Below are 72,089 nucleotides of genomic sequence, written 5' to 3'. Positions count from 1 at the left end.
AACAAACCTGCATGTTGTGTATCTGTACCCTAGAACTTAAAGTATACTGATAAAAAAAAAATCTCTGGAAGCATACGCAAGAAAATACAATACTGGTTAACTCCTGGGAGGAGAGATGGATGACTATGATTGAATAATATGAATCATATTAAGGTATTATTCATTCAAATATAATTGAAATTAAAACTGAACAAATATATTTAAGACACAAAGTAGTTTTTGTGAATCTAAAAAAAAAAAAGACGTGGAGCCAAAATTATTTCTAAAGTTGTGCCCAAGAGGATTCCAGTGCCTGTGTGGACTGTGAAAACCTCAGTGACTAAAGGGCATTGCAGCCTCTGCATGACCAGCAGGGGTAGGGGTAGATAAGATGTTTTGAATTGCCTTACTCTCTTGGGGAGGCCTGGGCTTGATGAGCCTCCCCAGCTGCAGCTCATCCTAGCCTCCACCTGACGATGCTTGTGGAGGGTGGAAATTTAATTCAGAAGTGCGTGTGCTAGACATGTCCTATTACCTTCTTTCTTTAAGTCAAAATCAACCCAATTTGGAGGGTCCATCCTGTTAGGTTGGTGGTGGTGCTGTCCCCGTAACTGTGGGCAGCAGAGTGTGCAGTGAGGAGTTCGCTCTCATGCGTGGCCGCTTGGTTTTGGGCTCCAGCTCTGCCCCATGGCAGCTGTGTGGTTTTGGGCAAGTCGTGTCACCTCCCCTTACTGTGTTACCAGAAGCACAGCCCATTTCCCCCTGACCCCAGCCCAGTGCTGACTAGCAAACTGGGTATCCAGGATGTGTAGGGGCAGGAAACTTCCACTCCTTCCCTCTCCCCACACACCTAGAGTTCCTGGCCCCAAAATACCTTTGGAACATAACCCTGGCTGGGGAAGCATTCATGGTTCCTGCACATGCTCTGCCTATTGTTGAAAGACAGGGTGCACTGAGAGATTCTTCCTAGCTAGACCCCAAAGTTTACATAACTTAGAACAGAAGGCCACCACCAAAAAGCATTTACACATTGTTGTATGAAGTATCTTTACATCTTTTTTTATCTTCACACCAAATCCCATGAAGAAGGAATTATAGACTTGATCTTACAGACAAGCTGACTGGGCCTTGGGGCAGTTCACTGATCTCTTCAAGATCCCAGAGCCATGGAGTATAGTAATGCTGAAAAAGCAATTTGGTTCATCTGGTTTCAAGTCTGGATCGTTCTAGAGCATATGTCAAGTCTAACTCAACAAATATTTTATCCTACTGGTAGACTATAAGCTCCTTGAGAGCAGGGATGTTTATTTGGCTCACAGAGCAGATATTCAATCAGCACTAGTTGAATGCATGTTGCAAATGAGTTTCTGCTCAGACCATGAGCTCTTTAAACCAGTAATGTATCTTTGCATCCCTGCTACCCAGCATATAACAGGTGCTCCCAACTGCACTGAATACATGTAGAGATAAATGAAGCACCCTGGTGATGCTCTCTCTTTTGAAACAGTTTCCCACACTTACAGAAAGTTTCATGTATGATACAAAGCTTCTCACCTGAACCATCTGAGGCCCATCACCCCAAGTTCTTCAGTGTTTCCCACGGGCAAGGATATCCCCCCACACAGCCATAACACAATCAACACCAGGACATTAGCATTGCTTCATTACAACAGGTGTTGTCTACTCTTTATACACCAATTGAGTTTCAATCATTGTTCCAATAATGTCCTTTCTTTAAGAAAGAATCCAGTCTAGCATCCCACCTTGCATTTAGTTGTCATTATCTCTTTCCTCTTCTTCACTCTGAAACAATTCCTTAGTTTTTTTCTTGACTTTCATTACCTTAACACTTTTGAAGATTACAAGCCAATTTTTCTGTTGAATGCACTCGAGTTTGGGTTTGCCTGATGGATCCTCTCTGTGGGGTTCATGTTATGCATCTTTGACAGGAATGTGAAGGTAGGATGCTGGGTCCTTCTTATTAAACCTTGTTAGAGTGACAAAAATGTAAATATATCTGATTTCTGATAATGTTTCTTTTGATTATTTGATTAAGGTTGTGTCTGCCAGCCTTCTCCATGTGAACTAATTCTTTTCCCTGTTGTAGGTAGTAATGGGGAGAAGGGATTTGAGACTATCAATATCCCATTCCTCATCAAACTTTACTTTTATTCCTTTATCTATTTATATCCATTTGGATGCAAGCTTGCATATGTTTCCCCCCAGGTGAAAATCATTACTATTGTAGGGGTCGAAAGGGCAAGATTCCGTTCCTTCCGGTTATAAGGATCACTGCTGACACCCTTATAACAGATAGCAAAAGAAAAGCATAACAAATATATTTGGCCATAGTTTTTTGTGACAAAGGACACCTAAGAATGAAGGTGCAAAGATACAAGGGAAGCTATGTGATTTTATGCTTAGCTTCGATGAAGCAAGGACAGCTGTGTAGAAATGTGATCAGATAGAAAGGGTATGAGCTGATGGTCACAGACAGTGGGGAAACCCAGCAGGGCCTGTCTGGATTCTTGTTGGCCTCTTTGTTGTAGCATTTCTTCCTCCTGGATATGGGGTAGGACTTTTCTGGAATGAGGCTCTTAATTTCTTTATGGACAGCTGTTACATAGAAAGGTAGGAAAGGTTAGAGTAATATTTTCAGGCTTTATGGCTGGCTTTAGGGAAAAGGGTTTCTGGCTTCTATAACCCACCTTGAGGAAGAGGAATTCTGATTTCCATGGCTTCCTTCATGGGAGGATGAGGGGCGAGAGACAGATGGGCAGGAGAAGGTCAAAGAGAAACTTTCCTTCTGAGGCTGAGTCTCAGGACTTCACTTTGGGATATTGTTTTCTGGGCCCAACCACTATTACTATTTATTTTATGCTCAAATTGTCCCAGATTTGGCTAGTGGGAACCTTTTCAATATGGTTCCTATGTCCTTTAGACAAATCCTCATTCTTCACGGGGTACCTCCCAACTTTCTGGCACAAGATGCTCCAGGTTCTTCCTGGGCCAGGAATCATGCATTTCTCCAGTAAGCACTGGTTTCTTTTACTGATGAGTGGTATTTAGTCACCAAGATCTGGGTGCTAAGTGTGCTCATTGCCTTTGAGTGTCACTGCCCTCGGGCCTTTTCAGCAGACAGAGTGAGGAGAGGACATGCATACATGTGCATGTGCACACATACACCCACACTTATGTCTGTATTTCTACATCTGTCTATGTATTGGCAACTATGAATTAACTCCAATACTGCTATCTTTAGTCCAACACCACAGAGTTCATTCTCATTTTCTCCTTTCCATATTCATAGCCGCCTTCTCCAACAGTGAAAACACCATCTCCCACTATCCTTAATGTACTGTTTTATTTGATCAGTCCCTCTGTATGCAACCAATCTCCAGTTGTGGCCCCTTCTCCTTCCCCATGCAAATGCTCTTCCACCCCACTCAGACTCTGCTGTCCTGTGCTAGGTCACCCCTCCCCATGTGGGCACCCTCCTCACCCTGCTCAGCCTCCAACTCTGCTCTGAGCCACTGCAGCTCACTACCTGCTGTCCCTACCCCTACATTGCATGGCTACCTACCTCCTATAGCCGTCCTAATGCTTTTAGTATTAAATTGTTCAGGAAAGGAAAAAGAGAAGGAAGAGCCCTACAGGTGCCTTATGAGTGAGAGGGTGGACTGCTTCCACACCCTCCACTCTAGGTTTTACAAGGACAGAAAGCAGGCTGGTGGGAAGAGTAAAGACAGATACCTGCCAACAAGCAAAGCTGATTGAGGGTGGTAGATATCAGGATACCTTTGGAGTGGGAGGAAGATGTGAAAAGGATACAACATGGGATTCTAGGGTGTTAATAATTTCCTAGAATGTAAATGCCATTGACAAGTGAGGTTACAAATAATGACACATGATGTATGGGCATGGATTATGGCAGGAGAGGCCAAAGCTTTCCTACTTAACACACACAAGTTTGTGATAAAATCATGTTTCAAATCTGGAACCTGCACAGCCATTTTACAGATTAGGAAACTGAGACTGGAGAGAGTTGATGATGGTTCAACAGATGAGAGCTCAGGTTTCCTGACTCTTAAACAGGACTCTTTCCACTACAGTTTCAAAACTAATACATTTTTCCCATACATTTTTCTTAAATTTTCTCCCATCAAACTCTTGTCTCAAGTCTTCTTTACTCCAGTCCATCCAGCCTTGTTGTAAGAGAACTTTTTGTGTATATATTACATAGGTAGAGAAAAGTACACAAATTCTAATTGTTCAGCTCAATGCATTTTCACACACATCCATGTAACCACCACCCAGATCAAAGAAGAGAACAGTTCTAGAATCCAGAAGCTCCCTACGCTTAACTCCCAGTCATTACCCACCTCTTCCCCAAACATAATACTGTCTTTTATCATCATTATTTGGTTTTACATGTGTTTGGAATTTGTATAAATTAAATAATGGTATATATATTTTTGCATGTGTGTTTGGTTTCTTGCACTCAACATCAGGTGTAAGATTCACATTATGCAAATAGCAATAGTTCATTCATTTTCTTTGTTGTAGAGTTTTCAGTGGTATGACTATGCCACAATTTATTTGTCGACTCAATTTCTGAGAGATCTTTGGAGTGTTTCTAGTTTTGGCTGATTACAAATAGCACTGCTGTGAACTTTCTTCTCCATTTTTTTTTTTTCCCCCTGTATCCAGCAACCTGGCTAAACTATATAATAATTCCAACATATGTAGCATTTCTGTTGGGCGTAAAATGTTAGGAGTAGAATTGCTGGGTTATATGGTATGATCATGGTCGGTTTCAGTAAATACTGCCAGTTCTCCAAAGTTGTTGCATCAATGAGACCGGCAGTGTGTGAGTCCCACTTTCTCCATATCTGTGCCACTGCTTAATATTTTCAGTCTTAAATTTTAGCCACTCTGGCGGGTATGTGGTAGGACTTCATTGCGATTTTAATTTGTATTTTCCTGGTGATTAATGGGATTGTGCCTCTTTCTATATTTTAATGGCAATTGTTAAATCCTTTTTTTTTGTGAATTTCTTGTTCAATTCTTTTGCCCATTTAGGGGTTGGGATGGGTATTGTCTATCTTTTAATTATTGTTTCTAGGATTTCTTCGTATATTCTTTATACCTATCCTATGTATTGTCAGTATCTTCTTCCCCTCTATTTCTTATTCAATGGTGTCTTCTAATAAATCAGCATTCTTAACATTATGTTGTCCACAGATTCTTACAGGGCTATATTTTCTTCATGGGGTATAAATTGGTTTTTGGGAGGCATAAAAAAGTCTTAGTTGTTGGAATTGGTTTGTGACCCTTCGAAGGCATATACTAGGTAAACAGATACACAGCATATCTATGGTATTAAAATTTTATGAGTCAGGGAGTATGATGATTAGGAGAAAAATTTTAAAAGGCTTCTTAGGGGCGATAATTTTCTTTTTTAAGAGAAATTGTAGTCTTTTAATAAAAGAGGTTTCCTAAATAGAAAGCATTTTCCATGGATCTTCACATAATTATGATGTCTATTTTCAGTTATTCCTAAAATAATTGTATGATTTTGACTTATTAATAAGTTCAATTTTAATTTTCCGTGATACGCAGTGTTGTGGTTGTTTAAACTAAAAGTGTTCCTAACAAATCATCTGCATCTGCAATAGCTCTAACAGAAATCGATGTCCTAATTTTTCCAGTAGGCAACTGAATATTGCAGCAGTTAAAGGGCTGTCCATGGTCACTTAATAAATGGATTTGAGGAAATGTGGAATTTTGGCTGCTTGATGTGATATTCTTTCTGTTACTCAGAGTGTCTCTTAGAATGAATAATTGATTCCCATTGATGGGCAAGAGTAAATGGTATAAAAGTTGAGAATAGAGACTGAAGGGTCCAATAACATTCTTAATTCAAATATGTAAGGTACATATATTGGATAGGAGCACAATATTTTGATCGAGTAGTAGCTCTGATTGAGGAAGGAAGCTACTCATAATGGTTGAAGAAGAGCGCAACTACAAATAGGAAATTATTTTCGGCAACTGAATATATAGTCTCAGAACATATGGTCATATAAAGAAACAGGCAATAGCCCAGATAAAGAAATCAACCCTGGAGAATATAGATGCAGATTTACATAGATATAACTAAGAACGTCTTTTTAAAATTGAGGCATAATTGACATACATTATAGTGTTCATGTTTAAATTATGCAATTTAATGTTTTGACATATAATTTTAAGAGGTTGGAAAACACTGACATAGTCCTATGTATCTAGATTTGCCTTTTTGAGTCCTGATAATCTTTGCACGCACCAAAGCCTTGAAAATAAAATGGCTAATTTTTTTTTCCTTTGGTGACAGGGTCTCTCTCTGCCAGAGTGCAGTGGCACGATCACTATTCACTGCACTCTCGACCCTCCGGGCTTAAGTGATCCTCCCACCCCAGCCTCCTGAGTAGCTGGGACCACAAGTACGAGCTGCCATGCCTGGCTAATTGGATGATGATGATGATGATGATGATGATGATTTTTATTTTTGTAGAGATGTGGTTTCCTTGTGTTGCTCAGGCTGATCTTGAACTCCTGGGTTCAAGTGATGATCCTCCCAACACTTTGGGAGGCCAAGGTGGGATTACAGGCGTGAAGCACTGTGACTGGCCTTTAGTATCATTTAAACAATTTTTGAAAGTGTTGTAGCATCAATAAATAATAATATGTCCCCTTTTCATTGTTCATGCAGATCATTTGTGGATTTGTTCTTGATCAGTCTTAACAATTGCATTCATCTTAACAAAGAAATCATTTTTGGTTTTATTGATTTTTCTCAATTGTACGTTTATTTCTGTTACATTGATTTCTGTTCTTAATTTTATTGTTTCCTGTCTTATTTCTTTGGATTTTGTTCATTTTTATGTCTTTAGATGGTTGATTTTCACCTTTTTCCCCTCCCCACTGTTTGTTCTTACAGCCAAAATTATTCTGTGAGCATTGCTAGCTTCATGCTATAAGTTTTGATATGTTCTGTTTTTGCCATTCATTAAAAATTCTTTTCTAATTTCCATTATAATTTCTCCCTTGAGCTATAAATTATTTACAAATGCTTTGCTTAGTTTCTAAACATTTTCAGACTTTCCAATTATCTTTCTGTTGTAGCTTTTTAACTCAATTCTACTGTGGTCAGAGGATATTCACTGAATGATTTCAATCCTTTTAAATTCATTGACATCTCTTTGTGGCCCAGCTTATGATCTGTTTGGTAAATGTTCCCTTAAAAAATGTATATCATTAGATTATTGGGTATAGAGTTTTATATATATCAATTAGGTCAAGTTTATTCATCATGTAGTTTAAATCTCTATTCTTACTGATTTTTTTATCTGCTTGTTCTATCAATTACTGATAGAAGTATGTTAGTCTCCCACTTTAAAATCTATGTCCTTACATTTAAGACGTGTCTCTTGTAAAGAGCATATAATTGCTTTTTGTTTTTCTAGTTCAGCCTCAAAATCTTTACCTTCTATTTCAGTATGTCGATCATTACATTTAATATAATTATCATTTCAATTTACCATCTTGCTACTTATTTCCTATTTGCCCCACCTACACTATATTCATTTTTCTCTGTTCATACCTTGTTTACATTATTCAGTTCCTGTTTTCCTATTTTAACCCTCTAATATCTTGTTACTATTTATTCTTTAGTGTTTATCCTTGAGATTATAACATGCATGTGGGACATATTAGAACCTAATATAAATTAGGATTTTCACTTCTTCCCAGATGATGTTAGGATCTTAGAATACTTTAACTCCACTTACCCTCCTTTTACCTTTTCTGTTGTTAATTATTATTGCAGACTTTTACATTTTTAAAAAATTGATATTATTCTCATTGCTTTAAAGTTGATATTCATTTGAATTTACTCACATATTTACTATTTACATTGTTCTTCATTTCTCTTTTTCCATCTGGGATCATTTTCCTTTAATTTCTCCTAGTGAAGGCTTTCTGGGAACAGTTTCTCTCCCTGTTTGCTTGCTTGTAAGTATCTTTATTTGATATAGAAGCTACATCTTTCTATGTTATGAAAGATGTCAAAGACTTCATGTTTGAAGACTATTTTTAACTGTGAAAAAATTCCTGGTTGACAAGTTTTTTTCTTTTGGCACTTTAAGGAAGTCTTCTAGATTTTTTTTTTCTCCTTCAGTGCTTTATAGGTGTCTGCAGTACTTGCATTTTGGGGGGACTGTTACTGTGTGGATTGAGAAGTAAGCCATCAGTCTGTGTTGCTCTTTTGAAAATAACTTGTCCTTTTTTCTGCTGGATGCATTTGTTTTTCTTGTCGTTGCTGCTTTTCAGTGATTTTACTTTGATGTGTAAGTGTGGTTTTCTTTGTGTATATCTTCTTCCTTCAACTTTTATTTTAGACTCAAGGAGTACACGTGCAGATTTGTGACAAGGGTGGATCGCATGATGCTGAGGTTTGGGTGCGATTGAACCCATCACCCTGATAGTGAGCATACTACCCAATAGGGAATTTTTAACCCCTGCCCTCTCCTCCTGGGAAGAGTTCTGGTGTCTGTTGTTTCCATCTTTATGTTCATGTGTATCCAATGTTTAGCTCCCACTTGTGAGAATACGCTGTATTTGGTCTTCTGTTTCTACCTTAGTTCTTTTTGGATAATGGCCTCCAGCTGCATTTATGTTGCTACAGAGGACGTGATCTCATTTTTTATGGCTGTATAGTATCCTATGGTGTGTATGTGCCATCTTTCTTTATCTGAGCCACTGTTGATGAGTACCTAGGTTGATTCCACGTCTTTGCTATTGTGAACAATGGTGCAATGAACACACAGTTGCCTGTGTCTTTTTGGCAGAATGATTTACTTTCCTTTGGGTATTGTGATGGTTAATACCGAGTCTCAACTTGATTGCATTGAAGGATACAAAGTATTGATCTTGGATGTGTCTGTGAGGATGTTGCCAAAGGAGATTAATATTTGAGTCAGTGGGCTGGGAAAGACAGACCCACCCTTAATCTGGGTGGGCACCACCTAATAAGCTGCCAACAGGGCTAGAATACAAGCAGGTAGGAGAAGGTGAAAAGAGAGACTGGCCTAGACTCCCAGCCTACATCTTTCTCCCGTGCTGAATGCTTCCTGCTCTTGAACATATGACTCTAAGTTCTTCAGTTTTGGAACTGGGACTGGCTCTCCTTGCTCCTCAGCCTGCAGATGGCCTATTGTGGGACCTTGTGATTGTGTGAGTTAATACTTAATAAACTCCCATATATATATATATTCCATTTGTTCTGTCCGTCTAGAGAACTCTGACTAATACAGGTTTATACGAAGTAATGGGATTGCTGGATCAAATGGTAGTTCTACTTTTATTAATAGTTCTTTGAGAAATCTCCAAACTGCTTCCCACAGTGGCTGAACTAATTTACATTCCCATTAACAATGTATAAGCATTCCCTTTTCTCCACAGCCCCACCAGCATGTCTTATTTTTTTTACTTTTTAATAATAGCCATTCTGACTGGTATGAGATGGTATCTCATTCTGGTTTTGATTTGTGTTTCTCTGATGATTAGTGATAATGAGCATTTTTCCACATGTTTGTTGGATGTTGGTATGACTTCTTTTAAGAAGTGTCTGTTAATGTCCTTTGCCCACTTTTAAATGTTTTTCTTTTTTTTGTTTGTTGATTTTTTTCAAGTTCCTTATAGAGTCTGGATATTAGACCTTTCTTGGATTCATAGTTTGCAAAAATTTTCTCCTATTCTGTAGGTTGTCCATTTACTTTTCTGACATTTTCTTTTGCTGTGCAGAAACTCTTTAGTTTAATTTGGTGCCACCTGTCAATATTTGTTTTTTGTTGCAACTGCTTTTGAGAACTTAGCCATAAATTCTTTGCCAACGCTGATGTCAAGAAGAATATTACCTAGGTTTTCTTCTAAGATTTTTGTAATTTGAAGTACATTTAATCTATTTTGAGTTAATTTTTGTATATGATGAGAGGTAAGGGTCCAATGTCATTCTTTTGCATATGGCTAGCCAGTTACCCAGCACCATTTATTGAATAGGGAGTCCTTTCACCATTGTTTATTTTTGTCAGCTTTGTCTAAGATAAAGTGAGTGTAGGTGTGTGGCTTTATTTATTTAGTTCTCTACTCTGTTCCATTCATCTATGTATCTGTTTTTGTATCAGTACCATGCTGTTTTGGCTACTGCATCGTTATAGCTTGAAGTCCAGTAATGTAATGCCTCCAACTTTGTCCTTTTTGCTTAGGGCTGCTTTGGCTATTTGGGCTCATTTTTGGTTCCATACGAATTTTAGAATAGTTTATTCTAATTCTGTGAAAAATGACATTGGTAGTTTGAGAAGAATGGCATTGAATATGTAGATTGCTACAGGCAGTATGGCCATTTAAATGATATTGATTCTTCCAATCCATGAGCATGGAATGTTTTTCCATTTGTTCGTGCCATCTGTGATATCTTTGAGCAGCGTTTTGTAGTTTTCGTTATAGAGATCTTTCATCTCCTTGGTTAGACGTACTCCTAGGTATTTTGTTTCTGTGTGTGTCTAAATGGGATTGTAAATGGGATTGCATTCTTGATTTGGCTCTCAGCTTGAATGTTATTGGTGTATAGAAATACTACTGATTTTTGTACACTGATTTTTGTATGCTGAAATTTTACTGACATTGCTTATCAGTTCCAGGAGCTTGTTGGCAGAATCTTTAGGATTTTATAGAACTGATATCAGGATGATGCTGCCTTAGTAGAATGAGTTAGGTAGGAGTTCGTCCTTGATTGTTTGGAATAGTTTCAGTAGGATTGGTACCAGCTCTTCTTTGTACATCTGATAGAATTTGGCTGTGATTCCATCTGGTCTGGGGCTTTCATTGGTTGGTAGGTTTTTATTCCTAATTCAGTTTTGGAACTCATTATTGGTCTGTTCAGGATTTCAGTTTCATCCTTGGTCAACCTTGGGAGGTTGTGTGTTTCCAGCAATGTATCCATTTCCTCTAGATTTTCTAGTTTGTGTGCATAGTGGTATTCATAATACTTTCTGAGGATCTTTAATATTTCTGTGGCATTGGTTGCAGTGTCACCTTTGTAATTTCTGAATGTGCTTATTTTGGTCTTCTCTCTTTTTTTCTTTGTTATTCTAGCCAGCACTCTATCAGTCTTATTTATCATTTCAAAGAACCAACCTTTGATCATTTGTATGAATATTTGGGTCTCAATTTCATTCTCTTCTGCTCCAATTTTGGTTATTTCTTTTCTTTTGCTAGCTTTAGGGGTTCTTATTTTTCTAGTTCTTCTCAGTATGATTTTTAGGCATTTAGTGCTATACACTTGCTTCTTAATACTGTTTTTGCTGTTTACCAGATATTTTGGTATGTTTTGTCTTTGTTTACATTAATTTCAAAGAAATTTTTGATTTCTGCCTTATTTTCATTGTAAACTTTTGGGTAAACCCAAAAGTTATTGAGAAGCACATTGTTGAACTTCTGTGTGATTTTATGGTTTTGAGAGATCTTCTTGCTATTAATTTTTATTTCACTGTGATCTGAGAATATATTTGGTATGATTCTGGTTTTCTGAACACACTGAGACTTGCATTACGGCCAAGCAGGTGATCAGTCTTGGTGCATGTTCTTTGTGCAGATGAGAAGGACATATATTCTGTTGTTGTTGTGTGAAGTATCTATTAGGTCTAATTGGTTGAGTGTTGAGTTTAAATCCAGAATGTCTTTGTTACTTTTCTGCCTCAATGATCTAATGCTGCCAGGGGGGTGCCGAAGTCTCCCATTATTCTTAAGTAGCTAAGTCTTTTTGTAGGTCGAGAAGTACTTGTTTTATGAATCTTGGTGCACCAGTGTTAGGTGCATATATACTTGGGAGAGTTAAGTCTTCTTGTTGAATTGAACCTTTATCATTGTGTAATGCCCCTCTTTGTCCCTTTTTAATGTTGTTGGTTTAACATTTCTCTGATACAAAGATAGTGACCCCTTTTTGCTTTCTGTTTTGTGATAGATCTTTCTCCATCTTTTTACTTTGAGCCTATGAATGTCATTACATGTGAGATGGGTCTCTTAAAGACAGGAGGCAGTTGGGTCTTAGTCTTTAACCCAACTCACCATTCTGTGCCTCTTAAGTGGGGTGTTTAGACCACTTATATTTCCAGATTAACATAGATAATGTGAGATTTTGATACTTTTGTGATGCAGTTACCTGGCTGCTTTGTAGTCTCAATTGTATAGTTGCTTTATAGGCTCTGTGGGCTATGTACTTAAGTGTGTTTTTGTGGGAGCAGGTATTCTTTCATTTCCATGTTTAGAGTTCACTTAAGGATATACTGTAAGGCTGGTCTAGTGGTAATGAATTCCCTTAAAATTTGCTTATCTCAAACGAAATTTACTTCTGCTTCACTTATGAAGCTTAGTTTGGTGGGATATGAAATTCTTGGTTGGAATTTTGTTTCTTTAAGGATGCTAAAAATAGGCCCCCAGTCTCTTCTGGTTTGTAAGGTTTCTGCTGAGAAGTCCTTCTAATGGGGTTCTCTTTGTAAAGGATCTAACCCTTTTCTCTAGCTACCTTTAAGAGTTTTTCTTTCATGTTGATGTTGGAAAGTCTGATTACTATGGGTCTTGGGGATGGTCATCTTGTATAGTATCTTGCAGGGTTTTTCTGAATTTCTTGAATTTTCATGTTGACCTCTCTAGCAAGATTGCAATTTTTTCATGGACTGTATCCTCACATATGTTTCCCAAGTTGTTTACTCTCCTTCCTACTCTCTGAGGAATGCCAATGAGTTGTAGGTTTGGTCTATTTACATAATCGTATATATTTCAGATATTTTGTTCATTTGTTAAAAATTCTTTTTTTTTTTTTTTCCGCCAGGGTTGATTCGAAAGACTGGGTTTCAGGCTTTGAATTTTTTCCCTCAGCTTAACCTAGTCTATTGTCAAGGCTTTCGATTGTATTTTGAAATTCCTGTAGTAAATTTTTCAATTCCAGTAGTTCAGCTGGGTTCTTTCTTAAAATGGCTATGTTGTCTTTTAGCTCTTGGATGATTTGACTGGCTTCCTTGGATTGGCTTTCAATGTTCTCTTGAATATCATTCAGCTTCCTTGAGATTATGACTTCTATATCTGTCATTTCAGCCATTTCAGTCTAGTTAGGATCCATTGCTGGGGAACTGGAATAAACGTTTGGAGATAAGGAAACACTCTGACTTTTTGAATTGTCAGAATTCTTGAACTGATTCCTTCTCATCTGAGGGGGCTGGTGTTTCTTTATCTTTTTGAAGTTGCTGTTGTTTAGATGGAGCTTTTTGTTTTCACATTCTTTATTTCCCTTGAGGGTTTAACTGTGGTGTATGTTGTGTGTAGTCATTTAACCTTGTTTTTGGGTGCTTTCAGAGGGCCAAGGCTCTGTACTGGTTCCTTATTTGTGGCTAGTTTCCTGTACTGGGTTTCACAGGTAATGTGTGCAGAAGGAATTTATTTATTTATTTATTTTGGTGGTGTAATTCAGGCTGCAATCCAATAGATGATGCCTTTTAGGAGTAGGGGCCTGCAGATAGACTCTTACTCAGCCATGTGCCTCTTTCCTCTTTCAGTGCATTTGCAGCAGTGCTCTGGGGAGAGGGAGATACAGGGAGTGAGATGACTACCTCACTAAGTCTGTTCTCAGGCCTTGGGCGAGTCCCCTCCAATCACTAGCACCATGCACATGCTTCCTTAGCCACGAGCGGGGTGCCTGGTGGACTGCACTTCCCCCTCCCTTAGGGGCAGTCCTAGCCAAAGGTTAGGTCACGAGGACACCCACAATTCCCCAGGGAGCTGCTGGTCCTCTGAGCTTGGCAGAGTCAGAGCTGGTCATGGGGTATGTCTATGAGCAGTCTGGTGATGCAGTGGGTCAAGGACGGAGGATCCCTGGGTGGGGGAGTGGCGTTGCGAGTATGCAGCTGGTATAACGCCTGCATCCTGGGGTGTTTTGCCCAGTAGGTGGCTTTGGGGTCCACCCAGCTCACACTTTCCCAACCAGGTCTCTCTTCAGTATCTGCCCTGGGAACAGGCTAGTTTTGTCCCAAGCCTTCTGCATCCACATCACTGAACTGTTACAGGTGTTCTGGGTCATGGGGTCCCCTGTGATAGAAGCTGTGACTGGCCAACAGGCCACACCCTTCCTGGACCGCTCTTACAGAGGGAGGGACACCCAGCTCCAATGCCAGTGCACGAACCTGCACCTCACTTTTCTCAGCATTCTGAGGTTGGGAGCTCCTCCCCTGCTCAACCTCAGGCCACAGGTCTCAGCTCAATGTGTGCTCAAACTGTAGGGTGTGGGAACTTGGCCAGTGACTTTGTCCTCTGGCTGCTCAGGGTAGAGCACTCGCTGTGCCAAGGGTACCAACCTGTTCTTTGTCACTGTCCAAACACTCAGGCGGGGCAGTGGAGGCTGTGCCTTGTGCACTGGCCTGTGAGAACAGCCAGCCAAGGTCCTTGGGAGGGGTCAGTGGACAAGGGACCTGCAGGTCAGGTGCACCCTGGTCCTCTGGAAAAGGCAGCCCTGCTTTCCCCCCACCTGGTAGTCGGCAACAGATAGAGTTGCTCAGGGCAAGATGGAGAACTGTGGGGCATGGGTGTCTACAGTTGTGTTTCCCTGCAGCTGCCCCACACAAAAAACATTTTGGGATCCGTGTGGATTCCAGCTCTGTCTCTGCCTGCTCTCTGGGAAGTTCCTCTTGCCAATTCAAATGTCTATAGTGGTGGTGAGGTCTCCTAAAGCTAGAATCCCAGAGGCCCATCGTGGGAGTGTGGTGCCTGGAGTTCCTTCACTCACCACTTCCTTAGGCCCGTTCAGGACCGGGAGCTGATCGCTGCACTCAGTGAGTCTGCACAGGCATCCCAGCTTTTGTGTCTGCATTGCCTCTATCTACTTTCAGTGTTTTCACTCAAAAGATGTATTCAAAGTACAATGATTTCCTTGATATTTTGGTTTCTGTCGGTGGAAGAGGCATTTTCTGGCTGCATCTAGTTGGACATCTTGTCCCTAACCTCATTTTTCCTCTTTAATCTATCTTCTATATTTTAATGTTTTTAGACAGTTGTAAAAAATTATTCTTGGCCATTTTCTCTCAAAATATTGCTTCTTCCCATTCTGTCTTCCCTCTTTCTTATAAATTCCATTTATATATATAGAATTTTCATCATCTTTTATATGTTAGCTGTGCTCTTTTCTGTATTTTCTCTTTCTTTTTAGTATCTGTACTTTAGTCTATTGTCTATCTCTAGCTAGATTTATTTCCAGCTCACTAATCTTCTCTTCAGTGGTGTCCAATCTGCTCTTTGAACCTACTGATTTCATAATTTCAATTATTACATTTTTCAGTCATGTGATTCTGTTTCTACCATGAAATTTTTGGCTTTATCTATTTTCTTGAATATAATCATAGTTATTTTAAGGTCTGTGTCAGATAATTCTTGCCTATGTCATCTATGCATATATATTCATTACCTGCTTTTTTCTTAGTTCTGTTTCTTCGTATGTCTTGTAGTTATTTATTGGTGCTGAATATTGTGTCTATAATATTATAGAAGCTCTGAACGAAGCTTTCTTACTCTAGAGAAGATTCACTTTATCCTCTGGCAGGTAAAGATTTGATCACCTCAATCCAACATGAATTAAGTTGAAGCGTGTTTGCCATCTTTGCAAGGCTCTACTTATTGCTGGTTTGTTCTCACTCCTGGTATGTGGATCTTCAGATGTCCGAACTGAGATCCTGAGGTATTTTCTAGAAACTCTCTGCCCCCATCCTTGAAGGGGTGCTTAACTCCAATTCTTGTCCCATATTGAGACACTCGTGAAAGCTTTGATCTTCTTTTCAGCCTCTTTCTGTTTAGCTTCTTAGTCTCTTGCTTGGCACAGCTTGATTAATAAAGGCCTTGTGTTACTTCGTTTTGTTCTGCCATAATAGAATACCTGAGACTGAATAATTTGTAATGAACAGAAATGTATTGGCCCACAATTCTGAAAGCTGGAAAGTCTAAGATTGAGAGGCCGGCATCTGGTGAGGGCCTTCTTGTCACATCCTCCCATGGCAGAAGGTGAAATGTCAAGAGAGAGTGAGAGGGGGCCAAACTCACCCTTTCATAATGACATCAATCCCGCCCATGAGGGTAGAGCTTTCATGGCCCGGTCACCTCTTAATACTGTTACAATGGTAATAACATTTCAATGTCAGTTTACAGGGACAAGCACTCAAACCATAGCATTCTGCTCCTGGACCCTAAAAACCACGTCCTTCTTACATATTAAATACATTTTTTTCCATCCCAATTGCCTCAAAAGGTTTAATTTTGATATAGTACCAATTTAAAAGTCTACAGTCCAGAATCTCATCTAAACCAGGTTTGGGGGAAACTAAAGGCACATTTCATCCTGAGGTACATTCCCCTCCAGCTGTGGGCCTATGAAATCAAACACATTATCTACTTCCAAATACAAAGGTGGGACAGATATAGGATTGACATTCCCATTCCAAAGGGGAGAAATAGGCAAGAAAAAGGGGAGAATTATTCTCAAGTAACTCCAAAACCCAGTAAGATGAACATTAACCTTAAGTCTCTCAAATAATCTTCCTTGAATCAGTGCCCCCACTTCTGAACATACTGGTATGGGGGTTAGGCTTCCAAGGCCCTGGGGGGACTCAACCCTGCTACCTTGATAGCTGTGCTGGTTGCAGCCCAGATGGCTGCCCTCATGGGTTGCAGTTAATGTCTGTGGCTCTCCTAGGCTGGCATTGCATGCATTGCATGCTGGTAGCTCTACTGTTCTGAGGGCTCAGAAGTGACTGTACCCCCAAGGCTCCACTAGGCCTAGTGAGGACTCTCTGCAGCAGCTCCAACCCTACAGTTCTACTGGGCATTGCCCAAGTGAGGGCTCTTTGCAGTAGCTCTGTCCCTGTGACAGGTCTCTGCTTGTGTCCCTAGGCTGTCCACAACATCCTTTGAAATCTAGGTGGAGGAAAGTGTGCCCCCAAAGCTCTGGCATTCCGTGTGCCTGAAGACTTAACACCCCATGGATTCTGCCAACGTGATGTTGCCAATCTTTGCTATTTCTACCTTCCAGAGCTGAGGCCCAGCCACACCTGGGCTCCCTTGACTCACATCTGGGGTGACCAAGGAGCATTAATGGGGGAATGTGGGGAGCAGGACCCCAAGATTCCTTGGGGACCCTAAGCCTCTCTTTTGCCATATTTTCTTACCCCAGGCCTTGGTGTTCTGGGCCTGTGATGGGAGGTAATCTCTGAAGTGCCCTTCAGGGATATCCTCCCATGGTCCTGATAAATAGCCTCTGGCTTCATTCTACCCAAACTAATCTTCCTATCAAACAGATGCTTGGCCACACCTTCCATTTCTTTCCTGAAAATTATCTTTTATTCTTTACCACATTGTCAGGCTAAGAACCCCTAACTTCGGTTTCCCTTTTAATTATAAATTTTGCCTTTAAATCATTTATTTCTTCTTGTATTTTTCTATATGTAGTTTTAAAAAGTCACACAGCACACTTAAGCTTTGCTGCTTAGGCATTTCTTCTGCCAGATACGTTAGTTCATTGCTCTTAAAATTCTGCCTTTTGCAAAGGCCTTGGGTATGGACTCAATTCAGATAAGTTCTTCACTACTTTATAACAAGGATCGTCTTCCCTCCAGTTTCCAATAATGTTTTCCTCAACTTCCTTCTGAAATCGAGGTCATCAGAATGGCCTTAATCATCTCTATTTCTACCAGCATTCTGATCGTGACTGCTTAAGGAATCTCTGAGAAGATTCAGACTTTCCCTACAGCTTTCCTCCTCTTATAAGCCTTCACCAGAATCACCCTTAACACCACTTTCGTGGCAAGTGAGGTCTTTTCTAGCCTGCTCCTCCAAATTCTTGCAGCCTCTACCCATTACTCAGTTCGAAAGCCGCTTTCCTGTTTTTAGGTATTTGCTATAGGAACAGCCCCACTTCTGTGGTACCGATTTTCTGTGCTAGTCTGTCTGGTGCTACTGCTAGTCTGTCTGGTGCTACCATAACAGAATATCTGAGACTGGATAACTTATAACAAACAGAATTTTATTTCTGTTACGGGGGCTGGGAACTATAAGATTGAGGGGCCCGCATCTGGTGAGGACCTTGCTGTGTTATCCCACGGCAGGAGGCAGAAGGGCAAGAGAGGGTGAGGGGGGCCAAACTCACTCTTTTACAGTGGCACCAGTCCCTCCTGTGAGGGTGGAGCCGTCATGGCCTAATCACCTCTTAAAGGTCCTGAAACCATTCTCACAGGGTTAACAAGAATTACATGCTGGGTTCTGGGCAAAAATATAGTTGAAATCAAGCATTAATCAGGCTGCACTTTGCCCAATTTCCTTGTAACCCAAAGTCACATGGCAGTAGATTCTGTGACTTTGGCCCCGGGGGGCTGCACCCCCATTGTTCCTATACATAAGACCACTCATTAGAATCATAAGACTTTTTGTTTAAGAATTGCTTAAGATGAGGCCGGGCACAGTGGCTCAAACCTGTAATCCCAGCACTTTGGGAGACCGAGACGGGTGGATCACGAGGTCAGGAGATCGAGACCATCCTGGCTAACACTGTGAAACCCCGTCTCTACTAAAAAATACAAAAAACTAGCCGGGCGAGGTGGCGGGCGCCTGTAGTCCCAGCTACTCGGGAGGCTGAGGCAGGAGAATGGCATAAACCCAGGTGGTGGAGCTTGCAGTGAGCTGAGATCAGGCCACTACACTCCAGCCTGGGTGACAGACCGAGACTCCATCTCAATAAAAAAAAAAAAAAAAAAAAAAAAAAAAGAATTGCTTAAATCCTGAATTCTAGTGGAAAGGCTGATGCCAACCAGTTGAAAGACCCCCGCCCTCCCCACAGAGGAGCCAAATGAGTGTAAGAATGTAGTTGCTTCGTTTCCCCATTCCATGACTTCACTCTGCACTCTGATCAATCAGTGATCCCCACACTTCAGCCTACTCTAACCCCTTTAAAACCCCAGACCCAAATTCCTTGGGAGGGTGGATTAGAGATACTCCCATCTCCTCATTTGGCTGCCCTACAATTATTAAACCCTTTCTCTGCCACAATCTCCAGTGTCTCCTTATATTGAATGGTTGTGCATTGGGAAAATGACCTATTACAATTCCATCTCTTAATACGGTTACAATGCCAATCAAATTTCAACATGAGTTGTAGAGGGGATAAATATTCAATCCATAGCTGGTCTCAAATACTGGTGCTGACTATTAGGCTCATTTCTCTTTGGGATTTTAGCCCTCAAGTCTTGGGTGCCTTGGAAATGCTTCCATTTTTATCTTTCTGCCTCATGAAGTTCTTCTGATTCTTGGCAGATTCCTCTGCCCAACTTCTTGGCCTCCTGCCATGTACTGATAATCAACAAATGCCAATAGGTAAAAGCAGTGTATAGAGAGTTGGGTTCACCTCAATAAATGTTCTCTCTATACAGGATCTGGTCCTTCAAATCCTAGCTGTTTGACAGATCTCCAGTGCTTTCATGCAGAAATTTGTTCTGTCTGAGTTTTCTACTTGTTCTCAGCAGGTGTGTTGGCCTACAACAACACACCTATTCCATCAAGGCTGGAAATGAAAGTATCCCCACAACCTGCTGGCTCTTGAAATTCCTGAAACACTACTTTACTGAGTTGGTCTTCTGCTTTGTGACTGTCTGTCTATTTCTCAACATGCTGAGTTTAAACACACTATTCTCCCATTCCAGTCCCTTCCTCCCCTGGAACCATTCTAATGACTCAAACTCATTTTCCAAAATATCCAACATGAGTCTTTCATACCTGTTGATGTGTTAGCCTGTTCTCGCATTTCTGTAAAGAAATATCTGAGACTGGGTGACTTATTTTAAAAACATTTTTTTTAATTGGCTCATAGTTCTCCAGGCTGTACAGGAAGCATATTGCTGGCATCTGCTTCGGGTGAGGGCCTCAGGAAATTTCCAATCATGGCAGAAGGCAAAGAGAGAGCTGGTGTATCCCTTGGTGAGAACAGGAAAAAGAACAAGAGAGGGGAAGTTCCAGACTCTTTTAAACAACCAGATCTCACATGAAATGACTGAGCAAAAACTCACTCATTACCAAGGGTATGGTGCTAAGCCATTTATGAAAGATCTGCCCCCAAAATCTAATACCTCCCACTAGGCCCCATCTCCAACATTGAGGATCACATTTCACATGAAATTTGGAGGGGACAAACATCCAAACTATATCATTTCACTTGTGGCTCCCCAAATCTCATGTGTCTCTCACATTGCAAAATAGAATCATCCCATTCCAATAGTCCCCAAAATCTTAACTCATCAAAGTCCAAAGTCTCATCTGAGACTCAAGGCACATTATTCTACCTATGAACCTGTAAAATCAACACAAGTTGTTTACACCCAAGAGATAATGGTGGTACATGCATTGAGTAGACATTTCCATTCCCAAAGTGAGAAACTGGCTAAAAGAAAGGGATAACAGGCTCCACACAAGTCTGAAACACAGCAGGGCAGACATTAAATCTTAAAGCTCCAAAATAATCTCCTTTGGCTCCATGTCCCACATCCTGGGCAGACTGGTGTTTTGGGCCAAACTCGCTCTTTCCAATGGCATCAATACCAAGGCTTTGGGAAGCTCTGCCCCTGTGACTTTTCCATGCTGAGGCTGCAGACTACTAGTGGCTCTACCGTTCTTGTGTAGAATGGCAACAGCCCCCTTCCTACAGCTCCACTAAGCAGTGCTCTGGTGGGGACTCTGTGTGGGGGATCCTATCCCACATTTCCCCTTTGCACTGCCTCAGTGAGGGATCCACTCCTGTTGTAGGCTTCTTCCTGGGCATTCGGGCTTTCTGATATATCTCTGAAATCTAAGGGGAAGCTGACAAGTCTCCTTCACTTTTGCACTCTGCATACCTGTAGACTTAACACTGAATGGAAGCTGCCAAGGCTTATGTGCCCTCCAGAGTGGTGGCCTAAGCTGTACCTTATCCCCTTTGAGCCAAGGTTGGAGCCAGAATAGCCAGGATATGGGGAGCAGTGCCTTGAGTCTGGGCAGGGCAAAAGGGCCCTGGGCCTGGCCCCTGAATCCATTCTTTCCTCCTAATGATGCAGGATTTTGTCTGTAGCTTAGCTAGGTCTGGGTTCTTCATGACCAGGAAGAATTAGGCACATAGACACTGGAAGAGTGAGTCAGGTGGGAAGTTTTACTGAGTGATGAAACAGCTTTTTATGGGGAAGGGATGCAAGAGTGGTCGTCCTATCCAAAGGCAGGAGAGTTCCCAATGTGGCTAAGCCCAGGGCTTTTCATGGGCTCAGAATAGGGAGCTCATGATGATTGGTTTGTGAGTATGCAAAAAAGGTTAAGGTGAAGACACCACTCTAAGGTGGGCATAATAGTGTAGAAAACAAATTAGGAAAGGGTAGGTAGTTGTAAAATAGGTGAAATATGGGGATCAATCAGAGGAAAGCACACCAAATGGGATGGTGGGTTTTCAATCTGGTCCTGCGATTTACCAGGGACAGTTTCCAACTTGAAGGTGGGATTTCGCCAGGCACCTGTCCCTATCTACCTAGACATTTGTCTGCCTCCTGCCTCTATCATTGTCTGCTCTGAAGAGGTACATCTTACTGCCATTGGAATAGGGATGAAGACTGATCTTAACTGCGTCCTCCTGACAGGGGGCACTGTGTTGGGAAGATGGCAGTCAGAGCTCCCTTAGAGGCCTATCTAAGGGTCTCTGGTAAAAGGGAGCCATCATCTGAGGCTCTGGTTGCATGACCGTTTGGAGTTTGATGGCCTGAAGGCAAGAAGAAACAAACTGGGTTATTAGAAGGTACATATCAAAACAAAACAAAGTCAGTGAGGACAGCTAAAAAATCCTGAGGTTGCCAGCACAGCCAGATAACTGGTGGCTATACTTATGCCTGCTAAGATTTGGGTGCTTGGAGCTTGGCTTTGGTTAGCTCCCTTGGTCTTATTTTTCCAAACAAACTTCTGGGTTATGGGGACCCTGTTTACTCCTATCACCTGGCAGGATTTGCGGGATAATTACCCTGAACTAGAATATTGATCTAGATTTTTTACATTACCCCTCCCGTTTGTCTCTTCTGAGCTGCAGCCGGAGGTCACTGATTGGTTGAGAGGGATAAGCAGGCTTAGGCAAAAAAAAAAATTTAGGCAAAAACTTAAGAACAACTAATGAAATTATAATTTTATGACAAATGTATGATAAGTTTCAAAACATAACTTTTCTTCAGTCCTCATTTTTGTCAAAAGCAAATCATGATAAGACTGAGTTGTTTGCAAAATAGACTTTAGTCTTATACTAGCCCTGATTATTTGCATAAAGTGCAGCAAGAATAATTATTTTTCACATAGGATTTTAAATTGGTTTTGATGGAACTCTGTTCCACAATAAATCTCATATAAGACCTTCCTTTTAAAGCTGAGCCCAGCCATGGGTTTGTACCCTCAAATACTTATGAATTGGTTAAATTACTCTCTTCTTGAAGTTCCAAGAACATGAGGCTCCTGGGCCTGTTAGAAAGTGACATTCTTTACTCACCACAGGTTAGGAACCCTGTACAGGGACTGTGTAGATGAGATATGAGGCCAGTTTTCTCAAGGAGCTTTTATTGGCTCTGCAAGTCAATCTAGATTCCTTAAAGGGAAGGACATCCTTCCAGCTACTCAGGAGGTTGAGGCAGAGAGAATGACATGAATCCGGGAGGCAGAGCTTGCAGTGAGCCAAGATCGTGCCACTGCACTCCAGCCTGGGCGACGAGTGAGACTCGGTCTCCAAAAAAAAAAAAAAAAAAAAAAAAAAAACAACTTTTTTGTCTAATTGTGTCCTGTTGCTAAAGAAAATGGATTCTTACTGCACTGATGCTAATAACTATATTGCATAGGTTAAGAATACTCACAGATAGTTTCCAAATTCTGGAGAAGCCAGGCAGAGAGAAACAAATATGCTCCAAATTTTGTTCTCAGGAGTATACCTTACTCAATTATCAAAGACTGTAAATAGCTCAAAATAAAATTTTCCTTGATTCTGAAAAACAAAACAAGAATCAGCAATATTTTAAGCAAAAAGGTTAAAAAGATTACTTCAGTTTTCCATTTGTTCAGTCCATTCTGTTAACTCTTGTTCTGCTTGATATTCATGAACATTTCAGCTCTTCATGAGTCCTGTACATTTTCCCTTTATTCCAGTGTCACAATCTCCAAAGTTACCAGAAACCTGCATTTGAGAGCATTTGTCAAAGTCCTATAGCTGATTATAAACCATCTTTTGCAAAGGATCAAAGCAAGACAACAACTGTCTGTGAATGATAAAATATCCAGGGTATACAGTCAATACACAGGGTAGTTACAGTCAAACATGATTGACTTCTTTGTGGTTATTTCTGTGGTTTACAATAACTTAACATAATAACTTTAATTATGATTGATAGCATGTACTCAGACATTAGATTTTAGAAATCTCATACAATTTTGGAACATAATATTATTCACTAAAATATAACCTAAAGAAGATTAAAGATCACTTTGGCAATCTCATGTAGCTAAACATGTCAAATAATCCTATTTACCTCTCTTTTGGATGTTCCAGGGGTCCTCTGTAGCATCCAAAAGCTAGGGGTCAGAAAAGACAGCTTTTGAAGCTGAAGTTCAATTTTGGGAAGCCTCTTAAATATGTTAGAGGTTCAAAGCACTTGATATATGAAATAAAATTCCAGGTTACCGCAAGTCATTTAGCCAAAATGATGACTAAAGAATTTCTTTTTAAAAGGCAAAAAACTTTCATTGTCCTTTACTATTACATGAAAATCTTGTTCAAGGGAGAGAAAGGCACATTTTACCCTTGCATTAGTCTGCTATTAACGTCAACCCCAATTTTTAAATGAAACCTTATAGATAATTTATCTGATCTTAACCAGTTTGACCATGAGGTGAGATTCTTATAAACCTTTTATAACCCTTTATAAATTTTTGTTAAAGATCAGACTAGTGCCTTAAAACCTTGTCGTGCTTGTGTTTCAATCCAGTCTGAAGATTTACCTGGGACAGTTTCCAGCTTGAAGGTGGAGTTTCACCAGGGACCTGCCCCTATCTGCCTAGGCATTTGTCTGCCTCCTGTGTCTATCATTAAGCCCCTGGGCCTCCGTTGGAAGGAGCTGCCCCGAAGACTTTTAAAATGCCTTTGAGGCCTTCTTCCCCTTGGCTTAAATATTAGCACTTGGTTTTCTTTCAGTCATGCTAGTCTCTTTAGCAAGTACTCCACAGCCTTCTTGAATTCCTCTCCTCAAAATGCTGCTTCTTTTTCTAGAACATGGCCTCACTGCAAATTTATCAAACTGTCATGCTCTCCTTTTCTTTTAAATATAAGTATCAACTTTTTATTTGCTTCTACATCTGATCATAGGTTGTTGAAAACAACCATATGCCACCTCTTGAAAGCTTTACTGCTTATTAGTTTCTTTTTCCAAATGCTGTAAGTCATCACTTTTACGTTCGACCCTCCACAGCTCCCTAGGACTTAGACACAATGCAGCAAAACTTTTTTCTAGTTTGAAATATGAGTGACTTTTACTCCAGTTCCCTATAACTTCCTCATTTCCATCTGACATCTTGTCGGTCTGGGCTTTGCTGTCCTATCAGCATTTTGGTCACAACCATTTAACCATTCTGTAAGAAATTCCAAACTTTGTCTTGTCTTCACATCGTCTGAGTCCTCCAAACCCTTCCAACTTCTGCCCATTACCCAGTTCCAAGGCTGCTTCCACATTTTCAGCTATTTTTATAGCAATGCACCACTCCTCAGTACCAATTTTCTGTGTTAGTTCATTCTTGTATTGCTATAAAGAGACGTCTGAGACTGGGTACTTTATAAAGACAAGAGACTTAATTAGCTTACAATTCTGCAGGCTGTACAGGCAGCATGGTGTCAGCATCTGCTTCTGGTGAGAGCTTCAGAAAGCTTCCAATCATGGCAGAAGGTGAAGGGAAAGCCAGTGTATCACATGGTGAGAATGGGAACAAGAGCAAGGAGGTTCCAGATTTTTTTTTTTTTTTTTGAGACAGGGGCTTGCTCTGTTGCCAGACTGGAGTGCAGTGGCGCCATCTTGGCTAACTGCAACCTCTGCCTCCTGGGTTCAAGCAATTCTCCTGCCTCAGCTTCTCAAGTAGCTGGGACTACAGGTGCATGTCACCATGCCCAGCTAATTTTTGTATTTTTAAAGTAGAGACGGGGTTTCACCATATTGGCCAGGATGGTCTCCATCTTTTGACCTCATGATCTTCCTGCCTCAGCCTCCCAAAGTGCCGGGATTACAGGTGTGAGCCACTGCGCCCGGCTGGTTCCAGATTCTTTTAAACAACCAGATCTTGTGTGAGCTGAGTGAGAATCTACTAATTATCAATGGGTTTGTCCTAAACCGTTCATGAGGCATCTGCCTCCATAATCCAATACCTCCCACTGGGCCCCACCTCCAACATTGGGGATCATATCAACATGAGATTTGGAGGGAACAAACATCCAGACTGTATCAGCTGGGTGAGATCCTTCACTCATTCTTTAAACATATGATTTTCTCTTGGTAGTTGTGTGATTTTTGACAAATTACCTAACTCCCTGTACCTCAGTTTTCTTATTTATAAAATGGAGACATTAGTATTAGTATAAAATGGGGATATTTTAGGGATACTATGCAGATTAAACAAGTTTACACAGGCAAAGTATTTTGAAAGCACCTAGAATTGAATGTGTTCACCATTGTTTCAGCCTGTATCTTCTTACCTTCTGCCCTTTCCCTAATGAAACTGTTCACCCCTTTTTCTACTAATCCATTCAAAGTAGTGGAAAGTTGAATTTCTCATTCTTCAAGGTTCAGTTTAATTACTATCCTATTTATGTAGACAAAAGCTCTCCATCTCTAAATTCCTATGACACTTACAAGTCAGAACCACTCCCCTTGATTCCTTAAGTAAGAGCTGTAGTCACTAACAGCTGTGGTCATTATAATTTATGATTCTTCTCTTTGGGTTTCTTGTCACCCTGATTACATTAATTGAAAATAGCATCATGTTTCTCATAGCAGGTCTGATGAAGGGTCTCATTTAAAATGTTAAGCAGTTTAAACTCGACGCCACAGTTTCTCAATGTTTGCTGCACATTTGAATCCCTAGGGTTAAAAAAAAAAATCCCAGCCAGGTGCGGTGGCTCACGCCTGTAATCCCAGCACTTTGGGAGGCCAAGGCGGGTGGATCACCTGAGGTCAGGAGTTTGAGACCAGCCTGGCCAACATGGTGAAACCCTGTCTCTACTAAAAATACAAAAATTACCTGGGCGTGGTGACACGTGCCTGTAGTTCCAGCTATTCAGGAGACTGAGGCAGAAGAATTGTTTGAATCCAGGAGGCGGAGGTTATGGTGATCTGAGATTGTGCCACTGCACTCCAGCCTGGGTGACAGAGCAAGACTTTGTCTCTAAAATGAAATAAAATAAAATCCCGATGCCCAGGCCAATCCCATATCCTGGACCAGTTAAAACAGAAATTCCGGGGTGGGATTCATGTATGAGTGTATTTTAAGTTCCCCAGAGTCACACTTGGATTCTGAGAACCACTGCTCTCTTTTGAAAGTAAGAAGGATAATTTAAATGGAAGGCTTTAAGCAACATTCTGAAGGTGTTTGCCAGGTAGAAACCTGGTGGAGAAGGATGGAGACTGAAGAATTCTAGAGAGAGGAAGAAGCAGCTGCAGAGCATGGCACGGTGAAAGAGTGCATCCTGTTGATGGAATCGTGTTAAGTTCAAAGCAGCTCTGGTATAGGGGAATGGTGAGGAGAGGTAAGAGATGAGTAACTTGGGTCAGCTCACAAGAGTTTTTAAACTTTGAGGGTTTAAGGTTGGGTAGTGATCAAATCTGACTTGTGGCCTGCAAAGGTCCATTTTGGAAAAAATGAGAGGGTTGTTTGGAGGAGGGAACTAGACTGGAAGAGGCAAGAGATGAGTTAGCAAATTCTTCCAAGGTCGCCATGCAAGATGACCAGGGCCTGGGCCAAAGCAATGAGACATAGAGGTGACATCACTAAGTCGAAGTCCCTTGAATTCACTTTAATGAGAGCAGAGCGGAGCTGCCCTTGGCCACTTGGGATTCCTCTCCCAGGTGCAGCTTTCTTGTTGCCCTGAGCAGCATGCCCACTCGAGTGCTTCTCAAGGAGGGAGCTTCTCAGTCGTCACTCAGAACTCCATGGAGCCCCTTGCTCTGTCCATCCCAACTGTTCCCACCCCTTCACTAATTCATCTTCCACATCTCTCTATTTCTCACTGTTCCCAGAGTCATGCCCTTCATGCAGCTGGGTGGTAGTTACCTCTGGCAGGGATAATAATGGCCCCTCTACCTGCCCAGCGTTCCACCTTTAACACCAACCCATGACTCCAACTCCAGATGGAGACACTCCTGCCATCTCCCCCTTGTTCTTAGGCATTTGGAGATGAGAAATGTTTCATTGTCCTCTTCTACCACTCTGAGCTTTAGGGTCCTCTTCTGGGGATTTTGGGCTACTCAAAGCCCACTCCTGTATTCCTTTGCATTGTTCCCCAGTTAACCCGCCCATCACCATCCCTTCGTTCCACTTCCCACTTTCATTCCACCCTTCTCCCTAATAACGTGCTCTCCTGGAGAAAGTACAGTCTTTGGAGTGAGACAGACCAGGGTTTGAATCCTAACTCCACCATTTACTTGGACAACTCACCCAGCATTTCTTACTTCACTGTCCTAGATAATAAAATGAAGATAACACATTTTGTTTCACAGAGTTGTTGTAGGGAATAATTAGTACAATCTGTCCAAAGTATCTAGCCAGAGCCTGATTATCTCCTTCCCCCTACAGAGACTGAGACCTTATTCATTTTGCCACTTCTCTCTCACTTCCCCCTTCTCTCCTTTTATTCCTCCCTCCCTACTACCCCGGTAAGATTTATAGAAAAGAACTCTGAGGCTCCAGCCTCATCTTTGCTACTAGCCTGGTAGTAAGACCTTCAGCAAATCACTTCTTTCTCTGAGCCTCAGTTTCTTCATCTATAAAAGAAGGCACTGCAGTAGGTCACCTCTAAGGTCCTGTGTCCCTGAAACATGATGTGAGGTAAAGCCCGTGTGAAATCCCATCTCCTTCATGGGGTCTTTCCCACTGTTAACAACAGTGGTGACCCCTTCTCCTTCACCCTCAATCCACCGCCCTGTTGCAGCATGTTCCTTCTGTTTTATTTTTGTTCCTCACACTAAAAATGTTTATCCTTAGGATTTATGTGAGAATGGCTGGGGGCAGGGTGGTAGAATTATTTCTGCATGTTGATAGGAAGAGTCTTAGCTCTGCAAGAGCAAAAATGTTGCCCTCAAGGGGAAAAGCTGTCCTTCCTGGAGATTGTATCCTCTCCAGCCCTACCCTTATAGGAGCCTGAAGACAGAGCTCAGACGAGCTTATGACACAGCCTGAAACAATCGATCTCCCTCCCTCCCTCCCTCCCTCAGTGTAGGCTCACAAGAGATATATGAAAACATTTAACTGAAATACATTTCAATCTACAGATTCGACATAATCCACTTACATGTTCATGCATTCTTTCCTTCATTTAACAAATTGTTGTTGGACATCTATTATATGTGAAGCACTGTGCTAAGCTCTAAGGTTGTAAACATGAATAGGACATGGTTTTTGTTTTCCAGGAATTTACTGTCCACTTTATTTATTTAACAAAAATCTTATTATGGTGTGTCATACTGGGCTCTTAGCAGTCAGTATGGAGTGTGAGATTGTTTATTGGGGGTCAAAGCCTGTGAAAGGAAGAAGGAAGAAAGCAGAAATGGCCAGCAGAAGTTGAACCCTGATGCAGGCCTGATGGAACCCCAGGAACCCAGTGGTGAGCTCTGGAGCCAGAATCACTCATCAGAGTCATCCCCTGGGGCCCAAATATGAGGTCTTTATGTCCCTGTGTGTTCATTTCATAGGGCAGCCATAACAAGCTATCACAGACTGGGTGGCCCAAAACAACAGAACTTTGTGTTTCCACCGTTCTAGGGGCCAGAGTCTGAAATCAAGGTGTTGGCAGGGCTGTGCTGCCTCCAAGGCTCTGGGGAGAACCGTTCCTTTCCTCTTCCAGCTCTGGGTGGCTCCTGGCATTTTTTGGCTTGTGGCCGCATCACTACAGTCTCTGCCTCTGTCTTCACCTGGCCTTCTCTGTGGGCTGAGTTTCAAATCTCCCTCTGCCTTTTACATATTTGTTTTGTTTAGTTTATTTCTAGAAGACTTAGTTTTTTTAGAGCAATTTTAGGCTCACAGAAAAATTGAGAGAAACATATTGAGACTTTCCATGTACCTCTGTCCCCACATAGGCACAGCCTCCCCATTATCAACATGCCCACAAAAGTGGACACTTGTACAATTGATAAAGCTGCACTGACACGTTGTCATCACAAAAGCTCATCACTTATATTAGGGTTTACTTTTGGGTGTTGTACATTCTTAGGTTTAGACAAATATATAATAACAAATATTCGACATCCCTCTGCCTTTTTCCTATAAGGGCATCTGTCCCTGGACTTAGCGTTCATCCTGAATCCGAAATGATCTTATCTCAAGATCATTAGCTTTGTGGATTGGATAAAGAAAATGCAGTACATATGCACCATGGAATGCTACACAGCCATAAAAAATAATTAAATTATGTCCTTTGCAGCAACATGGATTGAACTAGAGGCCATTATCCTAAGTGAATTTACACAGGAACAGAAAACCAGATACTGCATGTTCTCACTTAGAAGTAGGAGCTAAACAATGAGTACTCGTGGACACAAAGAAGGGAACAATGGACACTGGGGCCTACCTGTGGGTTGAGGGTGGGAGGAGGGTGAGGATTGAAAAAACTACCTATTAGATATTACGCTGATTACCTGGGTGACAAAATTATCTGTACACTAAATCCCTGTGACATGCAGTTTACTCATGGAACAAGCCTGCACATGTACCCCTAGAACCTAAAGTAAAAGTTGGAAAAAAAAGAAAATTCTTAATTACATTTGCAGAAACCCTTTTTCTAAAAAAGGTCACGTTCACAGGTTTTAGGGGTTGGGACGTGGATCTATCTTTCTGGGGACACCATTAAGCCCACTGAGCTCTGTGTTACTGTACCAAAGGTGGACTGCCTCAAGAAGGGTTACCTTCAGAGATACTGCTCTATACAACTGAGGCTGCTGCTAAAGGAGCTGACAGCTGAAGGCTGTCTGCTGACCATGTTTTCTGCGGACGGGAAGCAAGTGTTTCCTTGAAACAGTATCTGGATGCTATGTCTTCTTAACTACCACATATGGCCCATATTTCCATGCTAGAAATAAAAAACAAAGTGGTTACTAAAGTCAAGCGGAGTCCCTGTCCTCACTACCCTTGCAGGCTAGCGGGGGGAGATTAGTATTAATTAAATAACCCCAGAGCTACAGATAAACTAACTTCAGTGGTAAGTGCTACCGAGAAGAAGTACATGCGACCATAAGAATATGTAGAGGGGAGGCCTACTGGTGCTTTCTCTGAGAGCAGAGAACAGTATTTAGGATAGAGGGAACAGATGTGCAAAGGGCGAATCATCATGCATTTATTTAAGAAAGTGAAAGGAAGCCAGTGAGGCTAGAGTTTGAAAGCAAAGAGCGGCAAGATGTGGCATGAGACTGGGGAAGGTGGGGACCATTCCAAGTGAGGGGCTTTGGGGCATGTAGAAGTTTGACCTTTATCTTTAGAACAACAGACTTTGTTTTCTTTTTAAGATAGAATCTCACTCTGTCACCCAGGCCGGAGTGCAATGGCACAAGATTTCAGTTCATTGCAACCTCTGCCTCTTGGGTTTGAGTGATTCTCCCACCTCAGCCTCCCAAGTAGCGGAGATTACAGGTGAGTACCACCATGCCTGGATAATTTTTGTACTTTTAGTAGAGATGGGGTTTCACCATGTTGGCCAGGCTGGTCTCCAACTCCTGGCCTCAAGTGATCTGCCCACCTCAGCCTCCCAAAGTGCTGGGATTACAGGCATGAGCCACCATGCCCATCCAGAACAACAGAATTGGATTGAAGAGTTTCAAAAAAGGAAATATGGGAAGTCAAGTGTTGAGAGTGACCAAACTAAAAATTGCATTTGAAGGAGAGATGCATGCTGCCATGTGATATGGTTTGACTGTGTCCGCACCCAAATCTTAACTTGAATTGTATCTCTCAGAATTCCCATGTATTGTGGGAGGGATCCAGGGGTTGGTAATTGAATCATTGAGGCTGGTCTTTTCCATGCTATTCTAGTGATAGTGACTGAATCTCATGAGATCTGATGGGTTTTTCAGGGGTTTCCACTTTTGCTTCTTCCTCATTTTCTCTTGCCCCTGCCGTGCCTTTTGCCTCCCACCATGACTGTGAGGCCTCCCTAGCCACGTGGAACTGTAGGTCCAGTTAAACCTGTTTTTCTTTCCAGTCTCACACATGTCTCTATCAGCAGCGTGAAAACAAACTAATACAGAAAACTGGTACCAGTAGTATCAGTACCAGCGTTACTGAAAAGATACCCGAAAATGTGGAAGTGACTTTGGAACTGGGTAACAGGCAGAGGTTGGAGGGCTCAGAAGAAGACAGGAAAATGGGAAAGTTTGGAACTTCCTAGAGACTTGTTGAATGACTTTGACAAAAATGCTGATAGTGATATAAACAGTAAGGTCCAGGCTGAAGTGGTCTCATATGGAGATGAGGAACTTGGGAACCGGAGCAAAGGTGACTCTTGTTATGTTTTAGCAAAAAGACTGGCAGCATTTTGCCCCTGCCCTAGAAATTTGTGGAACTTTGAACTTGAGAGAGATGATTTAGGGTATCTGGTGGAAGAAATTTCTAAGCAGCAAGGCATTCAAAAGGTGACTTGGGTGCTGTTAAAAACATTCTAATTTAAAAGGGAAACAGAGCATAAGAGTTCAGAAAATTTGCAGCCTGACAGTGCAGTAGAAAAGAAAACCCCATTTTTTGAGGAGAAATTCAAGCTGGCTGCAGAAATTTGCATAAGTAGCAAGGAGCCTAATGTTAATCCCCAAGACCACAGGGCAAATGTCTCCAGGCCATGTCAGAGACCTTCAAAGCAGCCCCTCCCATCACAGGCCCAGAGGCCCAGGAGGAAAAAGTGGTTTTGTAGGCCAGGCCCAGGGTCCCCATGCTGTGTGCAGTGTAGGGACTTGCTGCCCTGTGTCCCAGCCACTCCAGCCATGGCTAAAAGGGGCCAATGTAAAACTCAGGCTGTGGCTTCAGAGAGTGGAAGCTTCAAGCCTTGGCAAGTTCCACATGATGTTGAGCCTGAAGGTGCACAGAACTCAAGAATTGAGGTTTGGGAACTTCCACCTAGATTTCAGAAGATGTCTGGAAATGCCTGGATGCCCAGGCGAAAGTTTGCTGCAGGGGTGGGGCCCTCATGGAGAACCTCTGCTAGGGTAGTGTGGAAGGGAAATGTGGGGTTGAAGTCTTCACATAGAGTCCCTACTGGGGCACTGCTTAGTCAAGCTGTGAGAAGAGCGCCACCGTCCTGCAGACCCCAGAATGATAGATCCCCTGGCAGCCTGCACCATGTGCCTGGAAACGCCACAGGCACTCAAAGTCAGTCCATGAAAGCAGCCAGGAGGGAGGCTCTACCCTGCAAAGCCACAGAAGTGGAGCTGCCCAAGACCATGGGAACCCACCTCTTGCATCAGCGTGACCTGGAGGTGAGACCTGGATTCCAAGGAGATCATTCTGGAGCTTTAAAATTTCACTGCCCTGCTGGATTTCAGACTTGCATGGGCTCTGTAACCCCTTTGTGAAGGCCAATTTCTCCTATTTGGAATGGCTATATTTACTCAATACCTATACCCCCATTGGAAGTAACTAGCTTGCTTTTGATTTTACAGGCTCATAGGCAGAAGGGACTTGCCTTGTCTCAGATGAGACTTTGGACTGTGGACTTTTGAGTTAATGCTGAAATGAGTTAAGACTTTGGGGGACTGCTGGGAAGGCATGATTGCTTTTGAAATGTGAGGACCTGAGATTTGGAGGGGCCAGGGGTGGAATGATATGGTTTGGCTGTGTCCCCACCCAAATCTCAACTTGGATTGTCTCTCCCAGAATTCCCACATGTTGTGGGAGGGATCCAAGGGGAGGTAATTGAATCATGTGGGCTGGTCTTTACAGTGCTATTCTCATGATAGTGAATACACCTTACAAGATCTGATGGGTTTTCTGCTTTTGCTTCTTCCTCATTTTCTCTTACCACCACTATGTAAGAAGTGTCTTTCACCTCCTGCCATGGTTCTGAGCCTCCCCAGCCATGTGGAACTGTAAGTCCAATGAAACCTCTTTTTCTTCCCAGTCTTGGGTATGTGTTTATCAGTTACGTGAAAACACTAAAACACCATGGGAGCTGAGTGGAGACCTGATTTGAGGGAGGGAAGAGAAGCAGCAGAGAGGCCAGGTGGAGGCTATCATTGCAGCAGTCCAGCCAGGACTCATGGGACCTTGGCTGGTGTTGAGATAGCGGAGATAGAGAGAAATCAATGGATTCCAGAGAGACATAACAGATTTTGAGCTGATGGATTGGATGGGGAAGCAAGGGAAAGATTTCCAGGATGACTCCTGGGTTTCTGCCTTGTGATAGTGGATAAGGAATGGTGATCCTTACAGAGATGGGGAGTGCTAGAAAATACCATGGATAAACAAGCATGGAATGTTCAAGAAGCTGGAAGGAGTTCCCTGTGTGGACTAAGAGGAGACCCCAGAGTTCAGGGGGAGGTTCAGTATTCTTCTGCCTCCCTCCCCATTCCTGAATGCAAAGCAGTATTTCTTCATCTTTGTATACAGCTTGTGCCTCTGAGGTTTACTCTTCTGTCTGTGCCGTAGTGCTATCCTGCCTTATTACTCACCACGGCTGAGCTGACTCACCTTTTGATCCCTCCCTATATTTGTTGAGGATTTTCCCTTGTGGCCCAATCTTTCTCTCTCCTTCAGGTCATGCTGTCACTCTATGTGGATCGCTGATCTCCATAACTCCACTTCAGGTCAGCTGCTCTCCCCCAGGGATCCGCTTTGTCCTCATCAGCCCCATGTCAGATCTCAAGCATCATACTCCCCTCTCTGAATACAATCTTCTGTCCTTCTCACTTGCTCATAATTTTACTTCCATAAATCTTGTCCTTTTTTCAAAAATAAATTAAAAACATGTTTATTGGGATGATTTCCCACTCATCTTGATTCAGGGTGCTTTTAGTGCTACTTCCTCCTGAAGGGACATCCTTCTGTAGGCCTTGCTTTTCCTCCTGTAGGTGGGCAGAGGACAGTGGAGCAGCCAACACATGAAACTACTGTTCATGCATAGGAAAAGGCTGTTGTGACTGTAGAGCACCCTGGACATCTCACATCCATGAAGCAGGAACCAGGGATCTGCCCCAGGCACTTTTTCTTGTGTTTCCTTGTCTTCTAGAGAGGGATGAAGGAGGTCCTTTGTGAGAGGCATGTTCTTATGGGGAGGGCATCACTGCCAGAAAGGCTGTTTGTGAACCCTTCATTTTCTCCCAATCAACCATTACTAGCCTCCCTTCCTTCACTTCCACCTTACTGAGAATGGTGTATCTCCACATTGCACCACCTTCTCTGATCATGACGTTGTATTCTGAGTTTTCTTCCCCATATTCCTCAACACTCTCAATTCCCCTCCAGCTTTGTCCTTCCTTATGTTAATCAAAGTCCAACGTGATATTAGTCTTAGTCATACCTTCTTCTCCACCTCTCCTCAGCTGCTGCACACTGCTGGAGAAAGTCATCAGGTCATTTAGACTTGTGTCACCACAAGTTCATAGTCCCCAGCCTCAGCCCAGCCCTCTGATCCCTGGACTAATCTTTGGAGAAGTCTGGGTGTGGGTCACCAGCAAAGATGTAGTTGTAATATGCACATAAAGGAGATTGCCTAAGGAGAGTGGACAAGAGAATGGAAGAAACCAAATTGAACTAGATTGAGGTAGAAATGAGAAGTGATTAAGTAGAGTCTCTAAGCCAAGAATATTTATTTTAAAAACTTGACAGAAATGGGAAGGAAGGAGATAGAATAGCAGGTAGATTGGATGAAGCATTTGGATATAATTGTACTACAAAAGAGGAGAGAGTGTGTTTATATGCTAAGATGGAAGGGCTAATAAATAAGGAGAAGTTGAAGTTATTTAAAAAAGGGGAATGATTGAAATTGAATGTCCAATAAGACAGAAATAAGGCAAGTAATGTACTTCACCTCAATGGAATATTTTGCATATGCAGAAAGTAGAAACACAGGATTGTTATACTATATGGTTATAGCTACGCAAGCATGTGTACATATGCTTAAAAGTTTAGGAAGGAATAGAGAAAAGTAAAAAGTCCTATGTAGTGTGGGGTAGGTGAAAGCTGAGTATTTTAGTTTAAAATTCCATCATCATTATTGTAAAAACATTGAGTTCTAAGAAATGCCTTCTGGAAAAGATGAACAGATCCCTTCTAGATTTGGGCGAAGGGCCACAAATTCCAGCCATTTAATATGGAGATTTAAAAACAGATGAATCTGTGTTCGCATCTGGCTTTGCCATGTGCCTAGTCATTTAACCATCTAAGCCTCAGTCTTCTCAAATATGTAAAATGGGGATAATAATAATGATTCTTTCATAATTGTGAGGATTAATTGACATAAAGCATGTACTGTGGTCTGTGGCAGCTAGTAAGTGCTTAGCAAACGTTGCTGATTTTTATTGTTTTTGCTAGCTCTGCCAATGAGCTGAGCCAGATGTTCTGGTTTTGGAGTGTCTTCACAGCAATTACAGCTTGGTGCAGTGGAATGAGGAAGGACATACCATGCAGCTCTGTCTCTGATGAAGTTGTATAAACTAATATACATTAGTAACTTTTCTGAGACTCCATGTCTACACTTTTTTTTCTAAAGAAAAGAGCACCTACCTTTTAGAGTCACAATTTTAAAATCTGCTTTACAAGATCTGGCCCATCCTATCTCTTCACCCTCATCTCATCTCTCTTTCCTATGTTCTCAAACCCCAAGCTGACTCTTCCTATCCATTCTTTAGATTTGTTTCCTCATGTTCTGCCATCTGTTGAATTGAAGCAGTTTTCTTTATTCTCTTCCTATAACTCTACTGATTTATAAATTATATACTCTAATGATATCAATGTTTGATATGAATATAATACTTGAGCTGCCATTAGCACCTTCTCATAATACATAAGTCACTGTTGCCCAATACTTCAGTTTCACTGTTTTTATATCCTGCCCAACTAACCATTAAATATCTCTTGTTTTATGTAGTCAATGTAAAACATATTTACTTATAATGGCATGTAGACTGACTTACATCATTAACTATTGGCAAGGGAGTTCCATCTTCAAAGTGACAAGGGAAAATCATCACAAACCTAGAATCCTACATGCCATTCCCCTGAAGGTATCCTATTTTTCTCTCTGATTGTTTAAAAATATTTTTAAACTTGTGTGTTCTATAGTTTTAGTATACTCTCTCTGGGTGTGCATTTTATTTTATTTTTTAAATTAGGCTAAGTACTCATTGTGTTCCTTGTATCTGAGATTTCATGTCTTTATTCATTCTAGAAAACCATATTTGAACATTGCTTCTTCCCCATTTTCTCTGTTCTTTCATTCTAAAACCCAAAGCAGATATAACTTGGCATTCTTAGTCTAGTCTGCAGGTCTATTAGCATCACTTTCCTATTTTCCATTTTTTTTTAATCTTCCTGAAACTTATTCCCTTCACTTTACTTGGCTCTGTCTTCCAGTTTATTAATTCTCTCCTCATCAACCTCTAATCTACTTAGGTGATTTTATTCTCAGTGACTGTTTTTTTTTTTTTTTTTACTTCTAAACATTCTACTTACCTCTTTTTTAGGAAAACATCTTTTTGGTCTCATGTTTTTTGGTCCTCATTTTGTGTCTTTATCATTTAAAATATAGTTATTTTATAGGCTTTTTCAGCACATACTATTACTGAAGTTTTTAAGGGTCCAATTATGTTGCTGGTTAGGTATAATTTTCTTTTTTTTCTGTTTTTTGGGGATGTGTATGTATGTGTGTGTGTTGCTCCTGATAACTTGCGTCTTTGTTTGTTTTTCAATTTTGGATTGTAAGTTCATCTTCAATAGTGATTTTATTGTGGCTTTATTTGTGGAAATTTGTGGAAGACAGGATTAGGTCTATATTTATGTAAATGTGGAAGGAAGATCCTGCGACCTTCCACATTATTTATGCTTTTACTTTTCCCAAGGATATCAGCCTGGGCCCACTTTTTTGCTAATTTTCCCCAAGGAAGAAGATTATGAGTATTTACTTAAACCCTGAATCCTCATAAGATCTATAGTTATGAATTTTTGGGGTGCTTACTACCCTCCACCAGAACCACGCCTAATGCAAATAAGTGTTTCCAGAACCCATGCTAAGATAAATAAATACCCTCGTCATTTCCCTTTACCTGCCAGCAGATATTTTAAAGCTGACTCTTTCACCGATAATGTAGCCCTATGAGAGTCCCCGGTTACATGAAGGTCTCAGTTCTAACTCCTTACCTTTGAAAAAATGTCTAAGATTCTATTTCCTGATGAGTATGGGTATTTCAGTATAAGCTATGGTTACCAACATGGCAAGCTATGTTCTTTCAACCTCTGTACCCTACTCCCACCTCATGCCCCAGGTGGTGGGTTTATACTTTACAATCTTGTTTTTCACTTTCTTCCTTGCCACAAGAGCCTGAAGATTTCTCTACTTCTTTTGTGCAAGCTCAGGTATGCATTTTTAAAAAAGTTCGCTATATTTTGTTAAGTATTTCTCCTTAATAGCCTCTGATTGCAATTAGTTAATTCATTCCATAATTTTTATTTGGTGTTTGTGTTACCTGCTGGTCAGAAGCTCTGTAAGAGCAAGGATCATGTCTATTTTGCTTAACAGTAAACCCCCAGGGCCCAGCGTAGTACTTGATACATTGTAGGTCACAAATAAATGCTTGTGGAATAAGTGGAGTTGTGAGATTTCAGTTAGAAATTGTGTGAAATTAGCATATTGTAGGTATACAACTACTAGAAGACATTTGTTCATAGTGTATTTTACTTTTTTTGTTTATGTGGATTCTCACTTCCAGAAAAATTTAAAAACTCAAATGGTAATACCTCATTATCTTATAATGAGCCAACGTAATGCACACTACAATCTCTGCACCATTCCCACAAGGCAGTTTGATTTAGATCAGCTCCAGACATGGAGGTTAAAGGCTATTCCTTACACTTGGGTACTCTTATGTTTTTTCCAGTGCATTAGGCGAGGAGATGTGGATGGAGATAAGAGAGCGGCATTTGGTCCTGCAGGGCTGGCTCCTTTGACCTAGATCCCAATATCTTTCCTTTGGTCTTTTTCCTTTCTCCCAGTTCACTGCTTTCTCTAACACTCATGTGGGTTGTTTATTTGACCAGCACAGAACCAAGAGTAAAAAGACCCATGTTCTAGTCCAAGTTCTGCCTGGAACAAACTGTGTGATCTCAGGCAGTTCACTTAACATTTCTTGTCTTTAGTTTCTAATAAGGAAAATTAGAAGTGTGGGCTCTACTGTGTTTTAAAATATTCCCTAATACAAATAGTGTCTGACTTACTCTAAATTGTTTGTCCTGGCAGATTATTTCCACCCTTCCATCAGTAGCAAAACAGCATGTTTTTTTCTCCAGTATAGTTTTCTTCCTTCTGCCCCTCCCTGTACCAGTTACCTCTCTCCTTCCCAACCCCACCTTCACCTCTGGCTGATTTCCTATCATAACAGGTAAGCTACTCAAGGGTGGAGTAATATCTGCATCAGATTAATAAATGATTATCATTATTATAAAAGTAATTATACCTTTATTTTCACCCTAATCCCTTTAGCTCAAATTAATCCTGCCCTACCCTCCTAAATTGACAAGTAAATAATTGCTTGGATTTCCCTAATAGAGGGATTTGTGTTTTCTGACTGTATCACACTCCCTGTGACACCTTATCTATATTCTCCCTAATTTAGCAAGAAGCTGACAGGGGCACAGGTAAGAGAGGAGACTGTTCCAGAACCTTACAGAGATTCAGTGTCTTCCCTCTTTTTTTCTGATTATGGTAGGAAGAAACGAGTGTCCTGGATGGAATATTGGAACGGGTTTTGGTGGTTCTAGAATTGGTTTTACCGGAAGTATCTTGATGTCCTTGGGCAACTCACTTTATCTCTCAAAGCCTCATTGTCCTCATCTGTTGTAAGAAGGGATTAAACCAAGCATAGACTTTAGAATAACATAGATCTCATTCAAATCTGGGCTCTGCTATGTTTGCAGCTGCTTCGCTGAGGGGTCATTAGCTACTCTGAGGCTCAATTTCCTACTTTTCCTACTTTCCAGTTGAGGCCAGCTCTTAGGCTAAATATTTCAATCTTCACTCACTCTTCGATTCTAGCTACCTCAATTCTCTCCCATCCTCACTCACTCTTACTCCTCTCTGCCTTCCTCTCCCTCCCAAGGCAGCTCTCATTCTTCACATTTACTTACTCCCATCTACCTACACACTCCTTTGAATCACACAAACTCAGGGTTGGACAGGCTTAAAGTTCACCAGTGCAGCCATCTCTCTTCACATGCCAGTGCCACAGAAGCCTACATCTAGCTAGTGGTTCCCCTGGTCCTCTCCACCCAGCCCTTTCTTATGGACCCTAGTGGCCAGAAGCACACACCTCTTGATCAGCTTTTCCCATTCAAGTCCCCTCTTGTCTATTCCTTTCAGCCTAATGGGTCTTGCCATGTCCTGGAAGATATGGCCCTTTAGTTTTGCCGCTTACGGCTTCCACCCACAAGAGTGGAATGGCTTCAATCATCTGAATATCAAATTTAACAATCTTAGAGAATAAGATATTTGTTGGCCCATTTGGGTCAGGTGAGAACATGACAGCTCTTGTAATAGCCATGCAGTTGGGCTGAGGATGCTGTCACCAGGAGAAAGGGGGAAAACTTGGCTGATAAAGTGGAGTTGTATTTTACAGGGTTACTTATTCTAAAGTCATAGAAAAAAATAAATATAGCATATATTACCCTTAGCAATCCCCCAAAGGATGCACTAAATTGAAGAATAAAACCCAGTGTGTCAATAAGTCTGAAGCTGCTCGTGTCTCATGCAGTGTTGAAACATATTGTTACTTCCTCATCTACTGCTTCCACAGCAGGTGATGCCCATGGATCTGTCTAGTGGTCATATGATACAAACCAAAACAAAGGCAAACAAACAAAACCATAAAGCACAGGCTCATGTTCATCTCACCAAAATACCATGTGGGGTCACATGTGGACTAATGAACGGCAAGTAGAATGTTACACAGAATTGCTTGTATCACAGAGATTGCAATTTCTCTCTCTCCCTCTCTAATTCTCTCTTTTTAATATGTTCATACAATTAAATTTATGCAAATTAAAAACAGGAAGAAGGTCTTTCCACTCTACTGCCACAAGCCCCTTCAAAGAGCTTATAGACTCATCCAGAAGACAGATTGCTAATGGGCAATAGGGATGGTTGTCATAATCCAGGCAAGAACAAAGGTCATAGGAACCCATTGAAGAGGTACCTGACCGAATGTAGGAGGGCTCTTCATCTGTTAGAACAAGTGACAAACTACCGGAGACCTGAAGAATGGATAAGAGTTGTCCAGAGTGGGAAAAGAATGATCCAAGAAGAATGTGCCATGTTTAGGAGGCAAGTTAGAACATTTCCTACTAGTTCAGTATAGGCTTTGAGAGCTGGGGGAGAGGCAGGGGCCTTCCCATGGAGAGCTGTGAATGTTGTACTTAGGAGTTTGGAATTTATTCTGAAAGCAATAACAAGCCAGTGAAGCAGGGGAGAAACGTAATTAGGTTGTGCATTAGAAAGGAAATTCTGGTTGTGATTTGAATTGAAGAGCAACAATATATTATAGCAGGAGATCAGTTAAGAACATTCCAATATCCTAGAAAGAGATCATGATGGCCTAGATCATGGGCTATAAATATAGATGAGTTGAGGGAGAGAGATTGGTGATGTCCTCCCAAGTGCTTGGCTTGAGCAACTGCTGGTAGTGCTGTAACTTGGGTAGAGAATAAAGAAAGTAACTTCCAATAACTCCCCAATTTCTAATTGGTTTCAAATTGCTCTTATGTTTTTTTCCTGTCATCCCCTTTCTTCTCCCTTTCCCCAACTTCCAGAGGATGGAGACCAGGAGAGCAAAGCCTGTCCTGTCTTTATTGTGCAAGGGTATAGACAAAAAGACTTCAAAAAGGATCTTCTAGTTTCAAGGTTCTTGATTTCTCTGTTCCTAAAATAGTGACTAGATGGAGGTAGAGAGAAGGGTGGGGGTGAGGGAGTGTGTAGAGGAAAATCAACTGACAGAATAAGAAGTTATTTGGACAGTAGTTGGGAAACAATTGCAGCCCCAGCCTCCTTTCCCTTGGTAACTCAAACTCTGACCTGCAGCGTCCCTGCAGTTTCCAGTCTCTCCATGTCAAAACCCTCCTGGTGATGGCTGACCTTGGCCATGGTTGCTGCAGCTTGGTTGGAAGGTCTATCTCACTTCACAGTAGATTGCCACACAAAGAACCATTGAGAAGAGGAAATCTAAAGGTAAGACCATGAACCTGGATTCTTCCTGATCGTTTCCTTTGTGGTTATAGACCAAAGGGCACACATGAATCCCAGTGCTTAGGATTAAGAGATTACCTTTTTAAAAAGAAAGAAAAATAGATAGTGTTAATTAATTTTTATCTGAAGCCTCCACCCTCGTCCTGTTCTCTATTCCTCTTTTGTCTAGTCCCTGGGAAATCCTGTGGGAGGGGCCCAGCCCATCATCAGAGCTGGCTTCTCTGCAGCTAGAGAGGAATGGTGGCCACTGCAAGCCGCCCTGCCCCACCTCTCCTCTTTCCCCCTCCAGCTCTTGCACAACAGCCAAACAGGCAGATCAAGTGTTCAGCCTGTGCTTTTCCTTCTGAGCTCCTGGGCTTCTCAAAGGATTCCTTTGTTAGTGAATGTCAACCTCTCTCCAAAGCCTTGTAGTGGGAGCCAAGGAGGCTGAGTCCAGATGGGATGGTGGCCTTTGTGAGGGGTGCCAGATGGATGGGGACTTGCTGGTGGCCTCTGGGGTAACCCTGGCCTCTGTGTGTTTCCCAGGGGAGAGTGGACTAGCACTTGCAGTCATTTATAAGACTACACCATACAGGAAGCTTTCCTGATTATTTCCACTCCTGCTCTGATTTTATCTTCACTGGGCATTCTCTAGAGCTGACATGCATGTAATTCTTTTCCTGGGGCATTTCATAGATCATTGACTGCACAAAAGAAGGTGCATGCTTGGGTGAGAGACAAATTCCAAGCCAGGACTCATTCAAACTCCTGTCCTCTTTCTACTACATCAAGCTCTCTCTGGTCCACACAGTACTCTAGAATTACTTACTGTAGTTTCAAGTCCCCAGTGGGGAGTTCAAGTTCATTCTCAGGCCTTGTACTGCTTCTTTGCAATGCTCAGTGTTCATGCATGGCCTGAGTGCCAGTGCTTAAGCCCAGTGGACTCTGTCTTTCTGGAAGCCTGGGGTATTTTAGAACATTTAAACAGAGGCTCTCACTGTCCAGGTCACATCACTCCCCTTTTCGGGGAAGGCATGGTGAGACCTTCTGACATGGTGGCATTCAGACTAGTGTATGGATGGAACCAGCTGTGAGAAAGGCTCTGGATAGGGAGCTTACCCAGCTTGTATTATATTCTCCATCGTATGTGAGTTCTCACTGTCAGGTGGAACAGAAAGAGGCAGCCAGTGTATGAAAGACAGCATAGAGGAGCGTTTCAGAGCATGAACTTTAAAATCAGATGGTTCAAGTGGGTTCAAATCTGGGTACTGTCATTTATTCATTGGTTGGTGCTATGATCGCAATGTTTGTGTCCTCCTAAAATTTCTATTTTGGAATCCTAACTCCCAATGCAATAGTATTAGGAGGTGGAACCTTGGGAGGTGATTAGGTCATGAAGATAGAGGCGTCATGAATGGGATTAGTACCCTTACAAAAGGGGCCCAAGAGAGGCCCTTGGCCCCTTCCACCATGGGAACACTCTAGAAACCAGAAAGCAGGTCCTCATCAGACTCTGAACCTGCTGGACCCTTGACCTTGGACTCTCCAGCCTTCAGAACTGTGAGAAATAAATGGTTGTTGTTTATAAGCCACCAGTCTATGTTATTCTCTTATAGCAGCCCAAATAGACTAAGACAGATGGTTTTTGGGAACTTCAATTACCTCTCTCTAAACTGTATTTCTCCATCTATAAAATAGGATTTGTAATAATGACTTAAAGGGATCGTTGTGATGATCAAATGAAGTAATACAGTTATAAAGTAAAGTATTTAGCAGTTGGTATTTCTTCTTCAGTAAGTGGTAGCTGGTATAATTAAAGAGTTCTGTACTGTCCAGGCCCGGGTCAAGTCTGAAGTCCTTCTCCTATTGGCTCTAAGACCCCTGGCAAGTTGCTCCTCTTTGGGACTCGGATTCCTCATCTTTGGTGAGGGAGTTGGACTGATGACCTCCAAATTGCCTCCAACTATGATATTCTTTAGGTCTGTGTCAACCTGTCTTGTCTCCATAACTAACTCCTAACTCATTGGTAAGCTTCTCCAGGGTAGAAACCATTGCTCTTATAGCTCTAGAGCCAAGGACAAAACCAAGGCTTGGTGTATGTTTGGGTTAGCAGGAGAAATCCTAGTGGTAGGAAGCTGAGATTGTTGTTTTTGGTGTCCTAGGTACCTGCGGTGTAAGCTTGTATCAGCTGAGGGAGCTTTGCCAGCTGCCCTGACCTTAGCACAGAGACATCCAAGTGAGGTCAGATCATGAATATGCTGAAAAAAGGCTGGTGAGGGCTGGTGACTTGCTGCTGGGTAAACGCAATCTCATGTAATTGAGCTCGAGTCCAACCAGAACAAAATAACATGAACCCATGCCATGCCAGGCATGAAGCTCTGATCCCTCCTTCCCTTACACTCCAGACAGGGCTAAGCATGACAGGTGTTTGAACCAGCTTACTTTACCATCCGGGTGGCATGAAACAGCCAAATGCTCATCCTGTGCCCTCTCGTCATTCTTTTTTTGTTTGTTTTTTACATAAATAAAAAACAGAAACTATAGTAGTACCCTGCTTATACGTGGTTTTGCTTTGTGGTTTCAGTTACCTGTGGTCCTGCAGTCAGCAAATATTGAAAGGAAAATTCCATCCATAAACAATTCATAAGTTTTAAATTGCGTGCTGTTCTGACCAGCATGATGAAATCTCATGTCATCACACTCCAGCCCACCCAGGATGTGAATCTTCCCTTTGTCCCGTGTCTCCCGCCGTAGATGCTGCCTGCTCACCAGGCACTTAGTATCCATCTTGGTGATCAGATCAACTGCCTTGGGATCTCAGTGTTGTGTTTGAGTAACCCTTATTCGATTTCATAATGGCCTCAAAGCAGGAGAGTAGTGATGCTGGCAATTGTAAAGTGCTTCCTTTAAGTGAAAAGGTAAACATTCTCAGCCTAATAAGGAAAGGAAAAAAACCAATACACTGAGGCTGCTGAGATCTATGGTAAGGGTGAATCTTCCATCTGTGAAATTGTAGAGAAGGGAAAAGCAATTCAGGCTAGTTTTGCTGTCACACCTCAAACTGTAAAACTTATGGCCACAGTGTGTGACAAACGCCTAGTTAAGATGGAAAAACAGTTAAATTTGTGGAAGACATGAACAGAAGAAATGTATTGTGATAGACAGCAATTGAGCTCAGTACTATCTGCAGTTTCAGATGTCCACTGGGGGTCGTGGATCTGATTCCCTGAGGATAAGGAGGAAGTACTGTATTTCTTTTTTGTTTCTTCTTTTTTTTTTGGACGGAGTCTCGCTCTGTCACCCAGGCTGGAGTGCAGTGGCGTGATCTCGGCTCACTGCAAGCTCCACCTCCCGGGTTCACACCATTCTCCTGCCTCAGTCTCCTGAGTAGCTGGGACTACAGGCACCCACCAGCACGCCTGGCTAATTTTTTTGTATTTTTAGTAGAGACGGGGTTTCACCATGTTAGCCAGGATGGTCTTGATCTTCTGACCTTGTGATCCACCCGTCTCAGCCTCCCAAAGTGCTGGGATTATAGGCGTGAGCCACCGCCTTCAGGGGGAGTACTGTATTTCACGTTCACATCTGTTGGGTTTATAATTCTTCCTTCTTTCTTTTACAGACTTTGGTCTTTTTGTTATCTTATTCTTGTTGTCTAGAGCAGAAAAGTTTTATCTTCAGTTTGATTGTCCTTTGGGAAGATGGGTTTTGGGGATGTGGTATCCAATAAATTACAGCAAGAGCCAGCAGGGGGCTTGGATCTGGAAATGAGGCCAGTCTAAGATTCAAAAGAGGTAACAGGCAACAACTTAGGCAGCCTAAAAGACCGAGGCATGGACATCCATGGCTGCTGTCCATGGGCCATACTTCATGTACGTGCACCATGTGGAAAGCTTTGAGACCTTTGGCCATATCTGGATAATAGGAACATCCAGTTGGTCAGTAAACCTTGAAAGTATTTAATGATTCCATTCCCAGCTTTTCATCCCTTACTGGCCCCACCTCAGTGGATGGTCCTGAGGTGTTACAAGTCTGTGAATACAAATGAGGAGACACCTTACTCTTTCCAGGTCTGAATGCTCACCTGCCACAAGGAAACCCACCCTTCCCAAAGTCACCCCAGGTGTCTTGGATTCTTCAGGTCTGTCCTGTGAGCTGGTAACAAATGCAGTCTCCTCATCAAGACACCCTTCTCTCCACCAACTGTGTTGCTCATGCTTTCCATAAGGGCATGAGCCCAGAGGGTTTGCCCTGAGGGTGCTGAGTCCTATGCAGAACTGGGGAGAATGTCCCTCTTCCCACTGTGCCGTACTCGGTCACAGCTTGTGCCTGGAGTTTAACAAAGGTCCTCATGGAAATGCCTCCTTTACCTTTTACCTCTGCTACTTTCTCCGCAGAGTCTCCAAACTAGTCCACAGACAGCTGTCAGGCCATTCAACCATTCTCAGTGTTCTCTCTTCTTTCCCCAAACCTCCTGCTGCTTTTCTTGGAGGATTTTTCTGTAAAGGGAGAGTCCTATGCATAGTGGCACACACAGTTGAGAACTCTTAAGATGGATGGGTAAGGCCTAACTTCATTTCTCAGAAGCATCCGTATCCACTCTGGCCATGTAAAAACATCCCGTCAGAGTAGTGTAAAACCAGGATTCTCTTCTGCGTACATTCTTCATTACAGTAATTCCCTGGCTTTCTCCCTGTTACCACTCCCCTTTTCTTCTGATACACCCTCCACACAGCTTCCATATGGTCTGCTTGACATCCACCAGTGGCTACCCATTGTCTCCAGGATAAAGACTGTGCTTTCCAAGGACCTCCCCAATCCAATCCCAACAGGTGCTACTGGCTGTATCTGCCAACATGACCTTTGCATCCTAGGATCCAGCTACTGTGTCCTCGTTTCCAGTTCCCTAAACACACCACGTGTTGTGTCTCAATCTTTTGTTGACATTACTTTTTTCTTGGAGTGCCTCCCAAGCTGACTGCCTACTTACTCTCAAATGGACTAAACCTTACTGAAATATCAAAGCCCAGCTTACAGAGCATTTGTGTGTGAAGGAGCTCCAGCCTCCTCTTTCCCCTCTTGCTGTAACAATTCATGGAAAGGGTTGGGGATGAGTATAAGAGAATCCCATGTTCAAATCTCGCTTCTTCTAGCTACTAGCTATGTGAAATATTTAGCAAGTTACTTAACCTCCATAAGCTTTCCTTTCTAATCTTCAAAATGAGCAGAGTAATTCTTTTCTTATGGGATTATAAGAATTAAATGTAATAATGTATGTGAAGTGCCTGACATGCATTCTTAGGACTATTATTTAGTTATTTATCTTCTCTGAGCCTCAATATTTGGTTGCACTTAATCCATAAAAGTGCAACTAAAATACTTAATATGAGCATATTTTAAAAAGTTATTTATTATAAAGTACTAACTGTATATTCTCCACTTTCAGTATTTCTGCCATATTTAACATATGGAAAGGACCAGGTATGAAATGGCACTCATTAATTATTACTTCCCCCCTATCCCCACACTTTTCTTTTCTCTTCCTCAGGGTTCTCCAAGCATTCTCCATGTACATTTCTATATAAAAGATATTTAACTGCATTAAAAAGTAATTTACTTACACTTTTATCTCTCCATGTAGAAGATAAACTCTGAAGAAAATTATATTCCTTTTTTCATCTTCTTACTACAGGAAATTTCAAACATATATGCAAACAGATCACATAATGAACTCCCATGTCTTTATCACCAGGCTTCAACAATGATCAACCTGTGACCTATTTTGCTTCATCTGTTACCCACTCCCTTTCCAGTGGATTATTTTGGAGAAAACCCAAACTATCATAACATTTCATCTACATTGTCACACCAAAAAGTTCAAAATAATTCCTTAATTATCATCAAATGTTCTATCAGTGTCCACGTTATAATTTGTTGTTGTTTTTTGTTGATTGGTTGGTTTGCTTTTTCAATTAGTTTGCTTGAATCAAGACCTAAATATGGTTTATATGCTCTTTAAGTCTCTCTTAACTCCTTTCTTTTTTATGTTGCAGTTTGTTGTTGTTGTGTGAAAGAATGAAGTCATATGGTGTTATTTACCATGTTTCTCTTTCCCCTGAAATTCTTGTAAATTGTTATATCTTAGAGTCTTGATCAAATTTAGGTTTGATTTTTTTTGTCAGACTATTTTGTAGCAAATGTAGTCTTCCTTCATGAGATATAAAATGTCTGTATTTTTGTGATGTTTTGTGATTACTGTGTAAGTACACTAATTCTATAAGAGTTCCATTCTAATTCTATTTTCTCTCCTCATTTATTAGTCCTCATAATTCTACAAAGAGAATTTTCCTCTAGTTGACTATTTTTGAGGCACAATTCTGAAAGAAAGGCAAGATAAATGTTTAAGACTTTACCTTTATTTACTGGTTTTTCAAATAATTGTTTGGAAATAAAAGTTGTTTCATTATGAACTCATGGATTGAAACATACGATATGTTTTAATCCATTACAGTCAAATGGTATCACTTATGGTTAATGGGAGCTCCATGGTGGCTCTGGAGTCCTTTTGACACAATTAGTATTTGGCAGCATTCTGGCTTTCTGGTGTGACAAAACATCCCAGGCTCATCTTGTATATATAATGCTTCAGACTTGGACAAGACTTTTTTTTTTTTTTTTTTTTTTTTCAATGATCCCTGGTTCCTTTTAGTTGGAAATAGTATTTAGAAATTACAACCTGGAATTAGGGTGCCCATTAATACTGAGTTGGTCATTGTTTCCAGGTCCTTTTGGTGAAGAGTGCTAGGAAATAACTTCTAAGATAAAATATACTGCAATTCAAATTCATACTTCTAATCCAAATTCAGACTACCCTTCTTTGTTCAACTATGATGAAGTATCTTATATCAGAGCAACTATTTCATGAAAACCAGCTGCAAAAGTTAACTATAAAATGAAGAAAACTGCTTTATGGCATTGGAGAAAAGCAAAGTCAAACATAATTCAAGGGGCCAACATTTCTGAGAGAAGGCAATACATTAGTGTGAATCAGACTTTCTCCAACTATATTTTTCCTTGAGACATTTGCTGGGAAGAGAACAGAAACCTGAAGCTTGTGTTTTTCTCACAGAGCACTAGTCTTGTGTCAATGCTTCTCCAGTTACTTGGTTGTCTAAAGCTCATTCTCTAGTTAATTCCTCAGGAGGGTCACATAGGATTAATATTTTCCTGAGTTCTTACATATTCGTAAAAGTTTGTAGCCCTAATATTTGGAAGTCTGCTTGGCTGGATATAAAATCTTTGGCTTACATTTTCTTTCCTTGAGTATCTTAAATATGTTACTCCATTTTTTTCTTGCGTAAAGTGCTGCTTTCAAAAAGTCTAATGACAATCTATTCCTCTTACTCTTGTAAATAAGTTACCTAGTTGTTCAAAGCTTTTTTTTAAAATTAAAATCCAGTAGCCTCAGTGGTGACTGTTCTAGGTCAATTTTCATAAGTATATAATGTGCTCTTTCAGTATGTAGTTTCAAATCTTTTAATTTCAGGAAAGCTTTCTCAGATTATGATCTTAGTATTTGTTCTGTTTCATTGTTTTGGTTTTCTTTTTCAGAGTCTTCTATTATCTATATGTTGGCTCTTCTTTGCTTGTCTTCTATATTTGTCACTTCCTCTTAAAACCTTTTAATCTCATTTATGAATTGTTTGTTGAGTTTATTTGCTCTTGTTCCTTGTAGTTTAGCCTGTATTTTTGAAATGATTTTATGTTATCAAACTCTTCTTTTTCAATGTCTTTTTATATCTGCCTTTCTCCAATCATTTCACTTCTAACATTTTCTAATTAGGTCTAAATTGACAATTTTGATGTGTTTAAACTATGGGGCCACCACTGCCACCTTCCCCAAATCCTCTGCCTTTCTTGAATTTATATCATTTTGTATGTATTTGTAACCTCAATTCCTGGCATATGACAAGTGCTCAATAGATGCTTGCTAAATCACATTCACCATCACTGACATGATCTTTACAAATGCAAGGCAAAGTGATCTCTTTTATCAAATGAATATATGTTGAACATAGGATGTATGATAAATCTTTGTAAACCTAAGTTATTAAGGGATTAGACAAAAGAACACGTAGTAATCAAGTTATTAGAATACAAAGTAAATTTACAACTTGATTGTGTGAATTTCTGCTAAAGATAAACCAAAGCAAATGTTTCCATTTATGGTTGATGTTGCTTTTGAAATATACAGAACTACCTGGCTCAAGAAGAAGACTCAGGTTGAGATTGGGATGTATTGGGGAAGAGATATAGAAAGAGCTCAGGGTGTCAGAGAAGGCAGAAGGGTGGAAACACATTGTTTCTGCTTATGAAAATAGTGATTTATGTTCTAAAAACAATTAAACACATATCTGGTTGTCTTCTAAGGAAGGGAGGGGGTTAAATTAAAGGGAGGAAAAATCAGTAAAGCACAAGACAAATAACTTGAGACTGAAAGTTATATTGTTAAAGCTTTTGCCTTCTTCAACTGTTGTATCTATGTGAATCTGGCTTTTCCTTATACCACATGACAAAAACAAAGTACTAAAAGTAACTGCATGGACTACTACTCAGCCTATAAAAAAGAAGAAAATCCTGTTATTTGTGAGAACATGGATGAAACTGCAGGACATTATGCTAAGTGAAATAAGTCAGGCCCAAAAAATTCCACCAAATACAACATGTTTTCACTTATATGTGAAATCTAAAAAAGTCAAACTTATAGAAGCAGAAAGTAGAATGGTGGTTACCAGAGGTTGAGGGTAGGATGCGGTAAGGGCATGAGGAGACATTGACTAAAGGGTATAAAGTTCTCATTAGGCAGAAGGAATAAATTTTCAAGAGTTATTGAACAGCAAGGTGAACACAGTCAATAATAACATATTCTTCAAAATTGCTAAGAGAATAGATTTTAAATGTTCTCATCATGAAAAATATGTGAGATGATATAGTAATTCGCTTTATTTAATTATTCTACAATGTATGCATATACCAAAGCATCACACTGTAACCCATAAACATATACCATTATTGTCTGTCATATCAAAAATAAAAATTTAAAAAGTAAATGGAGATTTATACTCCTGGGAACAGGGAGTAGATACAATTTTCCTTATTCTATCGGCCAAATACAAGTAAAATCCCCAAGCATTACATATAAACAAAATCAGAAGAAAACTCTAAAAGTGGGAAAGAAGGATTTGGGGGCCAGAGGAATTAGTTCCTTATTGTTTTATTTTGCCTGACGTATTCCAGACATGGAGCTGTGACAGCCAGATCCTTTCTGGCCAAAGGATCAGGAAAGGGGAAGCCTATAAGAAGAAACTTTTAGACAATAACTGCTACGCTGTAACCAAAAAACACGCGCGCGCGCACACACGCGCGCGCACACACACACACATACACACACACAACCAACCAACCATCCAAACAAACAAACAAACAAACAAACAAAAACATAGGCACCATCCTGCAGCCACATCAGCAAAGGGAGATTGGGGATTCTAGATGTCTACCTTTGCAACTCTGTCATGAAGTGTCCCCAAACCCCTGCCAGGGTGATATCAGGGAAGGCCAAATAGAGAACTGAGACTTTCACCCTCATCAGCTGAAAAGAAGTCATGGAGGCCATGTGGGGAGCCAGACTTCCACTGCCAACTGGCAGTAGTGAGACATCTCCTCCCTCTCTCGACTGGGATGTAGTTGAGATGTAGGAGGGCCTAATAAAGAGTCAGGACTTTTACCACCACTAGTAGTAAAGAGGCAACCCCCATCATGGTGTCAGTGAAAACCACATTGGAAACTGGAATTCCCATTCACATCAAGCGGTTCAAAGAGGTATCCCTACCCTCAAGTGTCAATGGAGACCAAGTGGGAAACCTGGATTTCTGTCTCTACCTGGTAGCAAAATGGCAGCAGCCCTCCAAAGTGTTGTCATAAAAACCTAGCTAAAATAGAAGGTTGAAACAAGAGCCAGAGTCACAGAATATAATGCAAAAAAATCCAGATTTCAATTGAAAATTACTTGTCTTGCTCAAAACCAAAAATATCTCAAACTGAATGTAAAATAGGATAATAGATGATTGAGAAAATAAACACATTAGAATTATCTGACAAAGTTTATAAGGCAGCCATGATAAAAATGTTTCAACTATTGATTGTCAACCAGGAATAGTGAGTCATTGTTAATTATCTCTTCAAAAGTAATTATCTGACTCAAAAGTGTTTTGAATTTATACTTGATATATAATAATTATTATTAAAAAACAAATCTCACATTTAAACCAATCTAGCCTATTAGCCAAAAAACTAAATTCTGCAGGTTATAATGAGAAATGTTAGCATTTATGCTGCACAAAAATAGATATATTCAAAATCTATATCATTTGTAAACTAATATATATTAGAATGGAAGCCTACTGCTAAATTTTTTGTAACATTAAAAGCCACTGTGCAGGCTGGGTGCGGTGGCTCAAGCCTGTAATCCCAGCACTTTGGGAGGCCGAGACGGGCGGATCACGAGGTCAGGAGATCGAGACCATCCTGGCTAACATGGTGAAACCCCGTCTCTACTAAAAAATACAGAAAACTAGCTGGGCGAGGTGGTGGGTGCCTGTAGTCCCAGCTACTCGGGAGGCTGAGGCAGGAGAATGGCGTAAACCCGGGAGGCGGAGCTTGCAGTGAGCCGAGATTGCGCCACTGCACTCCAGCCTGGACGACAGAGCCAGACTCCGTCTCAAAAAAAAAAAAAAAAAAAAAAAAAAAGCCACCCTGCAGAAGTACTATCAATGTTTGTGAAGAAAATAAATATGTCAAAAGATTTTAAAATGCTTCAAGAAATTACAAATATGCTTAACACAAATTTAAAAATATGAAGCCTCTACAAAGAAATAGTCTTAGCAAAGAAATAGAAGATATAAAGAAGAACCAAATGGAAATTTTAGAGTTGAAAAATAAAGTAATCGAAATGCACGGTGGAATGCTCTTGGTCAACAGCAGAATAGCAGGAGTAAAGAAGAGAACCAGTGAATTGGAAGATACATCGGTAGAAATTAACCAATCTGAACAACACAGATTCTAACAGAGAAAATAGCCTAGGGGAGAAAAAGTACAGAGCTTCAGGGACCTGTGGGGTAATAGCCAGAGATCTACAAGCTTCATATTACCTGAGTTTTGGAAGGAGAGGAGAAAGAGAGTGAGGCTGAAAAAGTACGCAAGGAAATAATGATGTAAAAATTTCCCAAATTTGTAGAAATATAAATCTGCAGATTTAGCGAAGAAGCAAAGTAAAGCCCAAAACAAAATAAACCCAAAGAAATTAATTCCAAGATACACCATAATTACTTCTGAAAACTAAAGAAAAAGAAAATGTCTTGAATTCAATGGGAGATAAAAGATATATTACCTATACAGGGAAAAAATTCTATTAATAATTATAGCAAATTTCTCATCAGAAACTATGGAGGCTATAAGGAAGTAGCACAACATCTTTCAAGTGCTGAAGAGAAAAAGCTGGCAACTGAGAATCCTATCCCCAATGAAAATATCTTTCAGAAATAAGGAGGAAATCAAGACATTTTCAGTTGATGGAAAATTCAGATCGTTTGTTGCCAGCAGACATACCCTAGAAGAATGACTGAGGGAAGTTTTCTAAAATAAAAAGAAATAACTTTAAAAAGTGATCCTAGAACATCAGGAAAGAAAAAAAAAGGTAAGCAAAAGTATGAGTAAATACAGTAGGTTTTCTTTTCCTCTTTAGTTTTCTAAATCATGCTTGACGGTTTGTATAAAATCATAATACTATCTGATGTGGTTCCAAATGTATGCAGAGGAAATGTGCGAAATAACTATATTATAAATGGGGGGAGGAAAAAGGGACATAAAGAGAAGCAAAGTTTCTGTGCTTCACTCAAACTCATGAAATGAAAACACCAGTAGAATGTGTTACGTTTTGTGTATGTAATGTAATACTTAGAGCAGCCACTAAGAAAGCTGTAAGAAGAGATCAACTAGAAACAATGTGCATAAATCAAAATGAAATATAAAAATGTTCAAGTAACATACAGCAATACAAAAAGAAAACAAATGTAAAAGAATAAATAGAATATGAAAAATGAAGGGGGATCTGGTAAGATGGTTGAACAGGAACAGCTCTGGTCTGCAGCTCCCAGTGAGACCAATGCAGAAGGCAAATGATTTCTGCATTTCCATCTGAGGTACCCAGTAAATCTCACTGGGACTGGCTAGGCAGTGGGTCCAACACAGGGCAAGCAGAAGCAAGGTGGAGCGTCGCATCACCTGGGAAGTGCAAAGGGCTGGGGGCATCCTTCCCCCAGTCAAGGGAAGCAATGAGGGACTGTGCTATCTGGCCCAGATACTATGCTTTCCCCACAGTTTTTGCAATCTACAGACCAGAGGATTTCTTCATGTGCCTACACCACCAGGGCCCTGGATTTCAAGCACAAAGTTGGTCAGCTGTTAAGGCAGACACCGAGCTAGTTGCAGGAGTTTTTTTTTTTTTTTTTTTTTTTTTTTTTGTACCACAGAGTTGCCTGGAACTCCAGCAAGACAGAACCATTCACTCCCCTGGAAAAGGGGCTAAAGCCAGGGAGCCACGTGGTCTTGCTCAGTCAGTCCCACTCCCATGGAGCCCAGCAAGCTAAGAATCACTGGTTGGAAATTCTCACTGCCAGCACAGCAGTCTGAAGTCGACCTGGGACGATCAAGCTTGGTCGGAGGAGGGGCATCTGCCATTATTGAGGCTTGAGTAGGCTGTTTTCCCCTCACAGTGCTATGGAGGCCTGAAGTTTGGACTGGGTGGAACCCAACACAGCATGGCAAAGCAGCTGTGGCCAGACTGCCTTTCTAGATTCCTCTTCACTTGGCAGGGCATCTCTGAAGGAAAGACAGCAGCCCTAATCAGGGGCTTATAGATATAACTCCCATCTCCCTGGGACGGAGCACCTGGGGGAAGGGGCAGCTGTGGGCGCAGCTTCAGCAGACTGAAACATTCCTGCCTGTTGGCTCTGAAGAGAGCAGTGGATCCTGACAAGGAGGGTTCTCCCAGCCGAGCACCTGAGCCCTGCTAAGGGACAGACTGCCTCCTCAAGTGGGTCCCTGACCCCTGTGCCTCCTGACTGGGAGAAACCTCCCAACCGGGGTTGACAGACAGCTCATACAGGAGAGTTCCAGCTGGCATCAGGCCAGTGCCCCTCTGGGATGAAGCTTCTAGACGTGGAGCAGGCAGCAATCTTTGCTGTTCTGCAGCCTCTGCTAGTGATACCCAGGCAAATAGGTTCTGGAGTGAGCCTCCAGCAAACTGCAGCAGACCTGCAGAAGAGAGGCCTGACTGTTAGGAGAAAAACTGACAAACAGAAAGCAATAACATCAACATCAACAAAAAGGACCCCCACACGGAAACCCCATCCAAAGGTCATCAGCCTCAAAGATCAAAGGTAGATAAATCCATGAAGATGAGGAAAAACCAGTGCAAAAATGCTGAAAATTCCAAAGAGCAGGATGGAAATGATTGGAACAACTCTCCAGCAAGAGCACAAACCTGGAGGACAGGGAATGAGTTTGATGAACTGACAGAAGTAGGCTTTGGAAGGTAAGTAATAACAAACTCCACTGAGCTAAAGGAGCATGTTCTAACCCCATGCAAGGAAGCTAAGAACCTTGACAAAAGGTTAAAAGAATTGCTAACTGGAATACCCAGTTTAGACAGGAATATAAATGATCTGATGGAGCTGAAAAACACAGCACAAGAACTTTGTGAAGCATACACAAGTATCAATAGCTGAATCCATCAGGTGGAAGAAAGGGTATCAGAGATTGAAGATCAACTTACTGAAATAAGGCGTGAAGACAAGATTAAAGAAAAACTCTAAAGGAAAAACAAAGCCTCCAAGAAATATGGGACTGTGTGAAAAGACCAAGCCTACGATTGGTTGGGGTCCCTGAAAGTGAAGGGGAGAATGGAACCAAACTGGAAAACACACTTCAGTATATATCCAGGAGAAGTTCCCCAACCTAGCAAGACAAACCAACATTTGAATTAAGAAATACAGAGAACACCACTGATATGGTCCTCGAGAAGAGCAACCCCAAGACACACAATCATAAGATTCTCCAAGACTGAAACAAAGGAAAAAATGTTACGGACAGCCAAAGACAAAGGTCAGGTTACCTACAAAGGTAAGCCTATCAGACTAACAGTGGATCTCTCTGCAGAAACCCTGCAAGCCAGAAAAGAGTGAGGGCCAATATTCAACATTCTTAAAGAAAAGAATTTTCAACGCAGAATTTCATATCCAGCCAAACTAAACTTCTTAAGTGAAGGAGAAATAAAATCCTTTACAGACAAGCAAATGCTGAGGGATTTTGTTACCACCATGCCTGCCTTATAAGAGCTCCTGAAGGAAGCATTAAATAAGGAACGGAAAACCTGGGACCAGCCACTGCAAAAACACACCAAAATATAAAGACCAATAACACTATAAAGAAACTGCATCAACTAATGTGCAAAATAACCAGCTAGCATCATGATGACAGGATCAAATTCACACATAACAATATTAACCTTAAATGAAAACAGGCCAAATGCCGCAATTAAACAGGAAGAGAGGAAGTCAAATGGTCTGTTTGCAGATGACATTATTGTATATTTAGAAAACCCCATCATTTCAGCCCAAAAAAATCCTTACACTGATAAGCAACTTTGGTAAAGTCTCAGGATACAAAATCAATGTGCAGAAATCACAAGTGTTCCTATACACCAACAACAGACAAGCAAAGAGCCAAATCATGAATGAACTCCCATTCATGATTGCCACACAGAGAATAAAATACCCAGGAATACAGCTAACAAGGGACACAAAGGACCTCTTCAAGGAGAACTACAAACCACTGCTCAAGGAAATAAGAGAGGACACAAACAAATGGAAAAACATTCCATGCTCATGGATAGAAAGAATCTATATTGTGAAAATGGCCATACTGCCCAAAGTAATTTATAGATTCAATGCTATTCCCATCAAGCTACCACTGTCTTTCTTCACAGAATTAGAAAAAACTACTTTAAATTTCATATGGAACCAGAAAAGAGCCTGTATAGCCAAGGTAATCCTAAGCGAGAAAGAACAAAGCTGGAGGCATCATACTACCTGACTTCAAACTATACTACAAGGCTACAGTAACCAAAATACCATGGTACTGATATCAAAACAGATATATAGACCAATGCAACAGAAGAGAGGCCTCAGAAATAACACTGCACATCTACAACCATCTGATCTTCGACAAACCTGACGAAAACAAGCAATAGGGAAAGGATTCCCTATTTAATAAGGGGTGTTGGGAAAACTGGCTAGCCATATGCAGAAAAAAAAAAAAAAAACTGGACCCCTTCCTTACACCTTATACAGAAATTAATTCAAGATGGATTAAAGACTTAAATGTGAAACCTAAAACCATAAAAACCCTAGAAGAAAACCCAGGCAATACCATTCAGGACATAGGCATGGGTGAAGACTTCATGACTAAAACACCAAAAGCAATTGCAACAAAAGCCAAAATTGGCAAACGGGATCTAATTAAACTAGAAAGCTTCTGCTCAGCAGAAGAAACTATCATCAGCATGAATAGCAACCTATAGAATGGGAGAAAATGTTCGCAATCTATCCATCTGACAAAGGTCTAATATCCAGAATCTACAAGGAACTTAAATTTACAAGAAAAAACCAACACCTCCATCAAAAAGTAGGTCAAGGATATGAACAGACACTTCTCAAAAGAAGATATTTATGTGGCCAAGAAACACATGTAAAAAACATCATCACTGGTCATTAGAGAAATGCAAATCGAAACCACAATGAGATACCATCTCATGCCAGTTAGAATGGCAATCATTAAAACGTCTGGAAACTACAGATGCTGGCGAAGATGTGGAGAAATAAAAGAAACACTTTTACATGGTTGGTGGGAGTGTAAATTAGTTCAACCATAGTGGAAGACAGTGTGGCAACTCCTCAAGGATCTAGAACCAGAAATCCCATTTGACCCAGTAATCCCATGTATTACTGGGTGTATCCCCAAAGGATTATAAATCATTCTACTATAAAGATACATGCGGATGTTTATTGCAGCGCTATTTACATTAAAAAATTATACATCATAACGAAGTGGGATTTACCCCAGGGGTACAAGGCTAGTTCAATACTAGAAAATTAATCAATATTATCTACCATATTAATAAAGAAGAAAAATCACATGATTATATGCAGAAAAGTATTTGACCATTTGTGACAAAACATCTCAGAAAAACACAAATAGGAACTTCCTCACCCTAATAAAGAGCATCTACGAAAACCCTACAACTAACATTTTACTTAGTGAAAGAAAACTAAAGACTTTCTAAGATTGAAAACAAGGCCAGGATATTTGCCCTTATCACTGCTATTCAACATAGTGCTGGATATTCTAGCCAGGCAATAAGACAAAAAAATTTTAAAAAAGGAATAAATATCAGAAAGGAAGAAAGAAAACTGTCCCTATTTGCAGATTACACAATTTTCTACATAGACAATCACAAGGCATCCACAAAAACATTCCTAGAAGTATTATGTGTTCAGTAAGGCCAGACAATACAAGATAAGCGTATAAAAATCAATTGTATTTCTTTTCTTTTTCTTTTATTTTTTCTTCTTCTTCTTCTTTTTTTTTCTTTGAGACAGGGCAGGCTGGAGTGCAGTAGCGAGATCTCGGGTCACTGCAGCCTTTACCTCCTGGCTCAAGCAATCCTCCCACCTCTGCCCTCTGAGTAGCTGAGACTACAGGCCTGCACCACTGCGCCCGGCTAATTTTATTGTATTTTTAGTAGAGATGGGGTTCTGCTGTGCTGCCCAGGCTGGTCTAGAACTCCTGGACTCAGGCCATCTACCCACCTGGACCTCCCAAAGTGCTGGGATTACAGGCATGAGTAACCACACCCGGCCTGATAAATCAGTTGTATTTCTATATACTAGTGATGACACTAAAAATGGACACCAAAATTAAAACTACAATGACATTTTAATCGCCCCAAGAAATGAAATATTTAGATGTCAGTCTAATAAAACATATGCTAAACATTAAACACTGATGAAAGAAATAAAAGAAAATCTGAAGAAATGGGAGAAACATATCATGTTCATGTATTGGAAGATTCAACATAGTAAAGATGTAAATTCTTCCTAAACTGATATGCAGGTTTAACACAATTGCTGTCAAAATCCCAGCAAGCTTTTGGTTTTCTTGGTAGATATTTATTAATACAAGATTATCCAAAATTTCTATGAAAAGGAAAGGAAGTAGGATAACTAAAACAACTTGGAAAAAGAACGAAGTGGAAGGAACCAGCCTACAGATGGACCCCAACTTACAATGGTTCATGATTTTTCAACTTTACAATGGTGCTTTCAGCTGGGTAGGTTAATGGTGAGTACCATACACCATTCTGTTTTTCACTTTCAGTATGGTATTCAATAAATTACATGAGTTATTATTATGAAATAGGCTTTATAAAATCAGCTTTATGTTAGATGATTTTGCCCAACTGCAGGCTAGTGTAAGCATCCTGAGCACATTTAAAGTAGGCTATGTTAAGTAATGATGTTTCATTATTATTATTATTATAAAATTATATTATTATATTATTATTATAAAAACACATTGAGCACATTTAATGTACATTAAATGCATCAGTACATTAAATGTGCTCAATGTGCTTTTGACTTACAATATTTTCTACTTACGATGGGTCTGTCATGATATAGTCCCATCATAAGTTGAGGAGCATCTGTGCTCAATTTTAAGACTTACTATATAGCTGCACAACTCAAGACTGTGGTACTGGCAGAAGGAAAGGCACTTAGGTCAATGGGAAAGGGTAGAGAACCCAGAAATAAATGCATGCAAATATGCTCAGTTAATTTGTGCAAAAGCAATTCAAAACAAGCAACAAATGGTTCTGGAGCAATTGGAAATCCATAGGCCAAAATATGAACCTCAACCTAGGTCTGACACCTGATCCAGGGAACTAAAAATGGACCACAAATTTAAATGTAAAACATGAAGTATAAAACCTTTAGAAAAAAATATAAGAAACATTCTTGGGATAAAGAACTAGGCAAAGAGTTTGACTTGAGACCAAAAACATGTTCCATAAAAGGAATAAAATAGATTGGCCTTCATCAAATTTAAAAACTTTTTCTCTACAAAAGATCCTGTTAAAAATATGGAAAGGCACAGTGTGAAAAAATATTGCAAACCACATATCTGACAAAGGACTAGTATCTAGATACTCGGTAGTAAAAAAGCCAACAATCCAGTTAGAACATAGCTAAGAGATAATTCACTGAAGAAGTTATTTCGATGACAAACAAGCACACGAAAGGATGTTTAACATAATTAACCTTAGGGAAATAAAATCACAGTGTGATATTACCACATACCTACCAGGACTGCTAAAATAAAAAATAATGACAACACCAACTATGAGTAAGAATGTGGAGAAACCGGATCATTCATACATTGCTATTGAGAATGTAAAATGGAACAGTCGCTCTGAAAATCAGTTTGCCAGTTTCTTAAAAGACTAAACATGCACCAGTCACATGACCCAGTAATTGCACTCCTGAGCATTTACTCCAAAGAAATGTTTACTTATATTTACACAAAAACCACAAACAAATGTTTGTAGCAGCTTTATTTGTAATAACCCCAAATTACAAAATCTAGATGTCCTTTAACAGGTAAACGGATAAGCAAACCTTAGTACACTCATATCATGTAATAATCATGCAATAAAAGGAACAAATTATTGATCCATGCAACGTGCCGGATGAATCTCCAGAGAAATATGCTGAAGGAAAACACCAACAGCAAAAGTTTATATACTGTATGATTCCATTTATACAGCATCCTTAAAATGGCAAAATCTTGGAAACGAAAAGAATAAGTAAGTGATTGCCAGGGGTTAAGGATGGTGGTGGTGGCTGAAGGGAAGTAGGTGGGACTATAAAAGAAGAACACCTGAAGGATATATGGAGGATACTTGTAGTGATGGAAATTTTTTGTATCCTGACTATCAGTGTCAATATCCTGGTTGTGATATTGTGATTTTGCAAAATGTTACCATTAGGGAAAACTGGGTAAAGACTACACAGGATTTCTTTGTATTATTTCTTACAACTGCATGTAAATCTACAACTCTCTCAAAATTTAAAATGTTTATTAAAAAGGTTTTTTAAAGAAGTGCATGTTAAATATTAAGGGGCAGGCAAAGGGAACTTAACCTGTGCTTAGACAACAAGGAACTATGAAATAGCTTCAGTAATGATAGCACCTCTTTATTGAACACTTACTCTATGCCTGGCATTATTCAAGTTCTTTGTATACACTCTCTAATTTAATCCTTTTTAAAACCTTAAGCAATTTAGAGAGCTTATGTAACCTTGTACAAGTTCACTCAGCAAGTGGAAGAACCAGGAATTGGAACTTGGATCTATTTGATGAGAAAGCATGTGTTCTTAACCACTATACAGCCTCCCTGTTGCTGGAGCAACGGAATCTGCTGAAAAGTTATGGGTTCAGTAGTATAACCTATTGATCCTAAAAGAAGCCACATGTTCTTTCTGCATTTGCAGCTTCAGAAATATGCCTGTAAAGTTAAATTATCATTTGTTCATTCAGTCTTTCAATTCAATGCCAGGTATCGTATAAGGTTCTAGGCATCCAAAGATGCAGAAAAATGTATCACCTGCCTGCCTGCGAGAAGCTTGGACACTCCAGGCGGCTGATGGACAGTGATTCCTACCTATGTGCCCATTTCTGTGGCCACACAAAGAGAGCTAAATCCAATGTCAGGGTCAAGAGAGCTCCCTGAAAGTCATTTTTGTCTCCTGGTCTCAGGTCCCCCTGACAAACTTTGCAAAAGGCCCTTCTTGGAGGTGGAGGTTGTTGGGGAGGTGTGGCACCTCTGAACTTTTTCTTTCAACACTTTCACAAAAATATGTACTAGTCAAGCTAAAAAACAAAAACAGAAAATTTAACTCAGGTTTTCATTTAGTTCCAGGCTTGACGTGTTCTTTAGAAATTTTCCTGACTCCAGAATCCTTTTGCATCTCTTCGTCTTCATCTTGGTGGGGAATGGGAAGAGAGCAAGTGTAACATAGTGGAGAAACCATAGACTTTTTGGCTAGCCATGTCTGAATTCAAATCTTGACTGCCCAATACGGCCAATGTGGCGGACAGTGGTGGATTGCTGATCTTAGCAAGCTATTTAACTTAACTGAGAATGTTTCCTCATCTGTAAAATGGGAATATTAATATTCCTCCTAGTGTTGCTGTAGCCATTCAGTATCATGTAGATAAAACATCTGGCATATGATTGGTGCTTATTAAATGGTACCTATTATTATTTTCTTCCAACATGAAATTTCTTTAAGAGAAAACAGAAAGAATATCTTTGTAACCAAAAGGTGGTAGGTAGGTAAAGATTTCATCAACAAGACTCAGAAAGCAATAACTGTAAAAGAAATATTTGATAAATTAGACTTCATCAAAATGAAAACTTCTACCCAATAAAGATACCATTTAGAAAAGCTACAGACTAGATTGCTACAGACTGTAGCAAACTACAGATGAGAAGAAAATGTTTCCAGGATGCATATATCTGACAAAAGAATTATACCCCATACCTCTCTGATGGTTGAGGATCTTAGAGTTTCAGTGGCATTACACTGAATGATTTCACTGTAAGCCCAATTTATGTAGGTGGCCTGAAAATTTACATTAAGTATCTACTGAACCCAAAACATACTCTGAAAACTCCTTATTACCTGACTCCTGCTATACATTTGTTTTCTGAGGATCTGTCTCTTCTTTTGTTTTTTCTTTTTATTGTGAAAGAAACTAGACTTCTACTAAGGAACTTGCTTAAAATGCATACCTGAGGATTTGTTGTATCAGTTAGGGTTTGTGTTTGCAAACAGGATCCTCCCTGACTAGTTTATTTAAAAAAAGGAATGTTATGAATTTGTTGAAGGATGGTAGATAGTGCACAGAATTTCCAGAAAAGCCAGAGAGACATATTCTGAAGCTGAGTAGCAACCACACTCAAGAGCTTCTCCACCAGAAATACTTCTACAAATGCTGTTTGGCACCTGTAATGCCTGGAGCCAGATTCCAGAGATACTACCAGCACCACCTCTGATGAAACAGCCACCTTCCACTAAAATGCCTACCAGTTACTTATTCCCCCATATCTGGCCACCTCCTCACATAGCTCACTTCTTAATTCAAGTCCTAACAGCAAGGATCTGATTGATAGAACCTAGATCACATGACTGCAAACTTAATTGACTTCTACCTTGGAAGAGTAGTCTTAAAATATAGGAGATCTGAAAAAATACAGGAAAGATATTTTAAAATGCTGGCTGCCAAGATAAGAAATGGCTATCCATTATACCCTTCTTCTTGTACAACAGAGTCTAGAAAACTAAAAACATGTCTCGGATGCCTTTGCAGTTATGACTCAGGATGTAATTTAGGATTCACCAATCTCATGCTCCTACGTAAGATTTGGAAGGCAGAATTGAGGTAGAGGCCATGCTTTTGTTAGTTATCTCAGTGAATTCTCCTAGCTGGTCTTGGCTGTGTTGAAGTTTGGGGTATGTATGTGTGTAAGTGCTTTGTTTTTCTTGTTTTGGTTTTGTTTTTTCTGTTCTTTGGTCAGAGTTGGCAGGATTCCTACTATCCAATCCTGAGCCTTATTGTTAAAAGGCAGAATTAGGGGAGCATATATGTTTTGCTATTTGGATTTAGGAAGCATCATTTGATTATGGAATTAGCTATTGCATAATGGTGGCTTTCTGTGCTGTGGATGGTGTATTTCTAGAGCCATGATTTATAGTGGTGGGTTCCTGGTTCCCAATTTTCCTGCTTCTTGAAAAGGTAAGCAGGAAGCTTCCTTCTCTGACTGGCAAGTTTAGTAGTGTTGTCCTAAAATTCATTTCTTCAGCCCTTCCAAGGATTTTCATAAGCACTCACTCCCTGTATTTAATCTCTTTCTGCTTAAAATAGATGATTTCAGTTGTTTATCATTTAATATTTTCTAACATAGGCATTAGTGCTATAAATTTCCCTTTATTGCTTTAGCTGCATCTCACAAAATTCGATACGTTGTATTTTCATTTTTATTTAGTTTAAAATATTTTCCAGTTTCCTCTGTAGTCTCTTTTTTCACTCATGAGTTATTTACTTGTATGTTATTTAGTTTGCAAATATTTAGAAATTCTCCTAGGTCTTTTGGCTATTGATATCTAATTTAATTCTCTTGTGGAAAGACAACATACTTGGATTTGAATTAAATATACTGTGGCTTCTTTTATGGCCTAGAATATGCCTTATCTTGGTAAACATTTTGTACATCCTTAAAAATAATGTGTAATGTGCTGAGGGCTCTATAAATGCCAATATGTCAGGATGCTAGTGTTGTTAAAGTTTTCTGTATTCTCAGTGATTTTCTGTCTATATGCTCTATCAGTTATTGAAATAGGAATGTTAAAACCACTAACTGTAATTGTGTATTTGTCTATTTTTCTATCAGTTTTTGTTTCATATATGTCAATGCTATGTTATATTAAATGCATGAACATTGGGGATTGTCATGTCCCCTAATGAATGCCTTGTTTTATAATTATGAGCAAACCCTCTTTATGCCTGGTAATATTCTTGCTTGAAATCTACTTAGTCTATTAATAATATATTATTGGCTGGGCGTGGTGGCTCAAGCCTGTAATCCCAGCACTTTGGGAGGCCGAGGTGAGCGGATCACGAGGTCAGGAGATCGAAACCATCCTGGCTAACATGGTGAAACCACGTCTCTACTACAAATACAAAAAATTAGCCGGGCGAGGTGACGGACGCCTGTAGTCCCAGCTACTCGGAGGCTGAGCCAAGATCATGCCACTGCACTCCAGCCTGGGTGACACAGCGAGACTCCGTCTCAAAATAATAATAATAATAATAATATAATAATAATAATAATAATAATATATTATTTTGGTTTTCCTTTAACTAGTGTTAGCATAGTATGTCTTTTTCTATTCTTTTTACTTTGAACTTAGCTGTGTCTTTGAATTTGAAGTGGGTTTCTCGTAGGCAGCATGTAGTTGGGTCTTGCTATTTTTTTTTTCAATCCAATATTAAAATCTCTGCCTTTTAATTGGGGTGCTGGAGACCATTTACATTTAATAGTTAGACTCGAATATTTCATCCAGCGATTTGTTTTCTATTTGTTCCACTTGTGTTTGTTTATTCCTTCCTCCTGTGATGCACCTTTTAGATTATTTTTGTAGTTCCATATGAAGTTCATCTCATAATGATAAAGTGGCCAGTTCAACAGAGGATATAAAAATTCTACATGTTCATGAGCCTAATAAAATAGCTGATATACACCCACACATATATTATAGTTAGATGTATATAAATATAATTTTTATATATACAGATTAAATATTCCTAATTTAAAAATCCAAAATCCAAAATGCTCCAAAATCTACAACTTTTTAAGTGTCAACATGACACTCAAAAAAATGCTTATAGGAGAATTTTGGACTTCAGATTTTTGGATTATGGATGTTCAGCCTGTATCATGTATATGATATGTTAATATATGTATTATTAACTATTTTAGAGATTACTTTAAAGTTTATAGCATATATCTTTAACTTATCAAGGTTTATCTTCAAATAATATTATAGTACTTCATATAAAGCTTACTACATAAAACTTACTACAATATACTTCCATTTCTCTCCTCTTAGCCTTTGAGTTATTATTGTCATACATTTTTCCTCTACATGTGTTGGAAATTCTACAATGTATTATTATTATTATTTTTGCTTAAATATTTTTTAAAAGGTTTGTAAAATAAGAAAAATCTTTTATATTTATCCACATAGTTACCATTTCCAGTCACCTTAATCATTTGTGTAGATTCAAACTTTTATCTGGTATCCATACCTTTTATATACACATGCTATAAACATCCCTATTGTTGTTGTTGTTGTTGTTTTGGAGATGGGGTTTTACTCTGTTACCCAGGCTGGAGTACAATGGCAATCATAAGTCACTGCAGACTCGAACTCCTGAGCTCAAGCAATCCTCCCACCTCAACAATCTGAGTAGCTGAGCCTACAAGCATGCACCACACCCAGGTAATATTTTTATTTTTTGTAGAGATGGGGTCTCACCATGTTGCCTAGGCTGGTCTTGAACTCCTGGGCTCAAGTGATCCTCCTGCCTTAGCCTCCCAAAGTGCTGGGATTACAGGTGTAAGCCACTGTGTCTGGTCTTGTATATCTTTTATTACCAATGCAATTCTTAATGCTTTGATGAAAAGAGTGGCTTACAAGCATGATATTATTATTTTTATATGCATTATCAATTATCTTTTAAAGATACACAAATAAAAAATATTTTGTATTGATCCATGTAGTTACCATTTCCAGTGCTTTTCATTCTCTTGTGTAGAACCTGATTTCTGTCATTTTTCTCATTTTTCTTCTGCCTAAAGAATAAATAGGTCTGCTGTTGATAAATTCTTTCTGCTTTTGAATGTCTGAAAAAGTCAATTTCACCTCATTTTTGAAAGTTAGGTTTGAGGGGTGTAAAATTTTAAGTTGAAAGGGTTTTCTTTTCCTTTTGGTATTTCAAACATGTTGCTCCACTGTCTTCTGGCTTGCAATGTTTCCAACAAGAAATTGGCAGTAATTATCTTTGTTCTTCTGTACAGTAATGTATCCTTTTTCCTGGCTACTTTTAAGATTTTCTCCTTATCATGTGTTTTAATTAATTTTTCTATATGTAAATTGTACCATAGTGTAGTTTTCTTCATATTTCTTAGGTTTGGGATTTGCTCAACTTGTTGAATCTGTAGACTTCACATTTTCATTAAATTTAGAAAATTTTCAGACACTATTTTTCCTTTTTTGAGACAAAGTCTTACTCTGTCACACAGGCTGGAGTGCAGTGGCCCAATCTAGGCTAACTGCAGCATGAAACCTCTGCCTCCATGGTTCAAGCAATTCCCATTCCTCAGCCTCCCAAGTAGCTGGGACTACAGGTGCATGTCACCACACCCAGCTATTTTTTGTATTTTTAGTAGAGATGGGGTTTTGCCATGTTGGTGGGGCTGGTCTTGAACTCTGGACCTCAAGTGATCTGCCCACCTAGGCCTCCCAAAGTGCTAGGATTACAGGCATGAGCCACCACACCTGGCCATTATTTCTTAAATTTTTTTTTTTTTCCTGTTACCCACCCACTCCTTCCTTCCTTCAGGAGATCTGATTACATACATATTGCACTGTTGAAAGTTTTTCCACAGCTCCCTTATGCTCTGTTTTTTTTTTTTTTTTTTCAGTCTTCTGTTTCTTCTTAGATAGCTTCTAGTGCCATGTCTAAATCTTTTCTTCTGTAGTGTTTAATTTGCTGTTAATCTGATTTAGTGAATTTCTCATCTCAGACATTATGACTGTTATAACTGTTTTAATAACCTTGTCTGCTAATTCCATCACTTGTGTCATTTCTGAGTTTATTTCATTTAATTGATTTTTTATTATACTTTAAGTTCTAGGGTACACATGCACAGTGTGCAGGTTTGTTACATAGGTATACATGTGCCATGTTGGTTTGCTGTACCCATCAACTCGTCATTTACATTACATTACATTTACATTTACATTTAATTGTAATGCAATTTACATTTAAATGTAATTAAATTTACATGTAAATGTAAATGTCATTTACATTTACATTTCTCCTAATGCTATCCCTCCCCAAGCCCCCAACCCCACGACAGGCCTGGGTATGTGATGTTCCCTGCCCTGTGTCCATGTGTTCTTGTTGTTCAACTTCCACCTATGAATGAGAACATGTGGTGTTTGGTTTTCTGTCCTTGTGATAGTTTGCTGAGAACAATGGTTTCCACCTTCATCTATGTCCCTGTAAAGGACATGAATTCATCCTTTTTTATGGCTGCATAGTATTCCTTGGTGTATATGTGCCACATTTTCTTAATCCAGTCTATCACTGATGAACATTTGGGTTGGTTCCAAATCTTTGCTATTGTGAATAATGCCACAATAAACATACATGTGCATGGGTCTTTAGAATGATTTATAATCCTTTGGGTATATACCCAGCAATGGGATTGCTGGATCAAATGGTATTTCTAGTTCTAGATCCTTGAGGAATCACCACACTGTCTTCCACAATGGTTGAACTAATTTACCCTCCCACCAACAGTGTAAAAGCGTTCCCATTTCTTCACATCCTCTCCAGCGTCTGTTGTTTCCTGACTTTTTAATGATCACCATTCTAACTGGCATGAAATGGTATCTCATTGTGGTTTTCATTTGCATTTCTCGGATGACCAGTGATGATGAGCATTTTTTCATGTCTGTTGGCTGCATAAATGTCTTCTTTTGAGAAGTGTCTGTTCAAATATTTCACCCACTTTTTGATGGGGCTTTTTGCTTTTTTCTTGTAAATTTGTTTAAGTTCCTTGTAGATTCTAGATATTAGCCCTTTGTCAGATGGGTAGATTGCAAAGGTTTTCTCCCATTCTGTAGGTTGCCTGTTCACTCTGATGATAGTTTCTTTTGCTGTGCAGAAGCTCTTTAGTTTAATTAGGGCAATGGAGGGCAAGCTGAAGCAGGGGGGTGGTGTCACCTCACCTGGGAAGCATATATACATTGTGTGCATATATATTTAGGACATTTAGCTCTTCTTGGTAAATTGATCCCTTTACCATTATGTAGTGGTCTTCTTTGTCTCTTTTCATCTTTGTTGGCTTAAAGTCTGTTTTATCAGAGACTAGGATTGCAATCGCTGCTTTTTTTTTTTGCTTTCCATCTGCTTGGTAGATCTTCCTCCTTTTGAGCCTATGTGCGTCTTTGCACGTGAGATGGGTGTTCTGAATACAACACACCAATGGATCCTGACTCTTCATCCAATTTGCCAGTCTGTGTCTTTCAATTGGTGCATTTAGCCCATTTACATTTAAGGTTACTATTGTTATGTTTGAATTTGATCCTGTCATTATGTTAGCTGGTTATTTTGCCCATTAATTGATGCAGTTTCTTCATAGCATGGATGATCTTTACAATTTTGCATGTTTTTGCAGTGACTGGTACCAGTTGTTCCTTTCCATGATTAGTGCTCCCTTCAGGAGCTCTTGTAAGGCAGGCCTGGTGGTGACAAAATCTCTCAGCATTTGCTTGTCTGTAAAGGATTTTATGTCTCCTTCACTTATGAAGCTTAGTTTCGCTGGATATGAGATTCTGGCTTGAAAATTCTTTTCCTTAAGAATGTTGAATGTTGGCCCTCACTCTCTTCTGGCTTGTAGGGTTTCTCCTGAGAGATCCACTGTTAGTCTGATGGGCTTCCCTTTGTGGGTAACCTGACCTTTCTCTCTGGGTGCCCTTAACATTTTTTCCTTCATTTCAACCTTGGTGTATCTGATGATTTTCTGTCTTGAGGTTGCTCTTCTCGAGGAGTGTCTTTGTGGTGTTCTCTGTATTTCCTGAATTTGAATGTTGGCCTGCCTTGCTAGGTTAGGAAAGTTCTCCTGGATAATATCCTGAAGAGTGTTTTCTGACTTGGTTCCATTCTCCTTGTCACTTTCAGGTATACCAATCAAACGTTGATTTGGTTTTTTCACATAGTCCCATATTTCTTGGAGGCTTTGTTAGTTTCTTTTCACTCTTTTTTTCTCTAATCTTGTCTTCTTGCTTTATTTCATTAATTTGATCTTCAATCACTGATATCCTTTCTTCCACTTGATTGAATCAGCTATTGAAGCTTGTGCATGCGTCACGAAGTTCTCGTGCCATGGTTTTCAGTTCCATCGGGTCATTTAAGGTCTTCTCTACACTGTTTATTCTAGTTAGCCATTCATCTAACCTTTCCTCAAGGTTTTTTGCTTCCTTGCGATGGGTTAGAGCATGCTCCTTTAGCTCAGAGAAGTTTGTTATTACTAGCCTTCTGAAGCCTACTTCTGTCAACTTATCAAATTCATTCTTCATCCAGTTTTGTTCCCTTGCTTGCAAGAAGCTGAGATCCTTTAGAAGAGAAGAGGTGCTCTGGTTTTCGAAGTTTTCCACTTTTCTGTTCTGGTTTCTCCCCATCTTTGTGGTTTTATCTACCTTTGGTCTTTGATGTTGGTGACCTACAGATGGGGTTTTGGTGTGGATGATCTTTTTGTTGATGTTGATGCTATTCCTTTCTGTTTGTTAGTTTTCCTTCTTTTTTTTTTTTTTTTTTTTTTTTTTGAGATGGAGTCTCACTCTGTCGCCCGTGCTGGAGTGCAGTGGCCGGATCTCAGCTCACTGCAAGCTCCGCCTCCTGGGTTTAAGCCATTGTCCTGCCTCAGCCTCCCGACAGTCAGACCCCTCAGCTGCAGGTCTGTTGGAGTTTGCTGGAGGTCCACTCCAGACCATGTTTGCCTGGGTATCACCAGCAGGGGCTGCAGAACAGCAAATACTGCTGCCTGATCCTTCCTCTGGAAGTTTTGTCCCAGAGGAGCGCCCGCCTGTTTGTGGTGTCTGTCGGCCCCTACTGGGAGGTGTTTCCAAGTCAGGCTACATGGGGGTCAGGGACCCACTTGAGGAGGCAGTCTGTCCGTTCTCAGAGCTTGAATGCCATGCTGAGAGAACCACTGCTCTCTTCAGAGCTGTCAGACAGGGATGTTTAAGTCTGCAGAAGCTGTCTGCTGCCTTTTGTTCTACTATGCCCTGCACCAAGAGGAGGAATCTATAGAGGCAGTAGGCCTTGCTGAGTTGCAGTGGGCTCTGCCTAGTTTGTGCTTCCCGGCCCCTTTGTTTACACTGTGAGCTACTCAAGGCTGAGCTATTCAAGCCTCAGCAATGGTGGACGCCCCTCTCCCCCGCCAGGCTCAGCCTCACAGGTTGATCTCAGACTGCTGCGCTAGCAGTGAGCAAGGGTCTGTGGGCGTGGGACCCACCAAGCTAGGCACGGGAGGGTATCTCCTGGTCTGCCCATTGCTAAGACTATGGGAAAAGTGCAGTATTTGGTCAGCAGTGTATTGTTTCTCCAGGTACAGTCTGTCATGGCTTCCTGTGACTAGGAAAGGGAAATACCCTGACCCCTCGTGCTTCCCAGGTGAGGTGACACCACCCCCCTGCTTCAGCTTGCCCTCTGTGGGCTGCACCCACTGTCCAATCAGTGCCAATGAGATGAACCAGGTACCTCAGTTGGAAATGCAGAAATCACCTGTCTTCTGCATCGATCTTGCTGGGAGCTGCAGACTGGAGCTGTTCCTATTCTGCCATCTTGGAAGCCCTCCCATTTAATCGATTTTTTTTTTTTTTCATATCACAAGTCATATTTTACTGCTCATGTGTATGTTGGGTAAGTTTTGACTGTATGTTAGATGTTGTATATTTTACTTTATTTGGTGCTGAACATTTTTATAGTCCAATAAATATTCTGGGCTTTGTTCTGGAATTCAGTTAAATTGCTTGTAAACATTCTTATTCTTTCAAGTCTTGATTTTAAATTTAGTTTGATGGCATCAGAGCAGCATTCAATCTAAGACTGAATTTTCTCCACTGTTGAAGCAAAGCCCTTCTGAATATTCTGTCCGATGTTTCATGAATGATGAAATTTTATACTCTGGAAGATGAGAATAGGAGCTATTGTAGCCTTGTGTGAGCTCCAAACATTGTTCACTCTAATCCTTTAATGTAATTCTTTCCCTCTCCTTGGGTAGCTTCCTTACATGCATTTACTAATATTTTCTCTGGTGAGGACTCAAGAAGGATCCTTTGTAGATTTGCAGAGCTCTTTCACTCCATGCAGCTCTTTCTTCTTAGTCGTTTGCTCTACAAACTTGAATTTTCATGTTCTCTCTACACCTCTATCCTTGTCTCCTCAACTTAGGGATGTCACCAAATACTGCCTGGGATCCCCCTCCCTGAACCAAGTGAGAGTTCCCCAGAAACTCTCTGTAGACTGTAAGTTGGTACAATCATAGGGGCCCCTCATTTGTTTCTCATCTCTTGGAGAATACATCTCTTTATTACCAGATTTTCATTTTTAAAACCATTGTTTCTTATATTGTTTTATTTTGTTGATATTTTAGGTGAGAGGATAAATCTAGTCCTTACTATTCCATCTTGACCAGACA

The sequence above is a fragment of the Piliocolobus tephrosceles genome, chromosome 13, assembly GCF_002776525.5.
Source record: "Piliocolobus tephrosceles isolate RC106 chromosome 13, ASM277652v3, whole genome shotgun sequence".
Classification (NCBI taxonomy): Eukaryota; Metazoa; Chordata; class Mammalia; order Primates; family Cercopithecidae; genus Piliocolobus; species Piliocolobus tephrosceles.
This window is presented reverse-complemented; position numbering follows the sequence as displayed.